Below are 72,089 nucleotides of genomic sequence, written 5' to 3'. Positions count from 1 at the left end.
GGTCACCCTTATATGATCCCTCTTTCTGCTTCTCTTTTGCCAATCCAGATTCACTCAGAAAGTCTGTGAGGATAATGAGGCTCAAAGTAAACAACAAGTAATCTTTTTTAAAAAAGATTAATTTATTTATTTTAAAGGCAGAGTTACAGAGAAGGAGAGAGAGAGAGAGAGAGACATGGACATAGACATAGACATAGACATAGATAGGTGTCTTCCATCCGCTGGTTCACTCCCCAAATGGCTGCAACGGCTGGAGCTGTGCCTATCCAAAGCCAGGAGTCAGGCTCTTCTTCTGGGTCTCCCATATGGGTGCAGGGGTCCAAGGACTTGGGCCATCTTCTACTGCTTTCCCAGGCCATAGCAGAGAGCTGGATCAGAAGTGGAGCAGTTGGGTCCAGCGCCACGGCTCACTTGGCTAGTCCTCTGCCTGCGGCGCCAGCACCCCGGGTTCTAGTCCCAGTCGGGGCGCCGGATTCTGTCCCGGTTGCTCATCTTCCAGTCCAGCTCTTTGCTGTGGCCCGGAGGGCAGTGTAGGATGGCCCAAGTGCTTGGGCACTGCACCCGCATGGGAGACCAGGAAGAAGCACCTGGCTCCTGACTTCAGATTGGTGCAGCACACTGGCCATAGCGGCCATTTGGGGGGTGAACCAACGGAAAGGAAGACCTTTCTCTCTGTCTCTCTGTCTCTCTCTCTGTCTAACTCTGCCTGTCAAAAAAAAAAAAAAAAAAAAAGAGAGAGAGAAGTGGAGCAGTCAGAACTCGAACCGGTGCCCATATGGGATGCTGGCACTGTGGCAGCTTTACCTGCTACACTACAGCACTGGCCCTGACAATTAATCTTTTTTTAAAATGCCCCCTAAATTAATCTTTAAAAAAGAAAATAAAAAATGGGGCCAGCATTGTGGCATAGTGAGTTAAGCCTTCGCCTGTAGCTGGCATCCCATATGAGCATCTGTTCAAATTCCAACTGCTCCACTTCTAATCCAGCTCCCTGCTAATGTGCCTGGGAAAGCAGTGGAAGATGCTCTGAGTGCTTGGGCTCCTGCTTCCCATGTGAGAGACCTGGGTGGAGTTCCAAGCTCCTAGCTTCAGCCCGGCCCAGACCTGGCTATGGCAGCATTTGGGGAGTGAACCAGCAAATGGAAGACCTCTCTCTCTCTCTCTCTGTAACTCTGCCTTTCAATTAAAAAAAAATCTTTAAAAGACAGAGAGACAGAGAAAGACTGGCTGCTTGGGACACCCACATCCCATATCAGAGTGCCTAGGTTCTAGTCCCAGCTCTGCTCCTGATTCCAGCTCCCTGATAATGGATATGGTTAGAGGCAGCGGATTGGGCCCCTGCCACCCATGTCCGGAACCCAGATGGAATTCCTGGCTCCTGGCTTCAGCCTGGCCCAACCCTGGCTGATGTGGCCTTTTGGAGAGTGAACCAGTGAATAAAAGATATCTCCCTATCTCTCCCTCTCTCCCTCCCTCCCTCCCTCTCAAAAAAGTAAATAAAAATTCAAAAAATAAAATGAGTTAACTCACAAATGGGCAATAGATGAGATTTTTTCACTATTTTTGTATTATATTTGTTACTTAATCACAGCTACCTTCTATTCAATCCTTCCAAATTGTTTCATTCAAACAGGTTTGTCATAATTCATATATAATAAAGTACACATATTTCATGTATACAATTTGATAAGTTCTGATAGATGTGAAAGAACTGTGCTTTCTCTTCATATCGCTGGAAGTCACATACAACCACAGCAGCATCTGTAGCCCCCTGATGAACCAACCGAGGAAAGACAGCAAACTTTGGTACAAGTTCAGGCTCACATAAAGTATACCAGGTGAGCAGGTACCAAAGACTTCAAAGCACCACCTGCCAGTGAGTCAGGAGTTAGATATAAAGAGCAGAACTTTATTGCTGTTTTTTTCCCCAGTAGGCCATAATTAACTTGTAAGATTTGCAAGCCACTCTTGACGCCAAAGCTAAGAATAAAACTGCATCCCACTGTAAAAACAAACTGCATTGCAAGCCTAGGCCTCTAGAGGGAGAAAACTGCTGGAAAGGCGGCAAAACCTCCGGAGTCTCTAGCTCAAATAGGTTTGAGCAAGGTCGCCTTGACCGCTGGCGGCAAGTGCAGCCTCCCACAGCTGCAGCTGGCCTCCAAAAGTAACGCAGGAAACACAAAACGGCAATGTTTCTCCCAGATCGTTGTGTTCCTGTTCCCGCAACCTGATCCACGTGCCCCCAAAGCGGCAACTCAGCTCAGATCCTCCTCCCTCCGCCCGCGTCTATCAGGGTTCCACCCAGAGGGGAAACCGGAGCTTGGACTAAAAAAACCAAGGCGTGTTGGCCCTTTAACAATACAAAGAGAGGGTGGGTAGGGGAGGAGGCCCAACCGCGTCTGGGTAAGTTCCGTTTTTATTAAAATCTTCACGTGATTGCCGGACTCTTGACTCAGCGATTTCGCCACACGACCTACTTTCATTTATTGGTTTGGCGTCACCGCCTTCACCTTTTCTTGTACTGTCCTACCTACCAGTTTCGAGCCCTTGAACGTAGTTCTCCCATTCGATACAAAGATCAAATAACTTTCACTTTTAAGAACAAAACCAAGATCTGATTTCTAGAAATTCAATTTAGTCAATTCCCGTAGCCCGATTCATTTCAAGTCCGCGAAATCTTAAGATAGGGATTTTAAGTGAGAACTTGACACTGGTCTCTTCCTTCGTTTCTCCCAGAAGCAACTGCCACCCATTTTCTTAAAAAGACCATCAGTTTTTCTCTTCTGAATTATTATAGAGTCTCTCTCTCACTCGCTTGCTCTCTCTTACACATACACACACACTTTTTGAATTGAGGAATACAAATTGTATATATTTATCATGTACAGTGTGTTGTTTTGTTAAATGAATATATAAAGCAAGCTAATTAATGTATCTATTACCTCCCATACTTCCTTTTTTTGTGGTGTAACACTTACAATTGTCCTAGAATTTTTTCTCCTTTCCTCACGGAACACTCCTCCAATAGTGACAATTCTAAACAGTTTTGTACGAATTGAATTTTTAAAAATCAAATATTAATTTTTGTTTTTGAAAGTTTATTTTAATGTTTATAATAAAATAATCCACACTCATAGAAAATGGACAGATAATTCAAAAGATAAAAAGAAATTATTTACAATTTTGACATTCAGAAATAATCTGCTAATAATTTGCTGTCTTGAATATTGTGGTACAGTGGGTTAAGCTACCATCTGCAATTCTGGTATCCCATATGAGTTCTGGTTCAAGCCCCAACTGCTCCACTTCTGATCCAACTCCTTGCAAATGCGCCTAGGAAAGCAGTGGATGATGGCCCAAGTACTTGGGTCCCTGCACCCACCTGGGAGACCCAGATGCGGTTCCTGCTGGCCATTGCAGCCATTTAGAGGAGTGAACTAGCAGATAGAAGATCTCTCTCTCTCTCCTCCCTTTCTTCTCACTCTCCTTTGGACTCTGTCTCTCCCTCTCTCTCTCTAACTCTGCTTTCCAAAGAACTAAATAAATCTCCAAAAAAAAATTTTGGTGTCTTTCCTTCCAGTGTTTCTATTATGGATTTTAAAAACAATTTAGTTACACAATTTTGTTTCTAACAGCTCTTCTCTCATTATAATGTTAACACTTTCTCATTTTATTAAGAATCTAACTTTTTATATGTAAGAATATTTATTCAAACCCTAATAACAATAGTAAAATATGAGGAACAACATAAATTTTTATGCGGTTGATAGCAAGGATAGAATAAGATAGTATAGGATAGGATAAAGATGACAGGATGAGTTTAGAAGGATAGGATAGAAAGGTAATTAACTAATCATACTTATAAAAAAGTATATTGTCATAAGATACATATTTAATTATTTTATTTATTTGATATTTTAAAAATTTATTTATCTGAGAGGCAGAAAGAGAGAACAGAGACAGAGCGAGCTCCTATCCTGGCTTGCTTTCCAAACGCACACACCAGCTGGAACTGGACCAGGACAAAGTCAGGAGCCAGGTGTGCATTAATGTGTGCATTAGTAGGAAGCAGAGCCTAACTTCTAATAACGTATCTATCATAATCTCCCTATTTTAAAGTCACATTATAGTAACCTTAATTCAGTGTGAGACTTTAATTCTCCCTTCTTCTGAGGATAAGGATACGGACACCATTGGTAGAGACCTTGTTCTACCTGCCAAACCAAGTGACTTTTGAATAGGGCTAGGACATCTGTCTCTGCCAGTTGTTTTGTAATTAACAAAAGGTCAAAGACTTTCTGAGATATTTGTCAAAAAATTTCAATGGCAGTGAATGTACCTTTTATAATATCACTGCTGGGTACCTCTTTTAGTTTTATTCACTGTAAAATCCATCTTCTAACAACTGCAGCACCAGGAATTACCAAAAGCAGTAGGATCCAAGTTGGTAGGGTGCTTCAAGTTCATCTTGCTTAACTTTTCTTCTAATGCCGCAACTCACCCTTTATCTTCTGGACAAACATTCATTCAGCTCCTCTTTAAACACTGCCAGTGATTTGGAACAAGTCACCGTGAGCACCTGCTTTTGAAGGTCTTGTTAGAAACTCTCCCTTCCTATCGAATTCTGGCTCCTTGTGATTTCCAACTAGTCTTCCTACTCTTCTGAGCTCTCTAACTCTTCTTCCCTCTTCCCTGTGTTCACTGTTCACCTTATGGGTAATTGAAGGCTGTTACACTAAGACTTCTATTCTCCAGGCTGAGCACATTCTCATGGGAAGATTTTGCAGAAATTTCAGGGAAGTTATGATCTCCCATTCCTGGAGGCAGCGGGTTAACGCCCTGGCCTGAAGCACCAGCATCTCATATAGGCGCTGGTTCTAGTCCCGGCTGCTCTTCGTCCAATCAAGCTCTCTGCTATGGCCTGGGAAAGCAGTGGAAAGTGGTCCAAGTCCTTGGGCCCCTGCAACCATGTGGGAGACCCAGAAGAAGCTCCTGGCTCCTGGCTTTGGATTGGCACAGCTCCGGCCGTTGTGGCCATCTGGGGAGTGAACCAGCGGATGGATGACCTCTCTCTCTGTCTCTATCTCTCTAACTCTTTCAAGTGAATAAAATAAATCTTAAAAAAGAAAAAATCCTACCTGCTGAGAAATCTTTCTTTGAACACTGTAGACCTCATTAACCTCTTTCTCTGCTGAACCTCTAAACTAGCATTTATCATCATGTGTCCTGCAGTTTACCACTCCATTGCAATGAGTTTTATATAATTTTTCACTCTGGTTTCTCCCAGGTTCACTTGACTTAATTAATTAATTACACATCATCAATTAATTTTCCTATATCAATTTCCTATATATGGGATATATTTTACTAAAGAGTGTGCACCACAGCACTGGCCCCAGCAGGTGGGATTTGAACTGTGTCTTAAAGACATTTCAGCTTTCCTGGATGTGAGATACTGTGTTAGTTCAGATAACTTCACATGCAAGTAACAAAATTTCCCAACTAACAATGGTTTAAACATACACGGACATTTATTTTGCCACTTATCTTAGTCTGCTTGGATTTCTACAACAAAATACTTTATTTTTTTTAAATAAGATTTATTTATTTAATTGAAAGTCAAAGCTACAGAGACAGAGAGGGAGAGAGCTCTTCCATCCACTGGTTTACTCTCCAAATGGCTGCAATGGCCAGGCTGAAGCCAGGAGCCTGGAACTGCATTTGAGCCATCTTCTGCTGCTTTCCCAGGTATTTTAGCAGGGAACTCGATTGGAAGTGGAGCAGCTGGGCCTTGAACTATTGCTCATTTTGGATGCTGGCATTACAATTGGTGGCTTAACCCACAGTGCCGCAATGCCAGGTGATTTAAACAACAAATATTTTTCACAGTTATGGAGGCTGAAAGTCCAAGATCAAGGTGCCAGCACATTTAATGTTTGATGAGGGCTCTCTTTCAAGTTTGTAGACAGTTGCTTTCTTGTTGTATCCACACATGGTGGGAAGGAAGATGGCTTTTTCTCTCTTTATAAGGTAACTAATCCTGTCATGTGGATTAAGACCTCATCTAATCTGAATAAACCCCCAGAGGATTCACCTCCAAATACCATCGTTTTTGAGATTAGGAATTCAACATATGAATTTTGGGAGGATACAAACATTCAGTCCATAGTACCACTTAACAAGAAATTTGGAGGTGGGAAGCCCCACAGTTTGTATATCAACTTAACAATAGTATCAATATTTTTGTCTTTTTTCTCTGTTATCCTCAGTGCAATTGCAACATTTCCCCTCATGGTTCCAATAAGGCTACCACAGCATAAAGCATCACATCCTAACTCTAGTATCTCAAGCCAAAGGTATGTCAACCAGAACTAAGACACCCGATTTCTCCTATACCCATTACTAGTGTAAGTTTACATGACTGGCTTAAAATAACTGATGCATTCCTTGGGACTGAGCTCATTGTCATCTGTAACATAATTGAAGTTCTGCTACTGAAGAAGTAGGAGGAATGACTGGTAGGTAATAAGCCATGTCTGCTATGGATGTTATATCAATGAAGATGTTTAAACAATAAGAGATAGCCAAGTTAGAGCAGGGGATGCATGGTGTGAAAATAAGTTTGGCTTTATAAAAGGAGACAGATTGTAATGACTTTAAAAGCCAATCAAAAGAAGCTATAGTTAATATAGTAAGAAAAGGAGCTATTTGAGAGATTTTAGTAAGATGAGGATATGGTAAAAGCAACATTTGAGGAAGATTAATGTGACATCATTATGCAGGATGGATTGGAATCGAAGAGACTGGTCAGATGATGAGGGCCTGGTTGAAAGTGGGAGTAGAGTACTAAGGATGTGTTCAAAAGATATAAGTTGGTGAGTGACTAGTTGGGGCATGGAGGAACTGGATTATGTATAATGTTAAGATTTTTTGAATGACTGGGACAATGGTAGGGACAAAGAAAATTGAGAGGGACACTTGACTTAGGCAAAAAGAGAAATGATGAGTTTGGTTTATGCTATATGAGGGTACTTCAAAACATTCATAAAAAATATAATTGAGAATTAAGTTGGAGGTGAGCATTTGGCCTAGTGATTAAAATACCAATTAGAATGCCTATATCCCACATTGGAGTGTTTGGCTTTGATACCTGACTCCAGCTCCTGATTCCAGTTTCCTGCTAAAGCGCACCATGGGAGTCAACAGTTATGATTCATGTAGTTGGATGTCTTTTACTTATGTGGAAGATCTGGATTGAGCTCCCGACATCTGGCTTTGACCCCTGCTGGGCCATTGCAGATATCTGGGAATGAACCAGCAGATGAGAGCTCTCTCTTGTTGTCTGTCAAATGAATAAATTATTCAATCAATCAAATAAAATATAAGTTTATTTTGGTGCAAAAATTCTGATATCCATTCATAGATTTTTTTTTAGAATATACATTTTCTATGAGCCTATTGAAGACCCCTTGTGGTCATGGGTTTCAGTTTTTTTTTGCACCAAAATAAAGTTGTATTTTATTTTCAGTTTCCATGAGTTTTTTTATATTTTTAATTATAAGGCTATTTTTTTTAAGATTTATTTTATTTATTTGAAAGACAGAGTTACAGAGAGAGGTAGAGACAGAGAGAGAGGTCTTCCATCCTCTGGTTCACTCCCCAGATGGCCGCAATGGCCGGAGCTGCGCTGATCCGAAGCCAGGAGCCAGGAGCCAGGAGTTTCTTCTGGGTCTCCCACGTGGGTGCAGGGGCCCAAAGACTTGGGCCATCTTCTACCGCTATCCCAGGCCACAGCAGAGAGCTGGATCAGAAGAGGGGCAGCCAGGACTAGAACCGGCACCTATATGGGATGCGGGCGCTTCAGGCCAGGGCGTTAACCTGCTGTGTCACAGCACCGGCACCGAGGCTAAGTTTTGATTTACTCATTTATTTTATTTATTCATTTTTTTGCGAGGTGGGAGGTGTGGGGGACGGTGGAGGGATCGTTCTCATATACTGGTTTAGTTTCCAAATCACCACCATGGCCAAAGTTAGGATGGGCTAAAACAAGAAATGGAGAACTCAATCCAGATCTCCTATGTAGGTGGCAGGAATCCAATTATTTCATTATCACCTGCTGCATCTCAGGGTGTGCATTAGCAGGAAACTAAAATCAGGAGGGGGACAGAGACTTGACCGCTGGTATGGCATGCAGGTGTCTATTCCATGAAATTTCTGAAGACTCCTCATGCAGTTGTCAGAATTACGAGAAGTGACGCCTTTAATGGCATGCCTGCAATATCCATGAAATTTTTGAAGTACCTCTTAGTGAACATGAGGTGTCAGTGGGCTATTTGAGGGGATTATGTTCAATGAGCATATGGGTTGTCAGAGCTTAGAAACAGCATCTGGTGCTAGCTGTTTGGCACCATAGTGTAATGTTTGGAACAGGGTCAGTGTAGCTATGTTGACAGGACTTAAAGTCTGACTCAGCTTTACTACTCACTAGACATGTGACTATGGGCAAGTTATTCATCTGTTTGTGCTTTAGATCTCTCATCTATAAAAGAGAGATAATAATACCTACTGCATAATAGGGTACTTGCAAAAAGTTGTGAAAAAATTGAATGAAAAGATAAGTTTATTTTTGGTGCAAAAGCTTTGAAGGTGATGCATAGTCTCTTTATAATACAATAAATATAAATTTCCATGAAATTTCTGAAGACTCCTCATGCAGTTGTCAGAATTATGAGAAGTGACGCCTTTAATAGGCTTACTCTATTTCCTGGCATAAAGATGGTGTAACCAGCTTAGTGGTGAAGCTCTAGTCCTGTCGTGGATGTGTTCTGGAACTGCTGCTGGAGCAAAAAACACCGGAGTCTTTCATTATACAACAGGCCTTATTGGAAACTCAGAAAAAATTAAGGTTTCACACTTTTGCCACTGAAAAATGACCTTGATGATTTTCTAGTCCAGAGTGCCTTGTAATTTTTTTTTGCTGCAGAGCCCTTGGTTAAAATGAATTTCACACAAAAACTCCTTATGTAAATCAGAGAAAACTGGAGCTTTTCTGTTTGGTGTGGGGTGAAAGGCAGGGTGCTCCACCCACCCAGTCTCTTCCTCATTGTCTCTGAAATACTGCAATTGCACCCAAGAACTCCAAGTAACAGACTCTGAAAAAAAAAAAAAAAAAAACCTGAGGTACTTTCAAGCCTTCTACAGTGGAGGAATGTATGCTCCAAAGAGATCAAGTGGATTTAATAGGCTTCAGATGGAGTTACAGTCAAACTGAGATCAGAAACCAGCTCCCTTGATTTTTATGCTCAGGGGAATAGGTGCCTCCTGGGAGCAAGCATAGTGCTAGATGTAGCTGCTCAGCAGGGCCTGTGAGATCCATCCCTCAGGTTTTATATGGATGGTTGGTGTTTCCATCCTGGTTGGAAGCTCTTCAAGTTGATGTGTCTGCTCCTGAAAACTATGCTGGATCTCAGGTATCAATCACTATGTCTGGTCTGGGGAGAAGGGATTGTAAAATATAGTCTGTTTGGGGGTCAAGTGAAGCTGTGTTTATTTTTCTTGTGTGCGTGTGTGTGTATGTGTGTGTGCAAGTGATATGCGTTTTTCTTAATACATTGAATAATCATATTTAGTAGGGCATCTAGATTCCATAATAATGATGAATGTGAATAATATTGAAAGATCTCTGCATCCAGATTATTATATAAAATATCTGCAGTTTCTGTTATTAACACATCAAAAATATTAAAACTATTAATGTATTTGCTGTCTACTCTAAATGAAAGCACTGCCATAATTCAGAGGTTGTGGGGGCAGACACTGTGGCAAAGCAGGTGAAGCCGCATCCTCCAGTGCCGGTGTCGCATATGGGCACCGGTTCGAGTCCTGGCTGCTCTGCTTCTGATGCAGCTCTCTGCTATGGCCTGGGAAAGTAGTAGAAGATGACCCAAGTCCTTGAGTCTCTGTACCCACGTGGGAGATCCGGAAGAAGCTCCTGGCTCCTGGTTTTGGATCGTCACAGCTCCAGCCATTGCGGCCATCCGGAAAGTGAACCAGCAGATGGAAGACCTCTCACTCTCTCTCTGCCTCTCCTTCTCTCTCTGTGTAACTCTGACTTCCAAATAAATAAATAAATCTTTTCAAAAAATCAGAGGTTGTGAACATGTTCATAGAGCCCTAAATTCTATCTCTGAATCCTAGATTCAGAATACTCACACTCTTTAGCAAAATATATCCCATATATAGGAAATTGATATAGGAAAATTAATTGATGATGTGTAATTTGTCATATATATTGGTGTATTTTTCAAAATTATTTTATTTTTCAAAAATAAAGTTTTTAAAACTTTATTGATGGGTAATTGACAAAAATTATGCATGTAAGGTATACAACTTGATGTTTTGATGTACTTATTTTCACTGACTTCTATTAAATTCCTAATGAAGGGATTCACTGGATTAAATCTCTTCTTAAAACTTACCATTGTTAAGCCACCAAATACTTTTGTAAATCATCAGCCAGAAAAGAGAATAAATAACATCTGGAAGAATGAAGTTGCTAGGAAACTTACACATTTCAGTTCTCAATAGTGCTAAGGTCTCCAACTAATACTTCTTATACCAGAAATGAACAGGGCCTTCAGTGTTTCCCTGGCCTTTTTCACTGATATGAAACTTTAATGAAGGGGGACTTTTAGAGCACAGGGTTTGAGCCAAATCAGACTAGAGCACTAGACAGGAAATATAGAGGTAAGAGTTCTCTTCCCAGCTCTGCTGCCTTCTTGAGTGAGTAACTTGACCTCTGTGGACAAAATGAGGAGACTGATGCAGACAAAGACTTCTGCTTGTAAAATGTCTGTCATTACATATCAAGAGTCTACAACCAGTGGCTTTTCAGTCACACTTGCAGAGTCGGGTTATTGTCATCATCAATAGTGTCATAAAGGGGGGCGCTGATAATATCTGAATCTGAATTCTCTCCTCCAAACCCTTCCTGCAAAGGATGAGAACATTATGGCATTATTTTTTGAGGACTCCATTTCTCAGTTTGGTGGATAATTACCCTTGGGATAATTTTCCTTCATAATCCATTGTGTTGAAAGAAAATAGGGAGATCACACAGAGGAGAGATAAATAAGGCTGACACACACACATATGTATGTATGTGTATGTAAAAGTATGTGTAAGGAGAGAGGGAGAGACAGTGTAAAAAGAGACAGAAACATACACAGAGAAACAAAGAAAGTTTCAGAAAGACACAGAGAGAAAGGCACAGAAGCAAGGAGAAAGAGGCTGAGGTGAAAGTCAGAAGTTTCTCAATGTCAGCTGGTGAGTCTAGTGGAAAAAAGGCACATCCTCTGCTCCTTTCCCTGGTCTGACACAAGTGGAAAACTCTGGAAAATGTGTGAAGAAGATAAGTCCAGCAGCTCAGCAATTAGGTCATATGGTCTCCATAAGCCAAAAATCTATTCTTATATCCTCCTTTCACTTATTAATTTAATTAACATTACTGAGTGCTCTCTATGAGAGGAGATTGGTGAAAAAAAAAATGACCATGTTCTGTGCCCTGCGGAGTCCAGAGTGTTAGATGAGCACACAGGCAAAGCCACCCCCTTACTCAAACTTAGCTTCGTGTCTGGTTAAGGAGGATTTGTTTGAAGAAAATTATGTCGCCTCAAGGAGGAGCAGGATCTGGTTTGGTGGGAATGAGGTGAGAATAGAAGGAATGTTCTAGGCCGGCTCCGCGGCTCACTAGGCTAATCCTCCGCCTTGTGGCGCCGGCACACCGGGTTCTAGTCCCGGTCGGGGTTCCGGATTCTGTCCCGGTTGCCCCTCTTCCAGGCCAGCTCTCTGCTGTGGCCAGGGAGTGCAGTGGAGGATGGCCCAAGTCCTTGGGCCCTGCACCCCATGGGAGACCAGGAGAAGTACCTGGCTCCTGCCATTGGATCAGCGCGGTGCGCCAGCCGCGGCGGCCATTGGAGGGTGAACCAACAGCAAAGGAAGACTCTCTGTCTCTCTCTCTCACTGTCCACTCTGCCTGTCAAAAAAAAAAAAAGAAAGAAAGAAAAAAAAAAGGAATGTTCTAGGCACAAGTAGGAATACAAATTTTTTTTTTTTAAGATTTATTTTATTTATTTGAAAGGGTTACAGAGAGAGGTAGAGACAGAGAGAGAGGTCTTCCATCCACTGATTCACTCCTCAAATGACTGCTATGGCCAGAGCTGCACCGATCTGAAGCCAGGAGCCAGGAGCTTCTTCCAGGTCTCCCACGTGGGTGCAGGGGCCCAAGGACTTGGGCCATTTTCTACTGCTTTCCCAGGCCATAGTAGAGAGCTGGATTGGACGAAGAGCAGCCAGGTCTTGAACCAGCACTCACATGGGATGCCAGCACTGCAGGCAGCAGCTTTACCCGCTATGCCACAGTGCTGGCCCCTAGCAGTGTTTTAATAAATATTTTCATTTATTCATAAACACAACATGTGTTGTGTTTATATAAAAATTATAAAAATAGGAAGGATGGGAATAGTCCCTAGGTTTACAGATTGCCTTGTCCAGTGAACACAAATGGCAATTCCCTTAGGTCTGTGCTTCCTTGTCAGGGAGAGAAGGGAGCACTACAATTATTAACACTAAAAACAGTTGAGTGCTTACTACCTGTCAGCATGTTCCATGAACTTCATTTAATTCTTACAACAATCTTGTGTGATTGGTGATATTACTATCATTGCCATTTTATAGGTGAGGAAACTGAGGCTGAGGGACCACACAGATAGTTAGTGGTAGAGGCAAGAATGAAATTTAGGTAGTCTAAGGCCAGAGTTTGGGCTCTTGTAGGCAGCTTTTCATCACTGTAATGAAATATCAGACACAGACTACCTATGAAGAAGAGAAGTTTATTGAGTTCATATGTTTGGATGCTGAAAGTACAAAACAGTATAGTGCAGCTTCAGTGGAAACCACCCTTGGCATCATCACCTCATGGTGTGGATAGTAATGGTGGGAGCAAACAAGTGACTGAATCTTGAACCAGGAACAGAGAGCTGGGAGGGGCCAAGGTAGCTCCTTATATAACAACCATCTTGCAAGAACTCAAAGGGTCACAGGAAAACTCCTTCTGATCTCGCACCCTCAAGGATATAGGGACCTTGCACATCTTTAAATGTTCTTCAAATATTGTCAACTCATGGAGCAAGCCTCTATTTACAAAGACCTTTGGGGAAACACATGATAAAACCATATAGCAACCACAGTGGTGGTCCATGCTACACTGTGTTACCTCTCCTTACATGATAAAAGTGATGCACACAGGAGACTGGCTCCTTTTTTAAGCTCAGGTTTCTTCTAAGAAGTAATTTTTTCCCATCAGCTAGCTACGTTTCTGTCTCCTCCAAACTAGAGTTTCGGGTGTTTGTGTGTGTGTTAATTTGCACGTGGACAGGGTAATCAGATATACAAATGGGATGAAATATCTTTCCTAAGGTCACATGGTAATCTGATGCCTGACTGAGTTCCAAAAGTCTAGTCCAGTATCACAATTGCCTGACCCCATTTTGCTCTGGCCACACTGGCAATGTTTCTCTTGTGGCATGTTGTCAATTTTCAAAACAGTGACATACGTTCAAACGGTTTATTAAAATTTCTTTAAAATAAAATGTTCTTCTGTGATACAATTTCTATACTAACCACATGATGTTGCTGCAAAAAGATCTAAGGATTTATTTGGGGAGAAGGACCTCAAAATGTTTTCATTTTCAGAAATTATGGTATAGCTACATAATTAAAGGTCAGTGTAGCCATTTAAAAGAATGAAGCAATGTTATATTAGAAACTTCTTCAAGACATACCACTAAGTGAGAAAAGCAAACTGCTAAACAATAGTGTGTTTACATTTGTCTAATTTTTAAAAAATTGTATGTGCTACCAAATACAAAACCTTTCTTGAGATTATAAAAACCTAGACAGTTAACAGTTGTGGCTTTGGAGAGTGGCACTGGGATCCAAGGAAGGGGAAAGGGTGTTTACTTTCAATTTCATACCTTTTTATAGGTATTTGGGGCTTTAAAAATGATTTGAATTAATTAAATAAAAATCATTATTACAAAATCAATCCATTTATTGTACCAGTTTAACAAGAGTTAACTGAAGTCTCTTTCCCATGTCTCTCTTCCCTTAGAGATTTATTCATTTATTTGAAGGGTGGTCAGATTGAGAGAGAGAGACAGAGAGAGAGAGAGGGTTCACACCCCAAATGGCCAAACAGTTGGGGCTGGGCCAGGCCAAAGCCAGGAGCTCAGAACTTCATCTGGGTCTTCCATGTGGATCGGGGCCCAAGCACTTGGGCCATTTTTCACTACCTTCCCAGGCACATTAGCAAGGAGCTGGATCTGAAACAGAGCAGCCAAGACTGCAATATGGGATGCTGGCACTGCAGGTGCAAGCTTAGCCCACAGCACCACAAGGTCAGCTCCATCTTTCTCCCTATCTCATAATTCCCTTTTCCGGAGGTCAGGAAGTCACTAATAAGAGCCTGGGGTCCCATTACCCTGAGTGTGGGTTTCAGATCAGCAGCATTAGGATCACTTGAGAAGTTGCTGGAAAAGCAGATTTTCATGCACTTCCACAGACCTGCTCAAACTGTACTTAGTCTCTACAGGTGATTGTGACTCATGCTCAAAGTTAAGGATAATTTCGCTTTAGCAGATTGGATTGGATCTTTTGGCAGAGTAAGTGGAGAAGGATCCTGCTGAAGAAAAACTAACAACTCAAAGAGAGGTCCAGATAAGGGTTGCAGCCCCTTGAGCCCACTGTAACCTCTCTGTAGGGTTGAGAGATGACTTTACTGTCACAATTTGCAGGCATTATCCAGAAAAGGGGAAATGCTAGAAGGATAAAGGAAAACAGGGAGTATAGGAGCAACTAAAAGGGGGATGAGGAAGAAAAGGAAAAAAAATGGGGAGAGATAGAAGGAATGCAAATAAAAAAATAAACATCAAGGGCTGGGCATTTAGCATAGTGGTGAGGACACTGCTCGGGACACTCCCATCCCATATCTGAGGGCCTGGGTTTGAGTCCTGGCTCTGCTTCTGATTCCAGGTTCTTGTTAATGCACATCCTGAGAGGCAGCAGGTAAAGGCTAGAGTGCTTGGGTCCCTGCACGCCTTTTAAGTCCTGGATTGAGTTACAAGCTCCTAGCTTAGACCTGGTGCAGCTCTGGCTGTCCTGGGCATTTGGGGAAGTAAACCAGTTGATTGGATGGATCTCTCTCTCTCTCTCTCTCTCTCTCTCGTCTTTCTGTTCTCCTTTCCTCCATCCTAGAAAAAAGGCATTTAAAATATAAAGGTTATATGGCAGCAAGTAGATGGCACTAATATCTCAAGGTCACTTGTTCATTTTTTAAATAAGTACTTATCAGGTTCCATTCTAAAGCCTCTGCACCTTTAAGTTCATTTCCTCCTGTGATGCTAATATTTCATTGTCTGTCGTTTGTCAAATCTGATGGGGTCATTATTACTTAAACAATTCAGTTAGGCAAATGTTTGCCACTAATTTCCTGATTTTTGCCCAAAATGTCCTGCACCCTCAAAGCTGCTAAAAAGAGTTGTAGCTGGCGCAGTGGCTTACTAGGCTAATCCTCCACCTGCGGCTCCGGCACCCTGGGTTCTAGTCCCGGTTGGGGCACTGGATTCTGTCCCAGTTGTCCCCCTTCCAGTCCAGCTCTCTGCTGTGGCCTGGGAAGGCAGCGGAGGATGGCCCAAGTGCTTGGGCCCTGCACCTGCATGGGAGACCAGGAGGAAGCATCTGGCTCCTGGCTTCAGATCGGCGCAGTGCACCAGCCGTAGCGGCCATTTGGGGGGTGAACCAATGGAAGGAAGACCTTTCTCTCTGTCTCTCTCTCACTGTCTAACTCTGCCTGTCAAACAAAAAAATAAAAAATAAAAAGAGTTGTGACCTACCTATGGTGGTGGTGGTGGGGTGCAGAGGCATCTTGTGCACCAGGGAGGTATGAGGCATGGTCAGGAGAACACATGCAGCTTCCATCAATAGACCAATGAGCCTCCTTTAATCTGGGGTGGGTAGCGAGAGTCTGTATACAAAAAAGGGGTGGGAGTGGTTCTCACATTATTTGGGGGAAGGGAGCATGAAACAACTGAGTGTGGAAATTCAGACCAAACAAAGATTTGGTACTATTTAGTCTTTATTCTGACAAAATGTCCACCATTTACCTACAACCTGCACAGCATTGTTCTGTCTCATGAAGGTGCCTGTACCAGGCAAGGAACCAGCATTTGTTTTTGACTGTGGAAAAGGTTATGATGAAGGGGATTTAGCTTACAATGCTCCTCCTATTTCACTGTGTTCCATTTTAAAATTTTATGACACTTACAAAAATAAAGGGCAGTAATTCATTAAATCAGATATTTGACTGAGATGCTTTTGTTTCTTTATATTTTTAATAAATGAGCATTTATTCACATAGAATCCTAACATTGAAAAGCAGAGATCACCTTAGAGACTATCCCTGGCCCATTAATATTGCCTTGGAAGGTTTTGAGAAAAATACCATGTCCAGATCTGACTCCAGAATAATAGCATCAGAATCTCCCCTTCCCTCCCTGGTGCAGGGACTGGGTAGGGACATTTGTATTTTGAAAGTGTCTCAAATGTATAGATTGAGCAACACAGTTATAACTTTACTATTTCATTTTTAAAAAGACTTATTTTATATATTTGAAAGACAGTTACAGAGAGAGGTAGAGGCAGAGAGAGAGAGCAGTCTTCCATCTGCTGGTTCATTCCCATCAAATGGCTGTAACGGCCGGAGCTGGGCTGATCCAAAGCCAGGAGCCAGGAACTTCTTCCAGATCTCTCACATGGGTGCAGGGGCCCAAGCACTTGTAGAAACTGCTTTCCCAGGCGCACTAGCAGAGATCTGGATCAGAAGTGGAGCAGCCAGGACTTGAACCGGCACTCATATGGGATGCCGATGCTGCAGGATGGGGCTTTAACCCACTCTTCCCTAGCGCCAGTCCTGTCACTATTTCATTTTAAGATCAGAATAAAGAAACTGAGATGAAGTGACTTGACAAACATCAAAGTCTCACACCTTACTCCTCTGACAATTCAATGTTTTTTTTTTTTTTTTCCTACTGACCTCTTTTATCTCTTCTAGGATGTAGGGTTCTGCTGAACATTAAACATATGCAATTTATAGTTTAGGGAGAAGGGTCACAGTCTTTCAGTAAGGATTGGTGAGACAATTTTCTGAGGCTTCAACTCAATCGTGGTTTCTCTGAAAACCACTATACCCAGGATACATCTCCTGCCTATTCTTGATGGTGGGGCAGTCAAATTACATTTTACTATTGCAGTGACTAATACTGTAGTGTATATTAATCCTGTGTTGGGTACATCACTCATGACTTGTTTCACCTATTATAGAAGACATTCATCAACACGTGTTCTCACTTTCAGGAATTAATCAGATTAAAGCAAATGATAGTGAGGACAGACCAGTGGTTCTTAATATTTGAGTTGGCAAGGGGAGTAGAGTGGGGACTCAGAGGTTCCATTTCATAACTAGTGAAAACTATAAACTTCCCCAGGAAAATACACATATATAAATATTTCATGTAATTACTGAGGATTCATAACACTTTCTCCACCCTCAAAGGTCATTCATAAAAGATTAAGATATCCTGCACTAAATGATTCTGAAGTTCTATGTTAGTGTTTCTCAAAGTTTGATCCATGGACTCCAGCACCAGAATCACTTGGAATATTTGTTTACAAAAATAACAGATTTGTGGGATTGCCACAGATTTACCCTTTCAGAATTTTTGGAGAATGAGTTTCAGGAATATGTTTTTAAAATCCCCAGATGATTCTTTGGAAATTGATATTTGACAATCAATGCTTCATTCCAACTCGGGATTTTTGTGGGGTTTGAGTGCTTCTATCTATTGAATATTTTAGGTTTTGTCTGTTCATCTGTCAAGTACCAGTTTAGTATGAACTCATTAAAGTATATTTGTATAAGCATAGGAAAGACATCTGAAAGGATATGTGTGTGTGTGTGTGTGTGTGCTTGTGTATGTGTAATTTAGAAACAAATATATAAAGAATGCACACACACATATGAATGAAGGGGGAGCTTGAATTAAAAGATCATGTGCACTTTTTAAAAAAATTCATTTTATTTATTTGAAAGGCAGAATGACACAGAGAGAGAAGTCTTCCATTTGCTGGTTCACTCTCTAAGTGCCCACAACAGCTGGGGTGGGCTAGACTGAAGCCAGGAGTTAAGAGTTCATCTGGGTCTCCCACATGAATGGCAGAGGCCCAAGCACTCAAATCATTTTCCTCTGCCTTCCCTGGCACAGTAGCAGGGAGTTTCATTGGAAACGGAGCAGTGGAGAGGAGAACCAGCTATGGTCAGGTGGTGGAGTGGCATGCTGCACCTTGGCAAACCTGAACCTGTGCATTTTCCATGAGCTTTTTGAAGGCCCCTACTATAATGTTAACAGTGGTTCTCTTCGCACAGTGGGAACCTGGATGATAGTTATGTTTTCATCTTTATCCTTGTTTTATTTTTCTCATTTTTTTCTTCCTGTATTTAGTAAAGATACTTCCTGTTTTTGAGCTCAGTGTCCCAATCTGAGAAACAGGGTGTTGTTGTAACTAGGCGAACTTCAAGACCATGTCCTGCTCTGATGGTCAGTGATTTCACATTACCCCCAAGCTATCTGATCACCCTCTAGCTCTCTGGTCCTATCTAATAGCGTGAATTGCATTGGTAACAACAGCGTTTCGAGAATAATTTATTATTTTTATATGTTATGTTGAGATATGTAGGAACAGTTTTTTGACAGCAGTTATTTTCTTCTTCAAGGAGTCAGAACAGAAATAATCTACTGTCTGCAGCCCTCAAAAGTTCACTCTCTTTCCTTAGCCTGAGAAAATGCCGTCCACGCATCTCTCTTAGTAGCGTAGAAATGGTTGTGAACCAAAAAGCCAGGGCGTGGTCGCCCCGCCCACCGGCCCCTACATCACTATCCCTTTCGCTTTTTTCAAGCGCGGGGATTGGCTGAAAACAAGAAAGAACCCCGCCCCTGGTCTTATGACTCGCGCTGAAGCGGCGGCGACTCCTGGCTTTTGCTGCGCTGTGGTCAGTGGTCGGTGGTGCTCTTGCCGCAGCTGTAGCGAGTCTCTTCCTTTCTGTTGCCGCTGCTGCCGCCTCCTGCCCTCTGAAATCATGGTGCGCTCCTGTATTTTCTTGGTTCAGTGCTCGGGACTCGTTCTGCTCTGCCTGGGACTGGGTGAGTTGTTGGGCCCTCCTGATTAGTGTTCAGCCTGGGCCCGGGGCGCTGGTTCAAAGGCCACAACCTGAAAGACTGGTCCGGGAGAAGGCGGTTGAGAGGCTCCGCAGCTGACACTGGGCTGGGGTTGTTGTCCCGCGGAAGTGAGCAGTGACCTAGAGAAGGCCTGATCAAGAGATGGCAGGGAAGAAGCCACGGGGAGAGTAAGAAGGGGCAAGTACGGGGCGGGGGCGGGGAAGGGTGGACGCCGAGGGAGTCAGCAGGAAGCGTGAAGCGTAGCAGAGGTCGCATAAAGAGTGACTTGGGGAAGACCCTAAAGAAGATTTTGGGGGCGGCAGAGGTAATTAGGAGAGTCCCGATTTCCCTGGATCAGGCAAGAGTTTGGAAGTTGATGGAAAAACTATGGAGTGAGAAGGAAAATTGGTAGGGAAAGAGACTGCCTGTATGGAATAACTTGGGGGAAGAATGGGGGCTGGGAGCAGATAGGAGAGCCTTAGGGGCAGGGACAGGGTTGTGGGGTTTGTAAGTGGAAATTTATGGAGAAAGGGTGATTCAAGAGGTGAGGAATGATGCTGAATTTGAGTTTGGCAGTCGAAGTTTTCAGAGTGAAGGAACCTAAACTGGCTGAGGCAATTTTCAAGACACAACCTTTGGAAACCAATGGGGACTTTGGTGAGGAATGAATATCCATTGTGGAGGGGTTAAGGATGTCGGTGTTTATCGATTTTGCTACTTTCTCCCAGCCAGACCCTGACACCCACACCCGCAGCCAAAAAAAAAAAAAAAAATCCCGAATGTTTTAGGTGGGAGGGCCTTCCAGATGTGAGATTTGGGGGACTGGTTTTCTTCTTCCTTATGGCACAACTGGCCTGTTACCTCGTTTTTAGAAGGGGAAGGTGGGTAAGTTCGCAATTAGTGAGTTCTTACCGGGTCCCAAAATGGAAGTGTAGCTGATTGTGCTCTGCCAGGGTAGGCTGCGGGTTCCTGACGGCTTTAATGTATAAAGATGAACTTTGACCATTGTGTCTCTTCCTGACCTGATTCATCCTGTGCTTATTGCTACCCACAGGCTCTTGCTCTTTGTGACTTAATAAAAGAGCAGAAGAAACAGACCAGAGAGGGGAGGACACAGACATATTTGGGACCTGAGAAGGCAGTAGAAATATGCATATTGTCATTCGCATTTTAGTAGAATAAAATGAACATCATAGAACAGTGCGTTCTCAAGAAGAGGACATTTGGGAATATCTGGAAACATATTTGGTTGTCACAGCTGGGTGATAGTGGCATGTAGTGAGTAGAGGCCCAGGATGCTAGTCAACATTCCTACCAAGCACATGCTAGCCCCTCTCAACAAAGAATTAACTGCCTCAAATGCTAATAATGCCTGAGTTATCTAGTCCAGTGATTTGCAAGGGCCTTTTCAGGGGTTTGCCAATTCAGAACTTTTCAGAATACTACTAAGATATTTGTCCTTTTCTTGTCCTCTCACCAGTGTACAGTGGAGTTTTCTGGAGGCTAAATAGTGTGCGATGACATCACCACTCTGATGCCTCTGGTGTTCATGTGTTTTGTTAATTTCTTAATCTTAATTTCTGATATGGTAAATACTGATAGATACAACTCAGATAAGCCAAAGCTGTGTGAGGTCCTCTGTGGATAATAGAATAAAGGGATCCTGACACCAAAATGTTTGCAAGTCCCTGATCTATCCAGCTGTCCTTGGAGTGTAGAAAACCCTTGTACAGCACTTCTGAAAGGGGGCCATGAGGCTTTGCTTAAATACTTAATTCAAAGTCTTAACTGTACTGTGAAGCATTTGCTGATGGCTGACTGACCCTAAGACAGTCTTGTTTACAATAGAAAGCACCTTATCAGTGACTGGAACACATCTGACCAAGGCATCTGTTAATCAGGAGTTCTTTGCCAATTGAATCTGCACAAATACAACACAGTTATTGTTTAGAGAAAGTGAAAAAATAATAGTTGCCCTACTTGTTGCCTTTTATGCCATTTTTTTGTTTTTTAATGAAAGCTTTTTTTTAAAATGAAATCAGTGTTTGCTCATTGCAGAAATAAATAGATAAAAAAGAAGCTCAGGAAAGAACGCATCAGTTCATCTGCTAGTTTGCCGTTTATTAATTGGGGCTAACCAAATTCACCTCCTGAAAGATTTCCAAGATTTATGCCCCCAGTCTCCAAGTTTAGAACAGAATTTGGAGGAGTAAAAATTAATAATATACCTAAATCTGATATTTAACAGGTTCCGGGATGCAATTAGAACAACCTTTCTATATAGCTGCTTCTTTGAACAGTTCTAGGTGCAGTGTGAACTAAGTCTTCCCATGTGGTTTTTTTTCCTAAGAATTTAGCAGGTTTGTAGTTGCTTGGTGGGCTTTGCATATAACCTTTCTTTATAAAAATAGATACCAAGTATAGATTTTTGAAAACTCAGTAAATATTTGTAAGGTATGTACCATGTACCTAGTACTGTGCCTGCGTGTTGTAGAGGCTACTAGTAAAGGAAGAACTATCCTGAATTTATGGTTTCACTAACATTAGGGCTGTAGCTGTGCCAGTTTCTCTTTATAACCATCCCAGCTCCACTGTTACCCTTTAAAAAGTGGTTGCTTTATAGCAAATATAAGAAATAATTCTTAAAGTCTACATGGTGATCTTTTTCACAGAGATTAAGTTATGCTGATACTTATTTGAATGAACTATAACTGGAGACATTTCTGAAAAAAGTCTGTGATTTAAAGACATTATAAAAAGGGTAGTAGTTGAAAGTACTTTCCTAGCATCGTTGCCTAATTATGTTCATTTTGTGAAATCATAGATTTCAGACTTCTGTGGTTATTGATTCTTACAACTAGTTTGACTTATTTGTTTTGTTTTAGGTTTGAGGTATATTTTTTAAGCATTGAGGCTCTTCTGGGTGGGAAAAACCTGATATAAATACCTTTTGTATATACTTCACTGGCAGGATTCCCTCCCTCCTGCAAATGTTCATTGAATGTCTGTTTTATCCCAGCTGCTGTATCAGGTGAAAGGGAAAGAGTAATCGATAAGACACATGAAGTCGCTGCAGTCATGAAGCTTATATTTTAGGAGGAGAAGAAAGCCTAACAAGTAAATAATGTAATTTCATGTAGTGATAAATACTGTGAAAAAATGAAGCAGGTAATGAGGAAGGAGAATGAGCAGATGATAGGGATAGGTAATCAGGATGACCTGTCTTTGTAGTATTTGGGCAGAGGGCCTTTCATTGTTGGGTAACATTTGGGGCAGGAGTAATAAGTCTTATCTTTCCTAAACTCTTAGGTTATTACATTAGCATATTTCCTACTCTTTTTCCTCCCAGTTCTAGTCAAGTCTTCCTTGTGATATTATCTTTTTTATTTTTTGTTTTTTTTTTTTGTTTGTTTGTTTTTGTTTTTTTTTTTTTTTTGACAGGCAGAGTGGACAGTGAGAGAGAGAGACAGAGAGAGAAATGATATTATCTTAAGTACTATTATTTTCCATTGCCTATCTAGCATAAGGCCTGGTACATGACTAACCTGCAGCAAAATTTTGTTAGGAGTGCACATTAATGGGCAATAAGGATATGATGATGAACTAAACTATCTTGGTGTCTGTTTTTCTTCTGTGAACTTTAAATGATGTTTTGTAGAAAGTTCTTTTGTGATGTGCATTGAGAACTTTAAGATTAGTGTTAAACATTACAGGTAATTAGATGCCAATTTACTAAAGTATAATCCCATACAATACTGCTAGTCATCTGTACTTATACAGCTCTACCTTGATAGCTGTGAAAGTTAATATAGAGTGCCTGAAAGTCCTTGGTAAGAAGGAGAGTTAGGTTTGCATAGAGAACCAATCTGTCCTTTTGGAGACCATCTGAAAGAGAAAGTAAACACTGAAATTTGTCTGTAGCCTTACCACATTTAGTTTAATCGATGACAACGTTCTATCAAAATGACTAGCTATAATAGAGAGACTTGAAGATAGGCTTATCATCATTCTATTAGTCATAGGTTATCTCATCTGATAGGATTCTGATATTCAGATGTTTCCCATGAATACAGCTTTCTTCTCCAATATCCTTGGGTGGACTTTGTCACTTAAGTGACCTTTGGTGCAGGAAGGCTGTTCTCTCCTGTAAGTCATCAGAGATCCCTTCAGATCCAAAAGTGTACTTTATTAGTACTTGTTGGTATCCTGCTGTGCATTTCAAAAGAATGCTGGAGGTCAGCCAGACACCACTCAGCAATAAGCACTTCCCATTAGTTGAAAAGTGTTGAATCTTGTTTCCTTACCCACTCTCTGACCTTAAAAAAAGAAGTCATTTTGTAGCTTAAAATAATATTTTAATTAATTTTTAATGTTCCTTTTCATATATCCAACATTCATAGCTTAAAATTGTATTAATTAGAACATTAATTAATTAATTTTTAAAAATATTGATGTCTTGTCTTTTTAAATTTTTAAAAGATTTATTTATTTATTTGAAGAGTTACAGAGAAGGAGAAGCAGAGGCATAGAGAGAGAGAGAACTCTTCCATCTGCTGGTTCACTCCCCAAATGGCCACAATGGTCAAGGTTGCGCCACAACGAAGCCAGGAGCCAGGAGCTTTATCTGGGTCTCCCAAGTGGGTGCAGGGGCCTAAGGACTTGGACTGTCTTCCACTGATTTCCCAGGCACACTAGCTTGGAGATGGATCGGAAATAGAGCAGCTGGGATTCGAACTGGCACCTATATGGGATGCCGTGCTGCAGCCAGTGGCTTTACCCACTACTCCACAATGCCAACCTCTCTTTTTAAATTTTTATTTATTTATTTGAAAGGTAAAAAGAGATAGACAAACCCCCATCTGCTGGTTCACTCCCCAGATACCTGTAACAGCTGGGATTGGGCCAGGCCAAAGCCAGGAACTGGGAAATCAACCTAGGTCTCCCATGTGGTGGCAGGAATCCAAGAACTTGAGTTCCAGGGTACACATGAGCAGGAGGCTAGAACTTGGAGTACAGCTGGATCAAGCCTAGGCACTTTGATATGGAATACAGATGTCCCAAGCAGGATTTGAACTGTTGCACCAAATGCCACCCCCCCCAACTTTCTAAGAGTCTTGCCAAAAAGTAAGAGTGTAAGCAGCTGAATGCAGTGAGTGTACCTGTATTGAGAATTGTAAATTAGGAAAGTTAATCTGACTTAAACCAGGGGGAAGACTATCACTCTGAATAGAAAAGAAAGAATAAATAGGTATTGCATGCATCTGTGTCCTGTTTTTCTTTTATCTTTTTTAAAATTTATTTATTTATTTGAAGGTCAGAGTTACAGATTGAGAGCTCCAGAGAGAGAGAGCTCCAGAGAGAGAGAGAGATCTTCCATCTGCTGATTCACTCCCCAGATGGCTATAATATCTGGACTTGTCCAGGCTGAAGCCAGGAGCCAGGAGCTTCATCCAGTTCTCCCACTTGGGTGGCAGGGGCCCAAGTACTTGGGCCATCTTCCACTACTTTTCTCAGGCCATTAGCAGAGAGCTGGATTGAAACTGAAACAGCCGGGACTTGAATCGGTGCCCATATGGGTGGGATGCTGGCATCGCAGGCAGTGACTTTACCTGCCATGCCATAATACCAGCCTCTGTGTCCTGGTTTTTAAACAGACTTTTTGGGAGCTGGCATTGTACAGTAGATTAAGTTGTTGCTGTCTATGCCAGCATCCCATATTGAAATGCTGCTTTAAGTCCCAGCTACTCTGCTTCCCATTCAGCTTTCTGCTAATGTGCCTAGGAAAGCAGCAGGTGATGTGTTTCAGTCCCTGCCATCCATGTGGGAGACCGGATAGAGTTCCTGGCTTCTGGCTTAACCTGGCCCAGCCCTGGCTGTGGTGGGCATTTGGGGATTGAACCAGTGGATGGAAAATGGATTTCTCTCTCTCTCTGTGTGTGTGTGTGTGTGTGTGTGTGCGCATGTGTGTTCACACACGGGTGTGGCATGCTGCTTTTTGAGTAAATAAATCTTTGGAAAAAAGAACTTTTTGGAGGCAAATATTTTGCCTAATGGTTAAGATGCCCATGTCCCACATCAGAGTGCCTGTGTTTGATTTCCAGCTCTGGCTCCTGACTCTAGCTTCTTGTTAATGCAGGCTCTAGGAAGCAGCAGTGATGGCTCAAATAGTTAGGTCCCTGCTTCTTATGCAGGAGACCTAGATTGGGTTCCTGGCTCCTGGCTTCACCACCTAGCTTTGGTTCCTAACTTTAGCCTCAGCCTAGCCTGGGGTCTGGCCATTGTATGTATTTGGGGAGAGCTCTCTATCTGCCTCTCAAATTTTTTTTAAAAAAATATTTATTTATTTATTTGAGTTATAGCGAGAGATCTTCCATTGGCTGGTCCACTCCCCAGATGTCCACAGTGACTGGGGCTAGGTCATGCTGAATCCAGGAGCCAGGAGTCAGGAGCTTCATCCAGGTCTCCCATGTGGGTACAGGGGCCCAAGTACCTGGGCCGTCTTTGCTGAAATCTCAGGCACATTAGCAGAGAGCTGGATCAGAAGTGGAGCAGCTAGGACTCAAACCAGTGCCTATATGAGATGCTGGCATTGCAAGTGGTCATTTTACCTGCTAAGCTGCAACACCAGTCCCTCCCAATATTTTTAAAAAAAGATCTTTTGTTCGATACCATTCTTACTTATTTATTTGAAAGGCAGAACATCAAAGAGAGTGGGGGAGAATGATAGAGAGCTTCGATCCACTGGTTCACTCCCCAAATGACTACAACAGACAGGGCTGGGCCAGGCTGAAGTTAGGAGCAGAAGCTCCGAGCCTCACATATGGGTGCAGGGGCCCAAGCACTTGGATCACCCTTTGCTACATTTCCAGATATATTAGCAGTGGATTGGATTGGAAACAGAGCAGCCAGGGTTGAACTGGCATTCCAGTATGGGATGCTAGTATCACAAGCCATTTTTTAACTGACTGTGCCTTAACACTGGCTCATAAACATCATTCTGAGTTGATGAGTTTGAGGACAAAAGTGCATAAGTTAAATATGGTGAAAGTAAACATAAACCTAAAAGTTGTGAAGGATCCCAAGGTGCTGAGTTTACCAGAAAGGAAACTTGTAAACTGGAGTCTCTAACTTGCATGGTATAGTTCTCTTAGGTCTGATGAGTTATAGGCTTTCAAAGAACCTTTCAGAGAATACACACTACGATTCACAGCAAGAGTAACTTGCCAAAAGTCTCACAGCTAGTAAGTTGGAATGCTTGATTTGAATTCTAGCTCTTCAACCATAGAGAAGAGGGTTCTTAATTACCTCATTATATTACTTCTTAGGTCACTGTTTTTTATGGGCTTGGTTTTATCGCTGGTGTTATGTTCTTCTCCCATCTCCAGTTTTGTTTGCAGATGAATATTTTTCAGTTATGTTTTGGATCAAACAGACTTGTAAAAACCTAGCCACTTTTTGTAGTATCTCATCTTGTACAAATAAAGTCGAATTCTGAAAGAACTTAGAAATGACCTTTTTGGAAGCAGGATTGAGAGGATATTTGAATTGGAGAAAGTTGACTTTGAGGCATGCCCTTTTCTTCTTTGGAGAATAACTCAACTCTATAATTATATACTCTAGGATATATTCAGCTATGGCTTTTTCATGTCATAAAGCCTTTTAACAAAAATGGCTTGAGAACTCTAAAATCAAACGTAGCAATAAAGATGGAAATTGCTTGCTAGAGACTTTTTATCAAAGTGTAAATATTTAAACTATAAACTTACATTATGGGAAAAGTATTCTTCCTAGCTTGAATTCCATTTGAAAATTTATTGAGAACACTGATACAGAGTTTGAGGGACTATGCAGAAGACTGATAGGTTCATGATTTGGCAAATTTAGAGGCCTAGCATTCCTGTAATCATATTCTTATTGCAGTATTTATTGAAAATCTCATATGTATTCAACAAGCACTACTAGAAATGATAGCCAATAGAGGAAAAGTAATATACATGGTCTCCTCTACCATAGCACCAATGATGGATGACATTCATATAAAAGGCACACTCCTAGGGGGTTGTGGTGTAGATAAGATTATATGATTAAGAAAACATATTGGAATTTAAATGAGTGAGAGACACATTATCAAAAGGGAATCTTGAATGCATCAATACATATCATTCATTCACAGACTTTTTTTTTTTTTAGTAACAAACTACTTGCTGTATACTGTAATTTCCGATGGCATACCAGTTTGTTGTGAAGTGACAGTTGAAAGCTATTTGGGAGCTTATGATGGTACGGAGGAGACAGAATTTACTGGCATAAATTAACTGAGTAATTCAGGATAGTATGAAATAATACTGAAATGTGGGGCTGCGCATTGTACCTACTCCTTGAGGACTTTTATACTTAGGGAAAGCTTTGGGGACAAAATTGCTGCAGAAAAATGGATAGCATATCAGTCCAGCTTCTTAACTGCAAGCAAGAGAAATAAAATCTTACTGATTTTAGATAGAGAAAGAATTTATGATGAATATATCAGGACATATTGTATACCCTTTGATGCCACAGTTTTATTTCTAGATATATATCCAACAAACCCACACTCACATGTGGTGATAATATAATATGTAAAACTGTTTATAGCAGCCTTTGTAATAGAACCAAATTGGAAATGATCCAAATGCCCATCAACAGTAACATAGGTAGGTAGCGTAGTATTCACCCAATAATAGAAAGCTGTAGAAGTAAAGCAGTGAGAATGAATAAAATACAATTATGTACAACATGGGTGAATCTCACTAACGTAATGTTTAATGAAAGCAACTAGATGTGAAAACAGCATAGTGAATGATTCCATTTGTATCAAGTTGAAAAATAAGTAAAACTAATCTATACTGTTAGAAGTCAGGATAATGAACTTTAACAAATAAAAACTTGGGCCCCTGGCACCCACGTGGGAGACCAGAATGGACTTCCTGGATTCTGGCTTTGGCCTGGCCTGGCCTGGTCCAGCACTGGCTATTTCAGGTATTTGGGGAGTGAACCAGTGGATAACTGATCTCTTTCTCTCTCTCTCTTTGATAGTGGTTACCTTTTCTAGGGGAATAATAGCTGAAAGGGGAAACAAGGGGGACTTTGGAAGTATTTGTAATGTTGTTTCATAACACCAATGGGTTAAGTTTGTGGAAATTCTTTGAGCTGTATATTTAGTTATGTGCACTTTTTCCTTTACATGTTATTCTGTGTACTTTTCCCATGTATGTTATATATCAATAAAAATTTGCTGTATAAAAATATATATTAAATAGCTCAGAATGACTGGTCCTTCTGGTTATATACCCCCAAAATCATACCACTGAATTGCACTACCATCAGCTCTGTTGAACCTGCAGCCTGGGTGCTCCATCTCCTGCAGCTACTTCCCCCCTCCATCCAATGTGGTTGTTCCAGTCCTGGATCCATTGGAAGCCCTTGCATTTAAAGTCTGGGATGGATACTTTTGTTAGGCAGAGCCTAGCACAAGTGTTCCTTCTTGCTGCATGACATCCTAGGAAAGGGAGTATCCAGTGTTTCCAACTTTTATAATGGGCAGTGATATCTGCCAGATAGTCTAACCAAGGGGACCATATTTCAGGTTTGGAGCAGCCAAAAAGAGAAGGAAATCCTACTTTTAAAAAAGATTATTTATTTATTTATTTTTTGAGAGAGAGTTACAGACACAGAGAGGGAGAGAGAGAAAAAGGTCTTCAGACTGCTAGTTCACTCCCCAAATGGCTGCAACAGCCAGAGCTGAGCTGATCTGAAGCCAGGAGCCAGGTGCTTCTTCCCTGATTCTCATGTAGGTGCAGGGGCCCAAGTACTTGGGCCATCTTCCACTGCTTTCCCAGGCCATTAGCAGAGAGCTGGATTGAATAGAAGCAGCCAGGACACTAATCAGCGCCCATATGGGATGCTGGCAGAGTCTTAGCCCACTACACCACAACACTGGCCCCAGAAATCCTTCTTGAGGTGAATATTTAGGTCAATAGAAGAAAGTCAATTTTCAGATGTTAAGAACAGTAGAAGCGGGGCCAGTGCTGTGGCATAGTAGGCTAAGATTATGCGTGCCATGTAAGCAACCCATATGGGCACCGGTTTGTGTTTTGGCTGCTCCTCTTCCGATCTAGCTCTCTGCTTATGGCCTGGGAGAGCAGTGGAAGATGGCCCAAGTGCCCCCTGCACCTGCATGGGAGACCCAGCTGTAGCTCCTGGCTCCTGGCTTCAGATCGGCCCAACTCTGGCTATTGTAGCCATTTGGGGAGTGAACCAGTGGGTGGAAGACCTTTCTCTCTGTTTTCCCTCTCTCTTACTGTAACTCTGCCTCTCAAATAAATAAATAAAATATTTTCTTTAAAAAGATTTATTTGAAAGTCAGAGTTACACAGAGAGAGGAGAGGCAATGGCCACAACAGCTGGAGCTGTGCTGATCTGAAGCCGGAAACCAAGAGTTTCTTCTGGGTCTCCCACGTGGGTGCAGGAGCCCAAGGACTTGGGCCATCTTCCACTGTTTTCCCAGGCCATAGCAGAGAGCTGGATCGGAAGTAGAGCAGGCAGGTCTCGAACTGGTGCCCATATGGGATGCTGGTGCCTCAGGCCAGGGCGTTAACCTGCTGTGCCACAGCGCTTGCCCCAATAAATAAAATCTTAAAAATTAAGAACAGTAGAAGCCTAGGGATAGAGGTTGAACAGAGTATGACATTTGGGTTTGTTGGAAACAAGTTTAACTGGATTAAAGGGTGTGTTCTGGGAAAAATGGTTTGAGAGAAGTTGAAGGAATAGGGTGGGACAAGATTAAGGATTACTTTGAAAGACAGGCAGAGGAATTTAAATTTAATATGGGAATATTGGAGCCAATAAACGTTTTTAAACAGGAAAGTGTCCTGACCTCAGAATCAGCCCTTAAGGCACCCTGGTCTGGCTGAAAAGCCCACAGGAGCATTTCTGGCATGGAAAGCCAAGACACTGTGGCAAAAAAAAATGTCCTACATGAAGGATCTCTGTAAGTGAGACCCCAGTGCAAAGAAGTGGCCATCAAAGAAGGATGTACTTTTCTCTGAAGAGAGGAGAGAATTTCCACTTTGCTTATGGCCTTGTCTAAATACTGACAGAGATTGTGGATTCAAAAGGCTTCCATTGCCTTGGCAACTCATGTCAAGAGCCTCGGGTGATCACTGACGTCATACATAAGAGTGTTAATTGTTAAATTAACAACAGAAGTCACTGTGCACTTACTTCCCAAGCAAGACCTCTGCCTTCAGTGAGTTGTACTATGAGAATTAACTATAAAACTTGCTCTCAAACAGTTTGTGTGTGTGTGTGCAAATTTTTGAAATCTTTACTTAGTATAGAGTTGGTCTTCTTGTATAAAGTTAATTGAAAATGAATCTTAGTGGAGAATGGACTGGGAATGGCAGAGGGAGGAGGAGGTGGTGTGGGAGTTGGGGGTGAGAGGGCGAGTATAGTGGGAAGAATCACTGTATTCCTAAAGTTGTACTTATGAAATTTGTACTCTTTATTTTTTTAAAATATTTATTTATTTGAAAGTCAGAGTTACGCAGAGAGAGGAGAGGCAGAGAGAGAGAGGTCTTCCATCCAATGTTTCACTCCCCAACTGGCCACAACGGCCGGAGCTGTGCCGATCCGAAGCCAGGAGCCAGGAGCTTCTTCCAGGTCTCCCATGTGGGTTCTTGGGCCATCTTCTACTGCTTTCCCAGGCCATAGCAGAGAGCTGGATTGGAAGTGGAGCAGCCGGGTCTCAAACCGGGGCCTATATGGGATGCCAGCGCTTCAGGCCAGGGCGTCAACTCACTGCAGCCCCAATTTGTACTCTTTAAATAAAAGATTTCTTTGGGAAAAAAAAGTGTCCTGAAAGGAAGTCGTATTTAAGGACTATTATTAATGTGAGAGTACTTCTAGGCACAGCTAGGAGGCTTGTGTAATAATTTAAAGGCAGGATGGTAGATTGGGAATAGAAATCAAAGGCAAAGATTGGATTTAAGAGAAAATTAGAAAAGAAACAATCAATAGGATTTCACAAAGTTGAAACACTTTCCAAAACTTTTGAGTCTGAGTGACTGTCCTGTCTTTCATTTAGTACTAAAGAGACTGAGGAGGGAACTGGTTTGGTGGCAGCAAATGAATCCTAGTTTTGGAGTTGTTGACTTTGAGGTGATAGATATTTGGATGAAAGTGATCCCTGTGCAGTTAGTGATGAGACTAGGAATGGCAAGTATGGCTTTCCTAGATAGGAAGGCTGTGAAGAGAATGGACGGTGTGCTGGAACTCTCAGGGTCTTCCTCTTTTTGTTTATGGGCCACCAGATAGTCTTGAATTTGATGTCAGGTGATAAATCTGAACAACAACCTCTGCTTTCTGCTTCATAAAGCTTCAGTTCTGTCAGTTTGGGACACATTGATTTCATTACTATTTTACGTGGTTTTCTCCATTTCCTGTAGTATGCATGGAAAGAAAATGATTTAATGTATGTGGGGCTTTTCTTAGTTGTTTGTAAGCTTTGAATGTTTGAATACAAGAAGAATATGTTGTATAAAAAGCAAATCTGCAATTGATGTGAAAAAGTTTAAGTTCTAAACACCATGAGGGGTACCCCTTGATCAGGATCATAGCTACCATTCCATATTCAACTCAGAAAAAAAGTCACTGTAACAATGACTTAGGTCTCATAAGGTTTTTTAAAAATGTGCCTTAGCAGTACATTTAGTCACTGTTAGTAAGCACACGCTTTAGAATAAACATGCTGTTCAGGCTTACTAAGGTAGCCAGATCTCTGGAGCATGACAGTAGGTTTTTGTGTACAACTAGAAAACTGTTGCTGAGGCACACCTTCTTGGCATTCCTACTAGGACTTTATTTCTACATTCTGTAGCATGACCCTGCCTGTAGATGACACTGGATTGCTCAGATATCATTAAAGAATATGCTGTTATCTTGAGAGGAGACAGCTTAGCCCTGGGGTATCGTGTGTGAAGGTGATGAAAGTTGTTAGGTGGTTGTCCATTACTTAGACTTCTGTATTTGCTGACCTATTTCCCCACTCTGAGTTAGTATTCTGTCTTTGGGCTCTTAGATAATGTTCCTGTGTTTAAATGCATCAAATGGGAGTTTAAGTGTAAAAAGTCCCAAGCCTTTTCTATTTCTGTAAATTTTCTCTGCCCCAAAGATGTAACAGCTTGAGAATTTAGGAAGTAATTTTGAATGCATGTCAAAAGATTCTTTGGCCTTTCTAATTAACTAGATTTTAAAGTGAAACAAAGAGATGAACTTTCAATTTATAAAATAATGTTTTTCTTTTAGCTCTAACAACCCTTTGCAGCTTTGGTCATATATTGCACATACTTAGGAGGATTCTGATCACATCAGAATAAAAGAGTTGGGGAAGACATCTACGTGTTGTAGGTTGTATAACTTGCAACCAGACTTAAAGCATCAAGACCATAGAACATTAGATCTGTCATTATTTTTGCAGAGAACATTTCTTCAGCTGCTTTGAGAGAAGCAAGAGTTTAACACACTTTTTAGGAGGCAGAATGCAAGTGTCACCAGTCTATGCCATTACCTAGGCATCTTGGGTCTGGGGAAGGGGTAATGTCAACTTTATCAACAGACTTCTGCTAAAAATTACAAATAAAAATAATCACTTAGGATACCTTATATATTAAAAAATACCTTGCTTCATTTTAGAGCTTGTTGAACTTCAGTGGTGGTTAGAACTTTTTATTTTAAATAAATAAATAAGTAAATATAATTGTACATAATTATTTACAAGATGACATTTTATATATGCATACAAATGTGTAAGGATCATCACATCAGGGTAATTGGTGCATCTATAACCTCTGACTTTGTGTATGTGTGTGTTGGGAACATTTAGAATCCTCTCTACTACCTATTTTGAAATATACAGTTAATTGTTGTTTCTATATATTTTGTAGTGCAACTTAAAAATCAGTTTTTTTTTTACATAAATACAGGAGCCATCCAGTCATATGCATTGGAACTTAATTTGACAGATTCAGAAAATGCCACTTGCCTTTATGCAAAGTGGCAGATGAATTTCACCATTCAGTATGAAACTACCAAAAAAACTAGTGTAAGTAAATATTTTACTTTTTCTTGGAGTTCTATAGTAAGCATTTAACTCTGACTTTTTTTAATACTTTAGGTGAATTTTTACAAATAAGATTTCATGTTAACTCACTTAATATTTAGACTATTTAGCATATACACTTGTAGATATTGTTTAGTGTTAGAATGAATATTTCTTCTAATTCATTAGCTTTCTTGTAATTTTTCTTAGAGTTGGTTATGGGAAGATTATCTGAAGACTATTTGGTGTTCAAGTCTAACTACTTCTGTAATATATTTAAAATGTACAAACATCAAAGCTTGTCTCTTTGTAAAATAGCTTGTTATTAAAACCTCTTTTTTGACCATCTTCTTAATCCTTTTGTCTTATTTCTTTTCATGAATGTCCTGCCTACTTATCACCTCATTTAAAAAAATTAAAAATATTTATTTGAGTGGGAAAGGGAGAGGGAAGAGGAGAGGGGGGAGAGGGAGAAACAGACGGAGAGAATGTGAGCAAGCGAGCAAGCACCATCCCCCATTTGCTGATTTATTCACCAGATGCCCACAGTGGCTGAGACTGGGACTGGCCAAAGCCTGAGCCGGGAACTCAATCCAGGTCTCCCATGTGGGTGGCAGAAACCCAATTACTTGGATTATAACTGTTGCTTCCCACCATTTGCGTTAGCAGGAAGCTGGAGTCAGCAGAGCTGGGATTCAAACCCAGGTGCTTCTGTGTGGGATGCAGATGCCTTGATAACTTAACTGCTAGAGAAATGCTTGATCCTTACAACCTGTTTTTTTTTTTAAAGATCAGTTTAAGAATAGTTCAGGCCAGTTTTCCTTTTTCTTTTTAGACATACATGAATTTTTCCAGGGGACTGATAGAATCTAAGACGAGTTTATACAGTAAACCAGACAGAAAGTCAATTGGCCATGGGAATGTATAATTTTTAAAAATCATTTGTTTATTTATTTGAAAGAGGGGTGGGGGAGGGAGACACACACATAGAGCTCTTCATCTTCTTGTTCACTCTCCAGATGGCTGCAGTGGCCTGGTGGCTGGGCCAAGCTAAAGCCAGGAACCAGGAACTCTGTCCTGGTTTCTAACATAGGTGGCAGGAACGCAAGTATTTGGGGGCATCTTCTGCTCCCTTCCCAGGTACATTACAGGAAGCTAGATCAGAATGAGAGAAGCCTGGACTTGAACCAGTGATCTAATTTGGGATGCTGGCATCACAGGTGGTGGCCTAACCCTCTATGTCATAACACGAGCCCCAGAAATGTGTGATTTAGACTGAAATGGCATACCCTGAAAAAATGCTTGGTGTTCATTGCTGCCTATTTGTTCATCACCTGCAAAATTCTTTCTCTTTTAGAAAATCGCCACTATTTCAGATCTTCGCAATGTGACATATAATGGAAGCATTTGTGGGGATGACCACTTTGGTCCAAAAATAGCAGTGCAGTTTGGGTCTGGTTTTTCCTGGATTGCGAATTTCACCAAGAAAGCATCTAATTATTTAATTGACAGCATCTCATTTTCCTACAACATTAGTGATAACACAGTATTTCCTGATGCTGAAGACAAAGGTAACCTTAAGAATTGGATTTGTGTCATGTCCTCTTGCTTTTTATTAATAATAAAAATGTGTAAATAGTTTAAAAGCCATCCTTATGCATATCTGTCTTCCTAAGTGGAATGGAAACTTCATGGCTTTTGTCCCCCTGCCACTGCTCTGACACTGTGCATAGTGATGTTTGAGACAGTGATGATCTTTATTGTTGTTGCTTGAATGTTTTATTCTGTACTAGGTATTACCCTAAGTGTGTTACCTGTAGCATTTCATATATTTAATAGCAACCCTGGAAAGCTGATATTATCTCAGTTTCACAGGTTAAAAGTATGAGACTTGATGAGATTAAAGGACTTTCTTAAGACTCACACAATCTAATAATGGGGTGAGCTAGTGTTTGAACCAAAGTCTTTTGAGCTGTGGAATTCATACACTTAACTATTATTATCTATTTCATTCAGTAGTCGGTACTCAACAAATGTTGAATGAAGTAAGAAAACCCTTTAAGGATTATTTTAAATATATACATATTCAGTAACTGGAGCGTTAAATAGATGCCTTAGCTTCAAATTATTTTGCCATTTAGACAGGATTTTGACTGAAAAGTAAATAATAATTAAAGGCAAAATGACAAACGTCAACCTTGGTTGCTATTTTGAGTCAATTTCAGGTCAACATGTACTTGGGAAGGCATTAACAATTGGGCCATTCTTGTAATTCCAAGAAATGAAATGTATATTACATTATTCCAATGGCTATGGATAGTGGAAATTCTAATTTTATTTTTATTTATTTATTTATTTATTTGACAGGCAGAGTTAGACAGCGAGAGAGAGACAGACAGAGAGAAAAGTTTTCCTTCCATTGGTTTACCCCCCAAATGGCCGCTATGGCCAGCGTACCACGCCGATCCGAAGCCAGGAGCCAGGTGCTTCCTCCTGGTCTCCCATGCAGGTACAGGGCCCAAGCACCTGGGCCATCCTCTGCTGCCCTCCCGGGCCACAGAAGAGAGCTGGACTGGAAGAGGAGCAACCGGGACAGAATCCGGCACCCCAACCGGGACTAGAACCTGGGGTACCGGTGCTGCAGGCGGAGGATTAGCCACGTGAGCCATGGCACCAGCCAGGAAATTCTAATTTTATTAAGGATATAATTTTCTCCTCCCGTCCGCCTCCTTGAGATCGGGTTAATATGGTGTTTGTAGTAACTTAGCTCTTCTCATAGATAGTATTTCATTTTGATCCCAGAAACGTGGCTTTAGTTGCTAGACATGGGTATTAATAACTCCTTTGGACTTTTGGCAGTCAACAGATCATATTTTAAAGGCCCAGAAGTAAATGAGCTTGTGTACAACTTGGTAGATATTGCAGATTGGGACATGGAAACCAAATCCTAGTTTTTTTTTTTTTTTTTTTTTTACTAATCCTTAGTTTAAGAAGATAACAAAAGCAAGTAAGTGGTTATTTGCTATCATGTATATGAGGGTGTATGTGTGCGTGTGGGCATATATACCATATATATAATGTGGGATTTATTTATCTATATATCATGTCTTTGTATTCTGCCTTATGTATGATGTGTGTGTGTATATATATGTACATATACCATATATATAAATAAATATATAAAATGTGGGATTTATTTATCTTATATCTTTTTTATCTATATATCTTATATGTCTTTGTGCTCTGCCTTGCCTCAGAACTAGTAAGAGGTTAACTCCTCACTTTCAAGGAAGTAGCAACTAGTTGGGGAGACAAAGCTAAATTGTGTTCCCAGGTCATACAGAAAATGGATAAACATTGAGCTCAGTCTCATTTTTTGTTTTTATTGTTGCTTGTGTTTCTGTTTGAGGAGTGAAGGTTTCGTAAATCTTTTATGATAATATGAGGAAAACTCTAGGTCCTCCCTCTGAAGAAATGAAAGTACGGTTATCCCTCAGTATCTGGTTCCAGGACTCCTACTCACACCCCATGGGTACCCAAGTCCCCCCATGTCAAGTCCCTTTTTTGCAGAAAATGGTGTAGTATTTGCATATAATCCACACATATCCTCCTATGTCCTTTAAGATCATCTATAGATTACTTAAAAATAATATAATGTAATTGCTATGTAAAAGTTGTTAAACTGTGGTTTAGGGAATAATGACAAGCAAAATGTGTATATACATTTAGTACAGATGTAATTTAAAAAAAAAAATCAATCTGTGGTTGGTTGAACCCATGCATGTGGAATGCACTAATACAGAGGGCTGACTGTGCACAGTAAGCTTTGCATATGGCACGTGGTCCCTGGGCCTGGCTGTGGATCCCTGTGGTTAGGAGTATAGGCCTCCAATATATTTTCACCAGTAGTGCTGATTAGTAGCAGAAAGATGTTCCTGTGCGTTGGAAGTGAGAAAGCTTGGTTAAGAAGTAGGACTTGAACTGATACTTTGGCTAATGGTAGAATTTGAGTAAGTGGAGAATTGGGAACAGGATGTTTCCAGCAGGGGGAAGCATAGTATGTGCAGTAGTAATTGGAGAGCTGTCTGATTAAAATGGAGGCCTATGTGTAGCAGAAAGAAAAAGCAAATTGGCTAAATGCAGTGTGTCTAAATTATAGGGGATCTTGGAAGCCAAGGAAAGGCATTTAGCTTGATGTGCTAGGCACTGGAGAATCATTTTAGGTTTTTTAAACAGAAGAATAATGGAGCAAAAGCAGAGACAGTTGATGAAGAATAATCTGCAGGATTAATTTGGAAGTGGAGAGACTATAGGCAGAGATGCCAATGTAAGAGGCTGTAGCAGTAATCAAGGAAAGATGTAATAAATACCTGGATCAAGGATGCAGCAGTAAAAAGAGGAGGGATTCAATCTAACATGTTTAGATAGAAAAACTAGGGACTCTAAATGCTCATACTTCTCTTTCATTTTAAACAAGGGAGAACTCTTTTTTACTAGCGTCTCTGTAATAAGATATATTTTTTTTGACAGGCAGAGTGGACAGTGAGAGAGAGAGAGAGAGACAGAGAGAAAGGTCTTCCTTTTTTGCCGTTGGTTCACCCTCCAATGGCCGTCGCGGCTGGCGCGCTATGGCCAGTGCTTCACGCTCATCCAAAGCCAGGAGCCAGGTGCTTCTCCTGGTCTCCCATGCGGGTGCAGGGCCCAAGGACTTGGGCCATCCTCCACTGCACTCCCGGGCCATAGCAGAGAGCTGGCCTGGAAGAGGGGTAACCAGGACAGAATCCGGCCCCGACCGGGACTAGAACCTGGTGTGCCAGTGCCGCAAGGCAGAGGATTAGCCTATTGAGCCGCGGCGCCGGCCTGTAATAAGATATTTTGAAATTATTTTGAATCTAAAATGTCTCCCGTAAAGGGACTATTGAAAAATTTTTTTTATTTATTTGACAGGTAGAGTTATAGACAGTGAGAGAGAGAGAGAGAGAAAGATCTTCCTTCTGTTGGTTCACTCCCCAAATGGCTGCTATGACCAGTGCTTCGCTGATCTGAAGCCAGGAGCCAGGTGCCTCCTCCGCGTCTCCCATGCGGGTGCAGGAGGCCAAGCACTTGGGCCATCCTCCACGGCCTTCCCAGGCCACAGCAGAGAGCTGGACTGGAAGAGGAGCAACCGGGACTAGAACCCGGTGCCCATATGGCATGCCAGCGCCACACGTGGAGGATTAACCAAGTGAGCCACGGCGCTGGCCCTGAAAGTTGTTTTTGAGGATTGGGGCTGTGGTGTAGTGGGTAAAGGCTATGCCTGCAATGTTAGTATCCCATATGAATGCTGATTCAAATCCCTGTTGCTCCACTTCTAATCCAGCTCTGCTATGGCCTGGGAAAGCAATGGAAGATGGCCCAAGTTGTTGGGCCACTGTACCCATGTAGGAGACCTGGAAGAAGCTCCAGGCTCCTAGCTTCAGATCAGCCCAGCTTTGGCTGTTGCAGCCATTTAGGGAGTGAACCAGTAGATGGATGGAAAAAACCCCCCCCCCCCTCTCTCTCTCTTTCTTCTCTCTCTTCTCTCTCTCTGCCTCTCTGTACCTCTTTCAAACAAATAAATAAATCTTAAAAAAAGTATTTTATTTTTGAAGTAATTCAATATTTTAAAATAATACTTTATGCATCTGATCATTGGAATAACTTTGGAGCTATTGTTTCCATTTTCATGATTAAAATACATGGAAAAAAACTTTTCATGATTAAAATACAGATTACAGAGAATAATGTAACAGACTCACATATACATAGTATCCAAAATTAATACATGCAGATTTTATGTTTGCTTCATCTTTTTATTTGTTTAAAGAAATGAAATCTTACAGATATATTTGAGGTTTCCTTTGCCCTCAGTTCCCAGATCCATTTTCTTTCTTGCATGTTGAGATACAACTGCTGTCATGAGTTTGGCCTGTCACCCTCCTGTCTTATGTATTTATATTTTACTACATATACATGTTCATAAACAATATGGTTTGTAAAACTTATAGTTTCATAGTATGACCTTAATATGCCTACAACTGATTTTTTTCACACTCATTTGTTTTTATGGTTTGTCTCTATACATCTAGTTCATATATCTGTTCATTTTTGTTAATGGTGAAAAACAATTTTTGGAAAAATTGGTTTAAAAAATTCCTTTGGTCATTAGTTGGTGCCATCTCCGTTAAGGCAGCCTTTATCAACTTAACCAGACCATCAGCCTTCTGACTTTCCTCTTAAATGGCTTCACTTCAAAATGTCTTCCCATACACATTTGCTGTCTTCCTTAATATAGATTTTTTTCTGTGTCATTTTCTGTTTTAAGAAGTGAGGTTGTCTCCATACTGTCTTACACAGTGACCGTACCAGTTTATATTCCCACCAGCAGTGGATTGGGGTATCTTTTACCCCATATCCTTGCCAGCATTTGTTGTTTGTTGATTTCTTTATGAGATACTTCAGAAATCTGAATATAGACCTATCATATGGTTCAGCCGTCCTACTCCTGGGAATTTACCCAAATGAAAAGAAATCAGCATATGAAAGAGTTATCTGTATCTCCATGTTCTTTGCAGCTCAATTCACAATAGCTAAGATATGGAATCAACCCAGATGTCCATCAAATGATGACTGGATAAAGGAATTATGGTATATATACACTATGGAGTACTACTCAGCTGTGAAAAAAATGAAATCCTGTCTTTTGCAACAAAATGGATTCAACTGGAAGCCACTATACTTAGTGAAATAAGCATGCCCCAAAAAGACAGATTGCATATATTTTCCCTGATCTGGGATAACTAATAGAGTACCTAGAATGTAATGTATTGGAGTGAAATGGACATTTTGAGATTCAATGATTGTTTATAGCCATCGTCTCTACTGTTGAGGAACAATGTTTTTTTCTTCATACTATTTTTTGAACTCTTTACTTGGTGTAGGGTTAACCTTATGAGTATAGAATAAGCTGAAAATAGATCTTTGTAAAAGTTAAGAGTGAGAATATGAGAGAGAGGAGGAAGAAGGGTTGGAGCATGGGCAGGAGGGAGGGTAGGGTGGGAAGTGTCACTATGTTCCTAAATCTGTGTATATGAAATACGTGAAACTTGTATACCTTAAATAAAATTAAAAAAAAAGAAAAAAATAAGTGAGGGTATCCTTCCATTGCTAATAAGGAAAGATCTAATAGTCTTTAGATCGTAGAAGATGCTTCCATGTGTGATCATCTGCAACTCATCTTTCCTCAGTATTTTTGAAAATAGGTATTTATTTATTTATTTTTAAAATTTATGTATTTATTTGAAAGTCAGAGTTACACAGAGAGAGAAGGAGAGGTAGAGAGAGAGAGAGAGGTCTTCCATCCAATGGTTCACTCCCCAATTGGCCACAATGGCCGGAGCTGTGCCGATCCAATGCCAGGAACCAAGAGTTTCCTCTGGGTCTCCCACATGGGTGCAGGGACCCAAGGACTTGGGCCATCTTCCACTGCTTTCCCAGGCCATAGCAGAGAGCTAGATTGGAAGTGGAGCAGCCAGGACTTGAACCGGCACCCATATGGGATGCAGGCACTGGAGGCGGTGGCTTTACCTGCCACACCACAACACCAGCCCCAGAAAATATGTATTTATTTATTTGAAAGGCAGAGTGACATACTCTTTGATCTGGTCTACTCCCCAAATTGCTGCAACAGCCAGGGCCGGTCCAGGCTAAAGCTAGGAGTGTGGAAATTCCATCTGGGTCTGTCACGTGGGTGGCAGGGACCCAAGTACTCGGGCTATCATCTGCTGCTTTCCTAGATGAATCAGCAGGGAGCTAGATTGGAAGCAGAGCAGCCTGTACTTGAACTGACGCTTGTATGGGATGCTGGTGTTGCAGGTGGCAGCTTAAGCCATTGTGCCAATGTGCCACAACTCAGGCCCCTCATCTTTCCTTTTTTTTTTTAAATTATTGTCACCTGTTTATTTTTACTGTTTTTTCACCCAAAGAAACCTTTTATTTAAGGAATACAAACTTCATGCATTTCATAAGTACAACTTTAGGAATATAGTGATTCATCCCACCATACCCACCCTCCCACCCACTCTCCCACCCACCACCTCCTCCCTCTCCCATTCCCAGTCCCATTCTCTACTAAGATCCATTTTTGATTAACTTTATCTATACTAAGTAAAGAGTTCAACAATTTGCACAGAAAACAAAACAAAACAAAACAAAAAGAAATTGTTCCTAAACAGGACAAGGGCTGTTCAAAGTCATTGCATCTTGAAATTAATTTCACTTCTTTTCTGTCTTTCCTTCTTAACCCCATTGTCTTTCCCTCTTACTCTTTTTCTTTGTAAGATTTATTTATTTTATTTTACAAGAGAGTGGGGAGATCTCTTTCATCTGCTGGTTCGCTCCCCAAATCACTGCAATGGCTAGGGCTGGGCCAGGCCTAAGCTAGGTGCCAGGCACTTCATCCGGGTCTCCCATTTGGGTGCAGGGGCCCATGCACTTGGATCATCCTGCACTGCTTTCCCAGATGCATTGGCAGGGAGCTAGATTGGAAGTGGAGCAGCTGGGACTTGATCTGGTGCCCATATGAGATGCCAGTATTACAGGTGGTGATTTAACCTGCTATGCCACAACACCAGCTCCTCCCTCTTACCGCCTCAGTAAATTTGTCATTGCCTTGAACATGTCATATACTTTGTCACTTTGGTCATGGAATGGAGCAGGCAGAGAGAAGAGGAAAGCCTATCCAAATAGATTTATGTTATTTTTCTCCGACCTTCTTGGAAAAAATGGTTGTTAATCTTGTTTTATAGGAATTGTTACTGTTTATGACTCTGTGGAAATTGAAATTCCTTTGAATGACATCTTTAGATGCAATAGTTTATCAACATTAAAGATAAATGATGTTGTCCAGCACTATTGGGATGTTGTTGTTCAAGCTTTTGTCCAAAATGGCACAGTGAGCACAAAAGGTGAGTACTTAAAGTATATATTTCAATACTTGAGTCCTGCTTTACTATTGGAGTATATTGGGTTTATTGAACTTGTTATCTGAAAGTATTTATATAGTAAGACTTGTTCCTAGCTTTAATTAGACTGCAAAGTTTTTGTAAATAATAGCAATCCTTCTGGAACTTTGAATTTAAAGTCTGATTCACATGCTGTGAAATGGCCTTTTAAAAGGTATCAGTTGATAAAACCTAATCATTTGACAGATCTTCAAATAGCTGGATAGTATGCTCTTTAGGAGTTCTGAAACCAAAGCTTAGACACTAGATTTCTGTGTTCTAATTTTGCATTTTGTAAGTTGATTTTATAACTTTTATATGACTTTATGGAAATGTAAAATTTCTCATTCATTAGTTATGTGAAACTAGCAACACTTTCTAAAAGGAGGTTGAAATACTTTTTTTTTATTTAAATGCATCTTATTTCCTGTACTGATTACACAGATAAGAGATTCATATTTAAATCCTTTAATGGTTTCTGAACTTTTTCCTAGTAGACAGTATCCTTTTTTATAATGATTGTATTTGGGAAGGAAGAAGGCAAGATAAGATAGGTAAGAATGAAATGTTTTCAGATTTAAATCTCTGAATTTTATACCAGCAGCAGGTGAAGTTCTTTGGGATGAACCTGCAGCTGTGTGTGAGTAGATAAAGCATTTTGATGTGTCCCTAGTGTGTCTGCTGTGTCATAACTCCTAGAGATTGTATGTATAGGAAGCAGCAGTTTGAGAACCTCTGTCTCATTTATTTGAAAATACACTAGCAAGGTATTCCTCCCCCCTAATGAACCCTCTTGGATTTCTATTGTGAGAAATATTTTACTCTTCCTCATCTTTACCAATTAAGAAAAGTTGACTTTGGTTTATTTTATCCTTGTTTGTTTTAGAGTTTCTGTGTGATGGAGACAGATCTTCTACCACAGTGATACCCATCATTCACACCACTGTGCCGTCTTCTACTACAACACCCACTCCAAAGGAAAAACCAGATGTTGGAACCTATTCAGTTAGTAATGGCAACGGTACTTGTCTGCTGGCTATGATGGGGCTGCAGCTGAACATCACTCAGGATAAGGTACAGTTGTCTCTTTATCATTACATCCTTTTAGTAGTTCCTTTAAAATACTGTATAGTCTACTGTCAGTTCAAGAGAAGTGTTACTAGATGATTCAGTTTTAAATGAGGATTTGATACTGATGTTGAGTTTTGATTAGTTTGGAGTTACTATAATTATGAAGAGTAAATGGGACATTCAAAGTATTTTCTTGACCAGCAGAAAACCTAGCACTTTAAAGGACTTGTTGGGGTTTAGATTCTATTTACCATCAGTAGATCAGCATACAGTTGATGTTCATTTTAATCAGTTTAAAATATAATTCATTCACACTTTGATCTGAAACACATTGAAGTTTGACATTCAGGGATAGTGCAGGTATCTGTTTCTCCAGTAATTTGATGACTCTGAGCATATCAATATACTGAAGTACATGATGGTGCTTCCCAGCCTCAGTTTTCCACTGAGGCTCTAGAGGGAGTGCTAATGAACAAATCTCATTTCCAGGATCCTGTGACTTAAACAAGCTCTTGTGCGCCATATAAATGTGCGTTTTCATTTGTCTTTTTAATGAGGGCACTTCCCTATTATTGTCTTTGTGGTATTTTAAAAAAATTATTAATATAAAGAAACAGATTTCATGTATTTCATAGATAACAATTTTAAGATAATGATACTTTCCCCTCTCTCTCAATAACCCCTCCTTCCTTCATTTTTCTTTTAGTTTTGGCAATAAAGTAGTTTCAATTTTTTTTTAAGTCATCCAAGTCATAGCTTGATGGCTGGTGTCAACTTTGTTTGAAAATAAGATACCATAAATTTAACTATCCTAACAAAGGATGTTTTCTTCTCCACCAAAGTTGGTCTTATTGAAAAAGTTGTTGTCAGCTTTTATAGTTAACCTGTACCTTTCCACCCCTTTTTCCCTTGAAGGTTACTTCGGTTATTAACATCAACCCCAATTCGACTAACTCCTCTGGTAGCTGCCATCCTCAAACTGCTCATCTTAGGCTGAATAGTAGCACCATTAAGTATCTTGACTTTGTCTTTGCTGTGGTGAGTAACATATTTTTTTAATAATTTAGTTTCATTCTCTTAGAAATGCATCTGAAATGTAAATAGTTGTGTATATATATGGAAGAGTGAATATTCAGTGGTATTTTCCATCCTGACACTACTTAATTATGAAATGTAGTCCACTGATCCCTGCTCATCTCTCAGAGTCTGCTTAATAGTCTGTGAGCTGGGCTGTGGTATTAATGTTCACCTTGAGTAGCCATTCTGCCACTACATAGATCCTAAGATAGGAGCAAAAATTAACTCACCTGAAAACAACCTGTCTTATCTATGTATATATAAGTAATTTCCATGATAATGTTTCTCCATTATTGGTTGGATAACTCTTATATTTGTCTGTTATAATATCTTTTTTTTTTTTTTTTGACAAGCAGAGTGGACAGTGAGAGAGAGAGACAGAGAGAAAGGTCTTCCTTTGCCATTGGTTCACCCTCCAATGGCCGCCGCAGCCGGTGTGCTGCGGCCGGCGCACCGCGCTGATCCGATGGCAGGAGCCAGGAGCCAGGTGCTTTTCCTGGTCTCCCATGGGGTGCAGGGCCCAAGCACCTGGGCCATCCTCCACTGCACTCCCTGGCCACAGCAGAGAGCTGGCCTGGAAGAGGGGCAACCGGGACAGAATCCGGCGCCCAGAATCTGGCGCCCCGACCGGGACTAGAACCCGGTGTGCCAGCGCCGCTAGGCAGAGGATTAGCCTAGTGAGCCGCGGCGCCGGCCTGGAATTTCTAATACCCCCTTTCTGCTTCTTTACTAACCAAATCCTACCCCATTCAAATTCATTATCCCTACAATGGCATTGCTTTTGTTCCTCCCCTAGTTGGAAGTAATTTTTCTCCTATAATTTTCATGACTTACCCTTTTCTTTGTAATATGGTCATTTATTTGTTTTTATCTTATCTTCCTGGGCTGATTTCAAACACACTGAAGGCAGAATCCAAGTCTAGTTCATGATACTAAGCTCCCTAGAACACTTAGGATATATTAGCTTATACATACTAAGCACTCAAATAATTTGAATGACTGATCAAATGAGCTCTTCAAAAGGATAATAGCAGTGAAAAGGAAAGATTAAAGTTGGTGGGGCTCAAAGGCAAGAAGCCTAGTTGAGAAGCTACTGCTGAGCCCAAGTGACAAAAAGAATAGAATTGAGGGGCAAATGACTCATGGGAGAGTACAAGGAGCACAGGAGTATACCTGTGATCCCAAGTTCGAAATGAAATGCAGAGAGGAAAAGGGTTTCTGACCCACTTTGAGTTCTCTTTTACTTAGTTCAGTTTTATTCAGCTGGCCCAGCTCTAATTCACAATTTCCTCCTTTGTATAATGGTACTAGATTGCTTTTCTTCTGTAGATATTAACTGTACTTGTTGATTAACTGGAAGCTCTTATTCCAACAGAAAAACGAAAACCGATTCTATCTGAAGGAAGTGAATGTCAGCATGTATTTGGTTAATGGCTCTGGTAAGCAAGCATTGATCTCTAGCGAAAGGAGTGTGGGTGGCACGGGAGGAATAAGAGCCACAGTTGTCTTGTTACCAAACAGTGTCTTATTTAATGAAACAGCAGATGCTTTGTAAAAAGTGTCCCTGGACTGCAGCTTCAAGTCACTAGCTTAGAACTACAGTGTTCTATGTTGAACAGCATCCTGCATTTTCTTTTTTTTTTAAGATTTATTTATTTGGAAGAGTTACAAAGAGAATTAAAGACAGAGAGAGTGAGGTCTTCCATCTGCTCGTTCACTCCCCCAAATGGCTGCAATGGCCAGAGCTGAGCTTCTCTGAAGCCAGGAGCCAGGAGCTTCTTCCAGGTCTCCCACGTGGGTGCAGGGGCCCAAGCACTTGGACCATCCTCTGCTGCTTTCCCAGGCGCATTAGCAAGGAGCTGGATCAAAAGTGGAGCAGCTTTAACTTGAACCAGTGCCCATATGGGATGCTGGCACTGCAGGCCAGGGCTTTAACCCACTGCACCACAGCATCCTGTATTTTCAAAACACAGTGGATACTATCTCAGGATGGGACTGATGTTTAGACTTTAGAAACATTTTTGGAAAGATCAGGAAACCTTAGGATGGAAATACTTGCTTTTTTTGGGTAGACCCTGCCCCACAGTCTCCCATACATCAGTGAAAGAACCTGCAGACTGTCCCATTTTTTGTGTTGATGAGGTAAGGAGTTACTAACCTGTTTCTTCTTTTTGAAGTTTTCAGCATTGCAAATACCAATCTTAGCTATTGGGATGCCCCCCTGGGAAGTTCTTATATGTGCAACAAAGAGCAGACTGTCTCAGTGTCTGAAACATTTCAGATAAATACCTTTGATCTAAGGGTTCAGCCATTCAGTGTGACAGAAGGAAAGTATTCTACAGGTAAGGATCAAGCACACTTTATTAATAACTTATATTCTTATGTTGATAGTTGGCCTTTCCTTTGAGTCATGAATATTCAAATGTTGAAATAGAGAATTATGAAATACTCTTTTGACTATGGTTAGAGTTCTCATGGTCCTGAGTTGTGTAACTATTTGGCTCATTCTTTTGCTCAAACTGTTTCCTGATTTGAAAACCATTTGCATCAGAGTTATTAAAGCTAAAAACTGATAAAAGCTTTAAGTGATCTTCACTTAAGGTATTGATGCTCTTCCTATGTTTTTGTGGGGAGGATGGCTCTTGGGAGCATCAGCTTTGAGCATTTTGCATCTGCTTTCTTGGGGCCATCTTTTTACTGGAAATATTTTCATACCTGCATGCAAAGCAGTTTGGCCTGCTTTTGTTAAGACAAAGGAAAAAGAGAAGGGTGGCAATAGAACCTCAAATATGGTAAACTCTGTTTCAGCCAAAATGATCTGGGGAGCTTTCAAAGCATGTGGCAGTGTGAATGAGGCTTTTTGAAGATCTACTTGGGGCTTATGGTGATATTTACCAGCTTTTTAATGAATATCTTGTATAGGGCTCATTATTAATGTGTTCATGTCAATAAGAAAGATACATTTGTCATTACAAGAGTAAAATTTGCATGAAGAAAAAAAGTACATAAGATTCCTTAAGTGACTTGTCCTTTTCAACCAATTATTTGAAATTGGAGATTTGCAGATCAAAAATCTGCTGAATAGAACTAGTCCAATCATCCACATCCTTTTGAACAATTAATTCTGTAGTTTAGAAGGAAATGTGGAAGCTGTGTTTAAAAGTGAATATGCTGTGAGCCTTTGGTTGCTTTTGCAGTGGTGTTGAACACCTAATATGACGTTGTAAGGCCAAAGTAAATCAGGCTGTTCACCCTACCATTCTTGTGACTTGAGATTAATCACATTTTAAAAATATTTTCAACAATTCATTTTCCCTTTTGTTGATTTTGCTTAAGTACTTCAATTATTTTGATCCTTTAATAGCTTTTTTGTTGGAGTCTTTATGTAGCTCCCCTACATTATTACCCTAATCTTTTTTTAGAGATTTGTTTATTTATTTGAGAGGTAGAGTTACAAAGGGAGAGATAGAGAGAAGGGTCTTTTATCCACTGGTTCATTCCCCAAATGGCCGCAACAACAAGCTGGGCTGATCCGAAGCCAGGAACCAGGAGCCAGGATCTTCTTCCAGGTCTCCCACGTGGGTGCAGGGGCCCAAACACTTGGTCCATCTTTTGCTGCTTTCCCAGGCCATAGCAGAGAGCTAGATGGGAAGAAGAGCAGCTGGAACATGAACTAGTGCCCATATGGGATGCTGGTGCCGCAGGCGAAGAGTTAGCCTGCTATGCCACAGTGCTGGCCCCTATTACCCAAATCTGAAGTCCCAACTTATATTTAGAATTTGAAATCATTTGCAGTGCTAATATCAGTTCAAGGCTGTTTACCTAGTCAGCTATATTAGAGATAAGCTGTGCTCTATCTCTAATTTAAAGCTTTAGTTTTTATGTACATAGAATTAAAAATACCACCCAAGGGAATATACATTTAATACTGGTATTGAATGCATAATGCATTTGTGGAACTAGGTTCTTGGCTGTGGGTACTTATAAATACAACACACAAGTAATACTTGGTTATATAAGGGGAGAAAATAGTATTATAGTAAGGCAGAAGAGTGGTGATTGGACTTTACTAGATTAGGCTACTTTCTAGAAGTAGAAAACATAGCCCCAATGGACTGCCAGCCCAGATCAGGTTGGTAAGAAATGTAGTAAACACATTAGTAATAGATCCCAGTTTGTTTATTTTTGTAGCCACTAAATTGTATATTCTAGATCAGGGATCTGCAGATTTTTTTCTACAAAGGTCTGGACAGTAAGTATGTTAGGCTTCGGGCCATATGATCTCCATTCAGCTATTCAACTCTACTATTATAAACAGATGAGTATGGTTGTGTTACAGTAAAACTTTGTTAATGCTGAATTTGAATTCCATGTAACTAATGTGTCACAAAATATTATTCTTATTTTGCTTTCTTCCCTCCAACCATTTAAAAATGTGAAAGCCATTTTAGCTCTTGAGCCAGATGTCCCATGGGCTATAGTTTGCTGATGCTTACTCTAAAGGAATCCAGAGCTAGCCTGGTTGTTATTATCCCATGATACCTTCCAAGATCCCTTTCTGATCTGTTCTCGATTTCTCAAAAGCCAGTCACTCCACTACTGAGAGGCTAACTGGCTATGTAGAAATGGGCTAGCTTAACTCTGTTCATTTCTGATGAAGTAACACTCCTAATTTGGAAAGGACTTGAAATATGAAGAAACACAAATCTACATACATGTATGTATGTATTTATAAGTTGTAATAGATGTATTAATAGAATAAATATATATACATATACAAACAAATGAAAGGATAAATGAGTTTTGGGACTTTAGAATTTAAAGAATTAGACCAGTTTATAATTTTCTATAGCTTTATCCTAAAAATATACCTGTCTTGGTTACTTCAGATTAGTCTTATAAGAGCATTTCTGACTTTTGAATCAACATCTTTTTTTTTTTTTTTGGGCGTTCTTTTTTGATTATACTCATTATTTGTTACACACTTTTTCTCACTTACAGCCCAGGAGTGTCCGCTGGATGATGACACCATTCTAATACCAATTATAGTTGGTGCTGGTCTTTCAGGCTTGATTATCGTTATAGTGATTGCTTACCTAATTGGCAGAAGAAAAAGTTATGCTGGATATCAGACTCTGTAACACAAATTCACATGTGATCTCTGTTACAAAATAATAAAGCAAGTGCAAGTTCCAATATGCAGTACTGTTCAATGTAAGGTGTATTTAGTTGTAGTCTTCCTCTTAGAATTGGTGGTATGGGGGATTTTGAACTTAAACAAAAAAAAATCCCAGCAAAGTATGAACCAGAAATTAGTCATGTGTTTTTGGTTTCCCCAAGCAAGAAATTTTAAGCTCTTATTTTTACAGCAAAAGACATATGCAAATATCATCTGATCACCTGTATTATAGGGTTGTTTTACTGTCTAGAATTAATATTTCAGTGTTTTCACTTTAGATTTTCTGAATGGAAAATATAGTTTAAGAAAAGCAATCCTTAAAAAGAGAATTTTTCCCCCTGCATGTAGTTGAATTGGAGAACACATTCTACAGTGAATTTGTACTTGCTCCTCTTGCATTATTTTGTGATTTTGTTTGCAGGTTAATTTAGCTACTTTGGCACTGCTGCATATTTGACCTATGAAAGATAAAGCTAGCAGATTTGAACAGGTCCTAGTATTATTATGTTCTTAGCAATGACTGCTTTTCTAATGCTTTTTGAATATACTTGTATTTAATGTAGATGTAATGACAAAAGATATCAAGACTTTTAAAAGTTTAGAATAGATGTTAATCTTAATGCTTAATCCTTTAAAATGGGATATTTCAATCTTTTAAATTATAAGACACAAGACTTCCAACTGGGCATTTTAATCCATCTTTTATGTGCTTTGGTGATGATTGGTAGGCAGTGCCAGTTGAGGGCATTAGTCCTTTGTAACCCATAAATTGGCCTCTACAGGCAGTACTAAAATTAATGCAGGTTTCTCCTTAAGTCTTCCAGTATTCTTTGTTGGTGGTAATGTATTTTTCCTTTTCTTTTTCTTAAAGAAGAAATGCCAGTATGTCCCAGGGCCTAGATAAAGAAGTGCACTTATACTTACAAAATAACTTGTCCCTAATCTCAAGTCTTGGTCTTCCCACAGTCCATTAAAAAGTTGTCCTTTGTTTCTAGATTGCATTGATTGCTACAACATTTTAATTTGGCTTTTGTATTTAAATGGTTCTGTGCTAATCAAAGCTTACATTATTATTGTTCATTATGATAGAGTCATTATTAATTCATGTACTTTATATTCAGTTTTGTGCTCTTAGAGATGTATCAATTGTCCATTTATCATGCACCACCTAATGTTTATATGAAAATAAAATATTTCAGCTTGATAATAGTTAACATAGCAAGTATTTCTTACAGCTTCTAGGATTTTTTTGGAATGACAGCATATATTTAAAGATTGTTAATATGCAGCCATGTGGGAGGTTTCTGTGGTTTTTTGGGGGGGAGGAATTATATACCTTCTATTCAGTAGAAAATGAGGAAACATTGAGGTTCCAAAATGCAGATGTTGAATGCATCAATATTTATACACACACATACACACACACTCATGAATATATAGGCAATTGCATGGTAGCATGTGTGTGTCTATAACTGTCTTTGAATTATACTGGTATGATAAATATTTTCTTTCAGATAATTGGCTCCCTGTTTAGCCTTGAAACATTACTGGCTCAGAATCAGATTCTTGACTAACCCCTCTGTAAGAGCTACATTGAGCTGCATTACCAGTATTCTTAATGACTGAATATGAGTCTGATTTTTTAAAAATTGTTTTTATTTAAATTGTATTTCAATGTAACTTATAAGAATGGATGATGCCTGTAAGAACATGGGCCTTAGATATTTCTCACGAGTCAAAATAAAGTGGCTTTTTAAAACTATATTAGAAGCACAAGTGGGTAGCTGTGGCTTTTTGCTATTAAGGTTTCTACATTTAAGTTAAATATATAATATTAAAATACCTCTAATAAAAACTGTTTTATAGAAAATCTGACTTCATTGAACATTTTTGTATTTTACATGGGCCAGTTTATATAAAGCTATTTACATTTACATTGCTGTTATTTCCCATAGCTACATGTTTTTTGTACCTTTTGTAGTTTTTGTTTTATTGGGTTTCCATCTTCGTAGTAACACTCAATTTGGTTGAGTGTTTTCCATGTTGTAGCATTTGTATGATGAAGAAACTGGTCCATGTAAATACTTTCCATGTTTTTTCCTCAAATGTTTAAACCACCAGTTTATGTATGGTATCTCTCTTTAGATATTTGCCTGTTTGCTCAACATTGCTTCTAAAACAATAAAGATTCTTTTATTTCTTAACAAAATCTCCTCATATTTTTTCCCATTGATTAAAAATTTTGTATACTACATGATGGTAGTTTCTTTCAAAAGGAAAAACTTCAAAAATATTTAAAAGTAGAACCAAATTATTTCTAAAATGTGCTCTCTGTAGTTCTCTCTTTGGAAGAACAGTCCTATATGGAGACTCTGACTAATGCTAGGTTGGCTACAGACCAGGAATTACCTGGGAAGTGTGCTATAAAAATACACATTCCAGGCCTCATCCCTAAAGGATTTATTTCAGTAGGTCTAGGATGATGCGTGTGTGTGTGTGTGTGAGTGTGAGTGCGTGTGTGTGTGTGTGTGAGTGTGAGTGTGTGTGTGTGTGTGTGTGTGTGTGTATGTAGAGTCTCCTGCTGAATCTGATGCTTAGCCTGTTAGGGAACCACTGATCTAGCATATTTATTTTATAGTAAAAGTTTCAGAGTATCTCTTCATAGATTTTTCTCAATTCCTAAATTGAAACTGATGTTTAATATCTGTACATAACAGCTTTATATTGCAACCATATAAATTGAGCTGGTGATCTTAAGCAAAGTAGGATTGTATGCAATATGTCTATTAGATCATCTGGAAATACCTGAATCTTTCAATTTGTAGACAGTTTCCAAGCCACCTTAGTATATCACATAAGGAAACTTAGTAACCCAGTTGGTGACTTTCCTCTGGATTACCTAGTTTAAGCCATGTGAATGTCAGTCATCATGACTCCCAACTCCACTATTAGCTGCTATGTGACATTGATTAAGTTGCTTAACTTCTGAAGTCTCAGTTTCTTCACTAGTGATTGAGGCTTTAAAATCCTGCTATTCATCTTTTGAATGATAATTTTCCTTTCTAAAAAGAATCAATACATTTATTTGAGTGTTTTTGAAGGGAATCTGTTAAGAAGTTACTTGTTATATATCAAAAACATGGCTTATATTCAGTGTAAAATGCACCATTTTGAGTTTCCTGCGTTTCTCCTGGAGGAATTCTTTTGAGACAGATGTTTTTAAGAGTATGGCATTTTGTTTATTTATTTAGACAGATAATGTTAAATTGTCTTGAGCTTATCTCTCTCCTCTCTCTTTTACTCTGCTAGCTAACTTTCTGTATCAGTAATGATCATATCTTGTCTTTGAAACTGAGATATGCCTGAGTGACACTGAGTAGCTCTTATCTTCCCAGATTTATGTGATATATTTCAGTTTGACTATAGGTCTAAAACATATATTATAATCAGTAGGATGTCACATAAGAATATGATTCTGAAACATTCTTCCAAAGAAAAATCTTAACTCAATTAGATTTTAAAGGGAGTCTTATATTTTGTTGTAAATGTGTATCTCAGCCTTTCAATTCTATGCTGAAAGTTATATTTGAAAAGTTTCTAAAGTAACAGAAAATTGAAGATTAGCAGTATTTTTAAGGAATATGAAACTTTTAAGTTGTTGGCAATGAAACTTTTTTAATCTTTAAAAGTTTGTATTGTTTCTGTGGCTGTTAAACTCTTCCACAAAAATAGTTTTCTTTTCCCCAGAACTGTGTTCAATAACTGTGGAGAGTACATTAGGTAAATAGATCAGATCAAAATGTCTTACAGAATGAATGAAATTTTTATTCAGGATATGATCCAGTTGAAATTACACTTTTTACCAAAATCTCTTTCCATTATCTAAAGAATTTTTTAAAATTGAATTCACAAAATCAATAGCTATTATAAATTAGTACTTCACATACTAATTGAGAACATTTTAAGTAAGTGACAGCATCAAGAACTGCCTTTTTGATCTACTCTGGGAATATTTGTCTTATATGAAAGCCTTATTGGCAGTATTTCTGAAATTCATTTCAGTACTAGGACAGATACCCAATTTAGGAACAGCAGACTGTGATTCCATTGCCAGAAGAAGACATTAATATAATGAATTTTTTAAAGACCAAGTCATGTTAAATCCAAGGCATAATACTTTATGGTACATGTCACCTAATAGTTTATGGGCTGGATGGTAATTTGGGAAATTGAAGGGGAGGAATTGAAGACTCAACACTGTCTACTCACAAGTCATATCTGGCAACCTTGGCTACCTGGATTCTTAACTAAGAAAGAAGTATAAATGATCATTGACGTGGCAGCGGAAGTCAATGTCAAAAAGTCCATCAACTCCAGAGTTGCATCTTGCCCCCTGTTTATATTTAAGTCTCTTCCACCCTGATGCTATCCTTTTTTGTCCCTATGTCACCCTTCTGTCTACATCCCTATTGTCCTTTCCTGTCTTAATTTTAAATTTTTCAAAATAAGTATTGTATGTTTCCCATCCCAGATTCTTGATATCCTAGCCAGTCACTTCCCATTCACTCATAACCTTGCTGAAATTTGACTCATACCCTTCTCCCAACATATTGCCAGATCCAGTGGACATTTTGCAGACTTCTCTAATATCGTTTGCCATTTTTCCACCCTACCCAAATGAAATGCTTTTCTTCCTTGTCTTCTGTGGTACCATTTTCTACGTGCCTTTTCTACCTCTTTCTTGCTTCTTTGGCCTGTCCCTTGAATTTGGATGTTCCCAAAAGATTTGTTTCTGGACCTCTTTTTATTCTATTTACCCTCACTGAGAAATATCTTTGTCCATGAACCTACCACTTGGGTTCATATAACCACTTGGTTGAGACACAAACACCTTCAAACTCAGCATATCCAAAGCTTAGCATCTCCCTCTTCTACACACCCTTTTTGACTCCCTCAAGCCCTGTGCTCCTAACACACACTACAAACAAAACAAAATTGAAAGACATGTATTTTTCTTGTATTCTCTATCATGGTGAATGGCACCAGCATCTACATAATCAAGGGTGGAATTGGAAACCATTCTATGATCTCATTTACTATAGCTCCTGCATCCATCCATTTGATCAATTCTGCCTTTTAATTGGATCTCTGGTCTGCCTTGTCTGCATCTGCACTTCATTAACTCAATTCAGTACCATATTATTGGTCACTGAAACTCTGGCAATAGAGGCGCCTCATAATTTACTGCCTCCAGTCTTGTCTGCTGTCACATCTAAAACAAACATCCTGCTTAAAACTCTGCTGCTGATTTTTATTTTTCCATCAGGATAAGACCAAACTACATAAGAGGATATAAGACCTTTGGTGAGCTTGTCCTAAAACACTTTTTCTGACTCCTGTCAACTAAGAATACCTCTTTAAAAAAAAGATTTATTTGAGAGGCAGTGTTATAGACAGGAAGATACAGAGAGTGAGGTCTTCCATCTGTGGGTTCATTCAGCAGATGGCCACATCTGGGTCTCCCATGTGGATGTAGAAGCCCAAGGACTTGGGCCTTCTTCCACTGCTTTCCCAGGTGCATTTAGCAGGGAGCTGGATCGGAAGTGGAGCAGCCAGCACTGCAGGCCGAGGCTTAACCACAGCGCTGGCCCTCCAAGAATACCTTGTGATCCATTACTCTAGCTATTCCAATCTGCTTGCAATTCCCGTGAAATGCTATATCCTGTTACCTGCCACATTTTCGTCTGTGCTGTTTCTTATATCTGAAATGCCTTTTCACCATTACCTACATTGTTAATTTTCACTCATCCTTTAAAACGCTGTATCACCTTTTCCAAATGTGTCATGTGTAACAAGATTGACTTTAAGTGTGCCTCTGAAACCTTTCCATGACATGTTGTGTGGTACCTGCCCCCTACTGCATTGCATTTTGGAATTATAGCCACTGATTTTCTTGTCTAACTCTCATATTAAACTGAGCATCTTGAGCCAAACAGTTATGCCATCAAGACCAGTTTATATCTCTTTCCCACTACTGAATGACCCCACACTGCTATGCGCTGATTTTTCATTCTTGCCTTGTATAGTCGCTCATTTGGTGAGTTAATAGTTCAGAGTCTGCAGTATTCCAGGCATTATACTTCTTCAACATTATAATATTTTGCCTCTGAAAACTCATAGCCTGATCATCAAGGAGGGGGGCTAATTTTATTAATTAATTATCTTCTGATTAAGAAATCTGAAAAGTATGTGATTACTTTATACATAAAAAAGACTGCATTTTTTACTGTGGAAAAGCATATAGTATGATTATTTTGAAAATCATTTTTGTGGAACATCTCATTTGCTGATAATGAATGACTTGTTACCTTCATATAAACAACAAAACATGAATATTGAAAAATGCTATCATTGTAACTTAAAATTGACCAATTTGAAATTTTGTCACTGTTTGTTCTCAATTGTCCTTTCTCCACATCTAGCTCAAGACTGCAGTGCAGATGACGACAACTTCCTTGTGCCCATAGCGGTGGGAGCAGCCTTGGCAGGAGTACTTATTCTAGTGTTGCTGGCTTATTTTATTGGTCTCAAGCGCCATCGTGCTGGTTATGAGCAATTTTAGAATCTATAATCTGATTAATTATATACAAATACATGCAGATTACAAGGTTTTATTGCCTCTCAATATTTGAAACACTTTGCTTAAAATTGATAGGTTGAAAATTTAATTCTTGAATAAGTACCAGCATTGGTCATTATTAATTAATAAAACCTGCTGTCTTTGATCAGCTGAAAATCAAAAGTATTATATTTACTAGTCCTAGAGACAGACTTGTTAAGAACACCAGTGTGCAATTTTTTAAGATCTAAAGAGCCCTGGCCAAATTTTGATCCTAACTTAAGATTCCTTAAACCTATTAACGTGACCACTATAAGAATAAAATATGTAGTTGTGTCTTAATGAAATTAATAAATATTGTTTCACTACCCGTGTTCTGTTTCAGTATATAAGAACTGTTTTGATTTAAGATCATTACTGTGCCTTTGCCTATAGTTCATTAAATAAATATTGGTGTGACATAAATGTCCCTCACATATGCTTATATTCGGTTGTCAGTTGCTGAGATAGAGAATGTCCTCAGGGCCATCAGCATTTTTAAGGTTACATGACTTTTACTAATTTCTTTGAGTTTAAGATAAGAATGAAGTAAAAATCGTAGGCCTGCGATTTTTCCCTAGGTAATAAACTGACACAAGAAGATACAATAGAACCTAAACTGGCTTCAGAATTAGAGTTTTTTTTTTTAAAGAATTGTTTAGTTTTGACAATACAGACTAGAAGGATTCAAGCATATTTAACCACTTGCCTTCTTTTTCTTGTGTTTTTCTCTTCTTTGGATGCATTATTAGCATTGAAAGAGAAATATTCTATGAACAAATTAGGACAGATTGTGTTGTGTTTCTCTACCTTATCTTGTTGATCTCTGGATCATTAAAATCTATTTAATGTTGTTATCAGACTGGTACTTAAGAAATGTAAGCTAACAGCAATCTCAAAAGGGAAGCAGTAAAGCATAGCAACTAGGCTCGTGCTTCTTCAAGACTGCTCCTGTGGGACATAGCATAGATGGGGGTGTAGAGAGAAGCTGTTTGTTGAGCTTCATTAAATGAACATAAATGTTCATTAAAATGAGCTCAGTAATCAGGCCTTGCTGAAGTATATTCCGTGGTATAAGTGCAGCACAGAAATGTAACACATTGATAGTGATAATGGAGCTTATGAAGTTCTGAATGTTGGCTTTTTTTTCAGTAACAATGTAGTAAAACAGTCCTACTTTGATCTTTGGTATTTTGAAACCTATACCTTTTCAGATGGGATTATAAACATGGGAGGAAAAGAGAAGGGAATGAACATTTGTTGACCAGCTGATGTATAATAATATGTTTTACAAATACAATTTGATTAATCTTCAAATATTTTATAATTTATTATTATCCTCCTTTTACAGATGAAGAAAGTGATGCCCAGTTTAAATAATTTGCCTGGGGTGTTTAGCTAGTTGTTGAAGGAGTCAAAATTCAAACCCAGTTCTGCCTGACTGCAAAGCTTAAAATCTACATTGCCTTCTTGGTGGGCCAATGGAAAGGGCTGCAGTATATTAGATTTCACCATTGTTCTTCTAAGCCATGCAAAAAAAACCAAAAAAAGATTATGCTGCATTTTCTGGATCCTAAATATTTTGTGAACTTACATTTTACTACTTTTATAGAATTCTTGCTTATGCTTTAATGATAGATTTTGCAAGAGAGAAAGGGAGTGGAGAAATGTAGACACTGGTTTTAAGACTACATGATAGCTCTTTTCTCCAGTGCCATTAGACAATTAAACCTAAAATCTCCCCATGTTAGTGAAATGTAATTTTGGATTTTGAACCCTTTCTTCTGCTTTCTGTATTGAAGAATTTGATGTGATTTGAAATGAAGTGGTAGTGGAATGTATGGGATGATCAATTGTTTGGAAATATTGGAGTGGATATTGAGAGGATAAGAGTATGAGAGTACTTCAGAAAGTCCAGGGAAATGGAATTAAAAGATAAGTTCAGTTTGGTGCAAAAATTTTTTGAAACCGTTCATAGTTTTTTCATAATAGGCGTTTTCATGAACTTTTTGAAGCCCCTTCATATGCATGGATGAAGATAATGCTATAAAAGACTCACCTAAGTATACTTTCAAAATGCTAGTTTCTTATTTATTTCTGCTTCATTGTCTTTACTAATTTCCTTTCCTTGCTCTCTGTCTGTTCTTTTCTAACAGCTGAAGAATGTTCTGCTGACTCTGACCTCAACTTTCTTATCCCTGTTGCAGTGGGTGTTGCCTTGGGCTTCCTTATAATTGTTGTCTTTATCTCTTACATGATTGGAAGAAGGAAAAGTCGTACTGGTTATCAGTCTGTGTAATCAATTAAATCTAGTGCTTTTTGGTTTTTTTTGTTTGTTTGTTTTGTTTTTGCAATTAGAAGTTATGTTTTCATTGGCTAAAAGCCAGGAAATACTGTGCAATAGATTTTTTAAGATATGCAGACTAACCTCACTCAGTGAGTTGCTAGCTAACTTGGGCATGAGTGGTACATATTTAAGAAAAAAAGTATTAGGACCATTTTTTTCTATTTTCTTTTTCTTCCTTTGTTAAAATGTAATTTAAAAAATTATGATCTAGAATATGCTTTTTTAAAAAATAATAATTTTAAGCCTCTGGATCCAATTATAAGACTTTCTATTGAAGTATAATTTTATATGTTGCAGTTACTTGTATTTTGCTACTTTGATGTTATTTGCAGTATCAAAGCTGTTAACTTGCTTTAGGAAATAAACTCAAGAACATTAAGTATTCATTTTCATTGGTGGTAAATATAAAATTTGGTTCATAATGAGATTTCCTTTCCCCATCTCCTAATCATGATGATTTAAATATTTATTTTTTCTGTTATTTAAAAAGAAAGTGGTTTCACAATATTGTACTGAATATAAAAGTCTGGATGTTTTCTCCATTATTGTTAGTGGCTACTATGTTTTAACAAAGATGTCTTTTTGTTTGTTTGTTTTGTCTGCTTGAGTTTGGAATATTGATTTCCTCACACTTGACATTCATGTTGAAAGATGAAGTAAAACCTTCATCTTCTTAATAAGGTATTGAGGTAATTAGACTATGGTTTTTCTAAGGTTATGATTTAGAATTTTTTTCCCTCAGAGCCTTAACTTGTCCAGAAAGTTAATTCATTCCACACTAAAAACAAAGTTCTTTGCTCTTCCTGCCTTCATATTCTCCATTTGAGTAAGTGCTAATTGATTTTTTTAACATTTCTTTCTTCTGTCAACAGCAAGTGCTAACTCTAAGAGGCTAGCAGGCCCTGATATGTCATCAGCCAGATAGCTGCCTAGCCAAAGTAGACTGGGATTATTCTGTAAATTTGTTGATCTTGATATAAGATTTATATACTTGTAGGAACCTCTGATGGTTCTGGCTTCCAGAGTAAGGTACCAGAGACCACTCATCCCTGTGTCTGCTTGAATTGTTCTTTTATTTGGAAATACAGTGTTATGGTTGTCTAGCACCCAAATGGTTTTTTGGCATACTTGTCATTAGTACAAGGCAGATGCTTATTTTAACATGCTATTTTGTCTCTACATTTTACAAAAAGCTAAAGTTCCCAAATATCTGCCTTCACTTCAGAAATTTTCCTTGGATTAAAAAATTAAGCCTAGACCTTAAAAAACTTAGTTTATTATTACAACCAAGGATTAAGTCCCAATCTACCTCTTAGTGCAATGCAGATGCTCAACACCACTGTGTTGCTGCCATTAACTGATGCCAGAACTCTTTGCCAGTAACTGGAATGACAAAATTTAGTTAAAAAAGAAATAAAATTCATCAATATCTTTCTGTACTATCTTATCTATATACCCATCTTAAAAGCATATATTCCAAGCTGGAGTAGAAAGTCAGATTGTTCAATTACATCTCCTTTAATACTTTGGAACTCTGATTTGTAGATTCAAGCTCTCCTCTATTTGCTAAGTATATGAAGAATGTTTTCTTCTAAAATATTATTCTCTGAGAATATCTGTTTATTTGTTGTTTGGTAAAAGGTATTTGGTCAAAACGATGGTACCACAAAAAGCAGTGGTTTCATTTCAAAACATATTTTTGAGATGACTGTCTAGAAACCAGACTAGTTCAATGAGCTAGTGACCTTCCGAAGTATATGAATTGGAAATTCAGATGCATTCAAAATTGCGGATTCATTTAAAAGTTTTCTACCTTTTGGGATGGAGACTACTATCACTAATTTTCATTAGGTATTATGGCTTTATCTTAGATAATTAGAAAATGTGTGCTTAATTCACTGAGAATTAAAATATGAAATATTAACAGGGCTAAAACAAAAGCTCCTTCAAATCCAGAAAAATACACAAAACTTGAAATCTATGAACTGAGTGTTCAGTTAGCTTTGCTCACTGAGTTTGTTTTTATGTCAGTACAACAGAGGATCCAGAAATAGTACTTTGAACACATGAATAGAAAGAATCATTTTTCACCTAAGCTTCTTTGGAAGAACTGATGTTTGCTGCTACCTAAAGTTCTGGATATACCAACTTAGAGAACTAATTAATACTTGCAAAATAAAGCATACTGTGGTACTCCTGTTTGATATGATATATGTGATTTTTAGATTGATGGATTAAAATATAATAAAGATCATACATTCCATACCACTATGTATAACTTCATTTTTGTTTCATATGTTCAGCCATAAGGACTTTGATTGATTTGGTAGTCTAATTTCCTTAAATTCTGATCTCCTGAATTGTCAGTTGGAATCATACAATTTTGTAGGTTTGCACCTTACCAAGTCCCATCCTTAGAAAGGCATTAGAACCTTAACTAAAGATACTTCAAATATGGGGACCTGGATGGTCACAAAAGTTCTAAGGAAACATTGAAAATAAAACATGGAGCTCTCAAATATAAGAGCCTCTTAATAAATGTACTTACAGCTTATGTCTGTCTACATTGATCAACTATACTCAGTGTTCCTGCCACTCTGGGCAAGATATGCCTCAAAGGTATGGCAGGGCCGAGAGAGACACTATCCATGTTCTGATAATAAAAGTCTTTTTATTAGAAATTTGCTTTAGGTTCCTTAAAACCTAACACAGTATTCCGTTGTCATATGATTGGAATGAATGACAGCAAATGCATGGTATGCTCCTTTTTTACAAAAGGGGCTTTTTTGGTGGGAGAAGGAATTAAACATTGGCTTTCTTCATAGTTCTTGAATAATAGGGTTGCATAGTCTGTTTGTTGGACACTTAATAGCTTTTAATTAAGTGAAAAAATATCCTTACCTTGCAGTTTCAGTACTAGAGAGAGGATATCAATAGGACCTGTTTTGGTTATTGCATCACCTTTGTGGAATACACTAAACAACTCTGAATCTCATAGGTGCAGAAAGAAGCATTCCAAGTTCAATGTATGTACTCTGAATGCTAGAACTGCCTCTAGAACTCTTTTTTCCCCCAGAAACCTTTTACTTAAGGAATACAAACTTCATGCATTTCATAAGTACAACTTTAGGAACATAGTGATTCTTCCCCCTGTACCCGCCCTCCCATCCACATTCCCATTCCTCTTCCTCCTCCCTCCCCTATTCTGAAGTAATGTTTTCATTTCCTTTGCTTTACTGTTTGTATGTGTTTTGATGTATTGTAAACAGGTATATAATGCATTTTTAGTAGAAAAAAGCAGCCCTAGTTTTTTATTAAGCAGTTCTGGTGCTATGTACTTTACACATATTTCATTTAATACTTACAGCAACCCTCTGGGGTTGGGTGGTATTATTCCCAATTTACAGATGAGGTAACTGAAGCCTGAGCCAATTAACTAATCAAAGTCGTATGGGAATAAGAAGCAAAATCCAGCTTGATCTCCCTCCAAAGACCATACTGTTAATGACTGCACATCCTGTCCTAAGAAACAGTAGATCTCTCACACAATTATTTATTTGAGAGGTAGAGGGAGCGAGACAGATAGATAGACAAAGCTCCTATCTGCTGGTTCAGTCCCCAAATGCTCTCAATGGCCAGGACTGGTCTGGGCTGAAGTGAGGAACTGGGAACTTAATCCAGGCTTCCCACGTGAGCAGCATGAACCCAATTACTTTGGTCCTGCTGCTCTCCAGGGCCTACATTCACAGGAAGCTGGACTCAGAAGCTAGAGCTGAGTATCAAACCCAGGAATTCTAATGTGGGACATATCTTAACTATTGTCTTAATGGCTAAGCTAAATGCCTACCCAAAACATAGATTTTTAAAAAAAATATGTGTCTCACATTAAATTGTTACAGGAACCTGGTTCTGTACTCTTCTATCCTTTATGTAGACACTTTATGAATGTTCTTAAGGTAACTTGAGATTTGTCCAGCCCACTTGAGGGCTGAGTTAAGCCCTGAATTTCCAACCCCCCCTTTTAAAGGTAGCCTCCTATAGCTATTCTGATCACATACCAGTATCATTCTGTCCTCAAACTCTTTTGCACCATGAATCATTTTGACTGTGCATTAGTGTGTTTAAAAGACTAAATGGAACTGTTTTCCCCTTCACTTTCTTTAAATTAATGTCATCCATACCCCGCCAAGTCATCCCTCAACTTTAAGTGCAGTGTGGCCATGGCACCCTGCAACCAACCATTGTTAGGTGTTTTGAGCCTCAATACACTCCCAGATCTAGAGCCTTTTTGAAGGGGTTTCAAGAAATTCTTATCTGCATAAAGTTTCTACCTATAATTTGCAGCATTCCCCATTCCTCACCTCATCTACTACTTTCTTATATTCTACTTCAGCCATGGTGGCCTTCTTGTGACTCCTCAAAGACCCTAGTGGTGTGCTCACTTTGCTCTGCCTTCTACCTGGAAGGCTCTTCCTCTAGCTGGTCTTCATGGCTCACCCTCGTCCTAATCAAGTCTCTAACTGTTACCTTGTCAGTGAAGTGTTCCCTGACCACCCTGTATTTTTTTTAAAGATTTCTCTGAAAAGCAGAGTGACAAGGAGAGAGAGAGAGAGAGAGAGAGAGAGAGAGAGAGAGAGAGAGAGAGAATCTTGCACCTGCTAGTTTGTTACAGAAACCTGAGGTGGGAAAACTTCCTCCATTCAAGCAGGCACCAGAGACAGTGGAGGATCGAAGCAGTTTATTGCCCCAGTGGGCTCAGCTGGAATCATTTCCTGAGAACTGAGCAACAATCCCAAGTTTCTTACCATATTTACAGGTTCATCAGCATTATACCTTAGCTGTTACAGCATTAGTGGGTTGAAACTGCAGCCTACATGACAGTACCATGCTTCCAATGGTCGGTGGGCCTGGTATGTTTGTAAAAGAGATACCAGGGGCAGATTTATTAGGACAGATTTATGACTGGAGTATACAGAAACAGAACTTAGGACATCTTCCCTCCCTAGACAAGATAACAGTGGGCAGCTGCTTCACTAGTTAATTGTGAGCAGCCACTTTTCAAGGTCTGTGTTGGGAGGAGGGGTCTGCTTTTATTTCTTTGTCTCTGGTTGTGGCCGTATTTCCTCTACAGGTTTACTCTTCAGATGGCTGTAATGGCTAGGGCTGGGCCAGTCTGAAGCCAGGACATAGGGACTCCATCAGAGTCTCACATGTGGATGACAGGAACTCAGGTACCTGCTGCTTCTCAGATGCATTAGCAGGGAGATGGATTAGAAGTGGAATAGCTAGCACTGGAGCTAGCACTTCTGTATGGGATGCAGGTATCACAAGTTTATCACCATCTGACATGATATATATATATTTCACTTGTTAATTCGCATTTCATGTATGTTTCCCGCTAGAAGGTAAACTTATTGAGAGCAGGAATTGTTGCTTCTCTGTTCCAGTCCCTAGAACAGTGCCTTGCTAATGGCACAGAATCAACATGCTGAAAGAATGAGTGATCATCTTGTATATTAGCTAAACATTTATTGTACACTTAATAATACCTATTTCATCAAATCTAAGATCTATCATTTGTAAGATAAATGCTACTGATGAAACTGGTCGTGAGAGGCCTATTGATTTCAAGGATGCTAAAATTTCAAAAAATATATATCTTGGAACTGATATGTGCCAGTCATGTGGAGACTGCTGTACATGGATTATATTGCCTACCATTATTCACTAATTACTGATGAATTAATTAATAATTATATCATTTAATTATATGTTCTAGGGATGTGAGCCATGTCATACAGCCTGAAAACTAGGATTTAAACTTAATGAGCCCAAACCAATGCCTTTAAATACTTTGCCATTACAAAATTCCTGTAGTAATGGGCCGGCGCCGCCGCTCACTAGGCTAATCCTCCACCTAGCGGCGCCGGCACACCGGGTTCTAGTCCCGGTCGGGGCACCGGATTCTGTCCCGGTTGCCCCTCTTCTAGGCCAGCTCTCTGCTGTGGCCAGGGAGTGCAGTGGAGGATGGCCCAAGTCCTTGGGCCCTGCACCCCAGGATAAGTGCCTGGCTCCTGCCATCGGATCAGTGCGGTGCGCCGGCCGCAGCGCGCTGGCCACGGCGGCCATTGGAGGGTGAACCAACGGCAAAAGGAAGACCTTTCTCTCTGTCTCTCTCTCTCTCTCACTGTCCACTCTGCCTGTCAAAAAAAAAAAAAAAAAAAAAAAAAAAGACAAAACTCCTGTAGTAGAACATTCTGGTTCTTGTGTAATTTTCAGTTCCCAAAACAAGTCTGTAACCATTGTTGTTGTAAGTTTCAGGTTTTTTTTTTTTTTTTTAAGATTTATTTATTTATTTGAAAGGCAGAGTTACAGAGAGGCAAAGGCAGAGAGAGAAAGAGAGATCTTCCATCCACTGGTTCACTCCTCAAATGGCTGCAACTGCCAGAGTTGAGCCAATCCGTTGCCAGTAACCTGGAGCTTCCTCCAGGTCTCTCATATGGGTGTGTAGGGCCCAAGGACTTGGGTCGTCTTCTACTGCTTTCCCAGGCCATAGCAGAGAGCTGGATCAGAAGTGGAGCAGCCAGGGCTTAAACTGGCACCCATATTTGATGCTGGCACTGCAGAGAGCATCTTTACCCTCTATGCCACAGTGCCAGTCCCCATAATTTTCAGTTTTAAACTAGGTAGAATATTCACTAACCACTTTTTCTTCTTTCAAGCACTATATAGTATAGTATGCCAGATGTGTCACAACAGTATTTGAATCCTGACTCTTATCACATAGTAGCTATGTGACCCTGGACAAGTGACTTAATTCTTTAGGTTTCTCTCTATATAAAATAGTGATAACACTACTTTCTGTCTTGTAGGGATTTTTTAAAGATTTTTTTTTTTTATTTGAGAGTTAGAGTTACAGACAGTGAGAGGGAGAGACAAAGGTCTTCCTTCTATTAGTTCACTCCCCAAATGGCCACAATGGCTGGAGCTGCACCAATCCGAAGCCAGGAGCCAAGTGCTTCTTCCTGGCCTCCCGAGTGGGTGCAGGGACCCAAGGACTTGGACCATCTTTCACTGCATTCCCAGGCTACAGCAGAGAGCTGGATTGGAAGAGGAGCAGCCGGGACTAGAACTGGCACCCATATGGGATGCTGGTGCCGCAGACGGAGCATTAACCTATTGCACCACGGTGCCGGTCCCTCTTGTAGGGATTTTAAGAGAATTAAGATGTTTCCAACAAGTACATAAATAAGCAGTAGATGTTAGCTATTTGTGATGCTAATCTGGATCTTCTTCCAAAAGATGGTAGATGTCAGATGTTTAGATATGATCATGGGAAGAAGTAGAGAGAGAAAAGGGCCAAGATAAAACCTTAAAGGAGCAGGATCTACTAAAATTAGGTTATAAAAAAAGTTGTGATGCTTTAGGTCAGTTTTACAGAATTCAAGTGAAGGAAGTGCATCTGGTACTCAAGGAAATAAAGAATTAGATTTTAAGCTTCAACTGAATATGCAGGTGATGATGACTACTAAGAAAGTTAGAAGATGAACAATGACTGATAACATGTACTGCATTTTTAAGATGTATTACAAAGATAGAATCAAATGTTTGATGTATATAAGAATAGACCAGTTTTTCAAAGGAGAAGACAAAGTACACATATACACAATTCACTGGTATATGTATATATGCATGTACATTGTGTGTTATTTATGTATGTACAATGTGTGTGTATATATATATATGATAATTGATAAGATCATTGGAGAATGAAACATTGAAAAATGATGCTGAGATACTAAGATACTAGATTAATTACTACACCTACCAAAATAAATTCAAAGATGATTAAAGAGTTAATTTAAAAAAAAAAAGATTTATTTATTTGAAGGGCAGAGTTACAGAGAGGGAGAGAGGGAAAGACAAAGAGAGGTCTTCTATCCTCTGGTTCACTCCCCAAATGGCCACAACAGCCAGGGCTGGGCTAGGCTGAAGCTGGGATCCAGGGGCTTCATCCGGGTCTCCCAGTAGGTGCAGGGCCTGAGGACTTGGGCCATCTTCTGCTGCTTTCTTAGGCATATTAGCAGGGAGCTGAATGTGTAGTGGAGAATGAACCAGCACCCATATGGGATGCTGGCATTTCAGGAGGCTAGTTAACCCATTAGGCCACAACAACCAGCCCCAAGGATTAAATTTTTAAAACTATAGAAAATACAGAATCAAATGGAAATAGCTGTATTATCTCAAAATAAAGACTAAAAGGGTCAAAAGGAATGGCGGGGGAAAAGAAGATTCTAATATATAAAATTTTAATATTTCTGATCATTAAAATGCCACCACACAAATTTAAAGATGAACAACAAAAAAGGGAAAATCTGTGCCATATTTAGAAAAAAACTTTTTTTGTTTGAGCGATAGAGAACGAGAGAAAGTGCGCCCATCTGCTGATTCACTCCCCAAATGCCTACAGCAGTTCCAGGTCAGGGGCCAAAGCCATGATCCAGACATTCAATCCAGGTCTCTTACATGAGTGGCGGGGACCCAACTGCTTGAGCCATCACCAGTGCTTCCCAGGATCTGCATTGACAGGAAGCTGGAGTCAGGAACTGGAGGGTGGATATCATCAAACTCAGCCACTTCAGTGTAGGACGTAGGTGTCTTAACCATCATCTTAATGGCTAGGCCAAATGTCCACCCTCAACTTGCTGTATAAAATCTAACAAAAGGTTGGGTCAATATCCTTACTAATAAATAAATACAAAGCAAGATAAATTCAAAGGTGATTAAAGAGTTAATTTAAAAAAAGATTTATTTATTTGAAGGGCAGAGTTACAGAGAGGGAGAGAGGGAAAGAGAAAGAGAGGTCTTTTATCCCCTGGTTCACTCCCCAAATGGCCACAACAGCCAGGGCTGGGCTAGGCTGAAGCTGGGATGAGTGAACTGGAATAAGGACATGAAATAACTAAAGTGGGACAGAAAAAACAAATGGACAGGCAACTTGAAAAATTTTACATCTTTCTACTAAACAAAGAAATATAAATTAAAACAAGATAACTTTCAAACTGCATAAAATTTTTAATGATAATATTCACAAGAGTGAATGGCCATGGTACAGAAATGTCACACTAACATAATGTTGAGAATGAAAATGAAATATTGGAAACATCTAAATCCCCAATAAGAGGGAACTAGTTGTGTTTCAAGTAAATAAATAAATCTTTTTTTAAAAAAAGAATATAGGGGGCCGGTGCCGTGGCTCACTTGGTTAATCCTCTGCCTGCAGTGCCGGCATCCCATATGGGTGCTGGGTTCTGGTCCCGGTCGCTCCTCTTCCAGTTCAGCTCTCTGCTGCGGCCTGGGAGGCCAGTGGAGGATGGACCAGGTGCTTGGGTGCCTGCACCCGCATGGGAGACCAGGGGGAAGCGCCTGGCTCCCAGCTTCAGACCGGCACAGTGTGCCAGCCGTGGCGGTATTTGAGGGGTGGACCAACGGAGGGAGGACCTTTCTGACTCTCTCTCTCTCTCTCTCTCACTAACTGTCTAATTTTAAAAAAAGAATATAAAAGTATGCTAGTATCTTACTGTTAAGTGTCACATGAAAATTGGGTGGAAATGCCTACCATTCTGTTTCGGTAAGTAAAACTGAGTGTACGTGGATACCTAATGCTCCATTGCCACTTGAACAATGCTTCTTTCTCTCTCTAACTTTCCATATACTGGGTAAAGTCTAGCATAGGATGGTCCAGATTGGAGCCACTACTTCTACAAAGGAGGAATCTATGAAGGAATATGTACTCTATCTTGGTATATATGAGGGGACTTCAAAAAGTTGGTGGAAATGGAATTAGAAGATAAGTTTATTTTGTTGTAAAAGTTTTTTGAATTCCATACATATAGAGTATGTACATATATGCACATTTGTGTGTATATGTGTATAAAGTAAACACATTAAAGTATAAACAGCAGTCACTTCCAGGTTTGCAGATTCTGGGGAGTTTTAATTACTATTCACAATTCTGTTTTGGTGAATTCAATTTATTGTGGTAATCAGAAGAGCCTCAGGAAAATGATTTGTCATAAGTTGATTTTTAATCTCCTTGGTTCTTTCTTGTGGTCTATATAGAAGTGAGAGCTGGCCTCCACTCCTGCCAGACGTCAGAGTGCTCTCCTCATTTGAAACATGTTTGTATCAAAAACATTTTATTTTACATTGTTCATTTGTCCAGTCACCTGGCACATAATCATGCATGGCTTTCTTGCTCCCAAAGGGATGCAGAGGCATATCTGTCTTCTATGTCCCTGTAAAACCTAGAAGGTGCTTCCTTCCATCTCTATACCTTGCCACATGCCATCTTCAGAGGCTCCCACAGGAGGGGTCCATGTTGCAACCACTGTGTGCAATTGAGTGAGACACATAGGAGTGGAAGTGTTGATGGCAAGTGGCTCTGTGGGAATGGAGCTGGGGAACATGTCACACCACATGCTGCTGTATCTTGCATCTCTCTGCAGATTCTGCCAAGTCAATACCTTTAGGAGTCCTGTCCCCAATCTTCTCCCACCACCTCCTTTTCTAGTACCAACATTAACTACCATGCCTCATTTTGCCACTTCCACAAACTTCCATTTCCTCCAGACTGCCATTGTGAATTCAAAGTCTTTTCATTATTGTCAGTCCTCTGGGTCAAGGTTTTGGCAGAACCTGTTAACCTCTTCTGAATTAGTAAAAGTTTGAAGGCACTGTGCTAGAGCAGAAGAACATGGAGTTTGGTGCCAGGCAAATTGGTGATAGAACCCAGGCTTCATCTTCTCCAAACTGAATGGCTTTGAGTAAGTGATTAAATTGCCACATCTGTAAAATATTCTCCATGAGGAACCATTAACAGCAGTATCTATTATTCCTATACCTTGCAATGCTGTGATGGTCACCAACAGAAGGATGACCATAAAGTCTCACATGATAGGCACTCAGGTAGGTATCTCTTATACCTATTACTCCATTATCACAGAGCAGAGCCCTGAGGCAACACACTTTAGGGGGCTCAGGGGAATTCAGTAACTTGTTCAAATTCATACAGTGAATAGCAGAGCAAGTATTTGATCCCAGTTATCTCTGGCTCCAAAGTCCAGGCTCTTCCCACAAATACCTTCCTGCCTTAACATTCATGTGCCCAGCCCAGAATGGAGAATTGGCATCCAACTTGGCTAATTCCAGCCAAACATTTCAGGCAGGTTTCTGGGTAATCATGCTGAACTGTATAAAAACATAAGCACAGGCCTACAAACACACCAATAGATATCAGAGTGTATTGTGAAGCCTTAAATGAACCAGCCATGTGGAGAACTAAGGTGATTTGTTCATATTACTCTATGGATTAAAAACAGAGGTTTTCAAATTTCAGTGTATGTCAGAAACACCTGCTGGGTCCCAGTTCCATAGTTGATGGAGTCAGGAGGGCTGAGGTGGGGCCTGAAAATTTGCATTTGTAGTATGTTCCCAGGTGATCTTGATGCTGCTGGTTTAGGAACCTCCCACTGCAATCCACTCTGAAATGTACTCTAACATTCCCAAGTCTCATCTGTGTCCCATCTTCCCCAAATCCCAAGGAGCTATTAATATATTCACAAGAGTCTCAGAAAACCTGCCCAACCCAGAAAACCTAGCTTTGGGTCTGATGTCCCTGATGGGTCCCTTTCTCTGCACCCCTTCCCAAGTAACCAAGTTACCCCCTATAATCACAACACTAAGGGAAGTGAGAATGCTGGCGGGACAGGGTCACTTTTGTTCTTTGTCCCTATGCCAGTCAGGTAGCTGGCCTATTTCCCCCTTCCCTTTTACCTCATAGAACATTCATCATCTGAGCACACAGTCCACAGCCTGGCTGCTTTCCCAAATCCTGAGCACCTTGGTTGGATTATGCATGGAAGAGAAGGGACAGTGCCCAGAAGGTAGGAGGGCCATTTCTGCTCATGGGATATCAGTGGGCCTCAGGAAAACAAGGGCCTCAGGGAAATGGCTCTACTTGGTACAGAATGGAGGCTAGACTCAAGGCTTTTCAGCTCCCATCCTTTGTGCCTCACCAGCTGTGGAGTAACAGGCCCACCTTTCAAGGTGCTATGCAGATGTAGACCGTGAGACCAGCACAGACAACCATGGTAAACTGAAGGTCTCATATATGCTCCCCCAATTCTTGGATAACCGACAAAAAATGAGGGGATGGGCCCTCCAGCAGTGACTGAGAATGAACGTTCCTTCTCCTTGGTAGGATGGAAGAACCTCTGAGCAAACCTGCCCAGAGACACACATGACACAGAAAACACAGCAGGCAAGTACACACTCTTTATTACTAGTTAGCATCAGAAAACCCTTGACAAAGGTTGGTCTCAGGCAGGATTTAGTTGGGGGAACTCCAGGATACCTTTGATTCAGACTAAGGTATATCTAACCCCTCAACCTCTGGGCTTTACCTTGCATTGCAGCAGCTGCCTTGGGGAACAGAGAGCCTGTAGAGGGCACATCAAGTGGGAGGTAAGGGGCCCAGGGGAATTCTCAAGAGTGCTTACCCAGACCAGGCCAGTTCAGCTACATTTTTTAAGCCAATCAGTCCTCACAAGAGAAACACTATCTATAGCCTAATATCTGTCCTTGATCTGCTGTTGACTGGGGGCAGCTGGAAGCTAAGGGCCAGAGTGTGCAGCTAACATTCCTCAAACACTGCCTTTCTTCAAGGAAATCCAGTGGTCTTTCAGTGGCCTGGTTGACAAAAGTCCTGCCTCCACTTCTGTGAGGTCTCTTCTGATTTCTGCTGCTTGCTCATTTGTTGCACTTGAGGCCAATGGGATGAACACTTCGGTCATGTTTGTGACTCAAGTCCTTTCATGTTGCTCCCAGGACTGTAAAAATGGACCTGGATGTGATTTCAATCAGTTTTGTCCAAAAATAGATCTGGATTTTATTTCAATTTGTTTTACCCCCAAATTGATGTGAATGTTATTTAAATTGGGTTCTCCCAAGGCTACATGGTGTGCAAGGCAAAGAAGATACCTTAATCCACATTATATCTCAAATTAAGCTTTCTCTTATCATCTAACCAAGCCCATCCAATTGTATTACAATGTGAGCACCAGATAATAATATACAATTGCAGTTTCTAAAACATACTAGGCCACCAATAACTTTGTCTAATGAAGTAATGAATGAAATTCAAGAAAGTTGCTATAATCTCTGAAATTTAACACTGTATTTTCAACCCCCCTTTGAATTCTGCTATGCCAATCT

General features: G+C 39.8%; 1 protein-coding gene and 1 long non-coding RNA gene across 4 annotated transcripts; both read left to right on the top strand.

The window, feature by feature from the left end:
- The first annotated feature begins 9,252 nt into the window (after positions 1–9,252).
- LOC138847629 (uncharacterized) lies at positions 9,253–10,143 on the top strand. The gene is made up of 2 exons (XR_011385556.1): positions 9,253–9,470; positions 9,907–10,143. It is a non-coding gene; the product is annotated as an uncharacterized lncRNA (long non-coding RNA).
- An 8,875-nt stretch (positions 10,144–19,018) lies between these two features.
- LAMP2 (lysosomal associated membrane protein 2) lies at positions 19,019–61,082 on the top strand. Of its 3 annotated transcripts, none has more exons than XM_008273154.4 (9): positions 19,019–19,313; positions 33,347–33,465; positions 34,820–35,033; positions 42,288–42,446; positions 43,369–43,556; positions 44,469–44,591; positions 46,006–46,069; positions 46,808–46,972; positions 58,624–61,082. In XM_008273154.4, the coding sequence occupies exons 1-9, from the start codon at positions 19,115–19,117 to the stop codon at positions 58,764–58,766; spliced, it is 1,374 nt and encodes a 457-aa protein (XP_008271376.1). In that variant the 5' UTR covers positions 19,019–19,114; the 3' UTR covers positions 58,767–61,082. The 3 variants fall into 3 exon arrangements, with proteins under 3 accessions (XP_008271376.1, XP_008271378.1, XP_008271377.1); XM_008273156.3 differs by lacking the exon at positions 58,624–61,082 and adding an exon at positions 56,292–56,796; XM_008273155.4 differs by lacking the exon at positions 58,624–61,082 and adding an exon at positions 49,632–52,018.
- The last annotated feature ends 11,007 nt before the right edge of the window (positions 61,083–72,089 follow it).

Source organism: Oryctolagus cuniculus, chromosome X (genome assembly GCF_964237555.1).
Source record: "Oryctolagus cuniculus chromosome X, mOryCun1.1, whole genome shotgun sequence".
NCBI lineage: Eukaryota > Metazoa > Chordata > Mammalia > Lagomorpha > Leporidae > Oryctolagus > Oryctolagus cuniculus.
The sequence above is the reverse complement of the archived record's forward strand: the minus strand, read 5'-3'. Positions and strand labels throughout refer to the sequence as shown.

Excerpts from the sequence above, each read along its gene's own strand:
- LAMP2 (XM_008273154.4), top strand. The coding sequence starts at position 19,115 with ATGACTCGCGCTGAAGCGGCGGCGACTCCTGGCTTTTGCTGCGCTGTG. Across the intron at positions 43,557-44,468 it reads TGAACATCACTCAGGATAAG|GTTACTTCGGTTATTAACAT; the intron begins GTACAGTTGTCT and ends TTTCCCTTGAAG. Across the intron at positions 44,592-46,005 it reads TTGACTTTGTCTTTGCTGTG|AAAAACGAAAACCGATTCTA; the intron begins GTGAGTAACATA and ends TTATTCCAACAG.